Here is a 68,961-nt window from a genome sequence, read left to right as displayed (position 1 = left end):
TCTTTGGTTTCCTCTGGCTCTGCCCTCCCCACTCCACCCCCCAACGCACGCCCCAGACTGTGTCTGGCACTTGGGAGGAGTTCAGTGAAAGTGCTCTGGGCCTGGAAGAATGATATGGCCTCAGAGTCACTGCTGGGAATCAAGTGGACTGTGCCCAAGGCCTGATTTCCCCCAGGTACAAGTGATGATGAAAGCCAAGAATGTGATCATATTCAGCTTCTTCCCAAGGGCCTCAACTGGGCAGACTTGTTTTTGGTATTTGTGATGAGAAACAGTAAAACGCTTAAGAGCATGTACTTGGTGTCAGACGTCTGGGTCAGAATCAAGACTCTGAAATGTTCTTAGTGGTGTGACTTGAGCAGGTTACATAACCACTTGTGCCTCAGTTTCCTCATCTGGTCCATAAAATGGTCATAGTACCTACCTCTACCTCACTACATTCTATGAGGACTAAATGAATTACTGCATGAAAAGTGTTTAGAATGGAGCCTGGCACTTAATAATCATTATATAGTATTAGCTAGAGTCGGACACAGCTAAGCGACTTCACTTTCACTTTTCACTTTCACGCATTGGAGAAGGAAATGGCAACCCACTCCAGTGTTCTTGCCTGGAGAATCCCAGGGACGGGGAGCCTGGTGGGCTGCTGTCTATGGGGTCGCACAGAGTCGTACACGACTGAAGCGACTTAGCAGCAGCAGCAGCAGCCAGTTGGCTCAGCCAGAAGAAAAGTGAGTCAATATACTCACACAGAGACATAGACAACAGACTTGTGGTTGTCCAGGGTGAAGGAGGGTGGGGGAGGGGAGGATTGGGAGTTTGGGATTTGCAGATGCAAACTAGGGTATATAGGATGGATAAAGAACAAAGTACCAGCAGCACACAGAACTATATGCAATATCATGGTGAACTATAAAGGGAAAGAATATGAATATATGTATGTATAACTGAGTCACTTTGCTGTACAGAAGAAATTAACATAACATTGTACATCAAATATACTTCAATAAAATTTTTTATAGTGAGTCAATATAAAGAAAATTGTTTGGGGCCTTCCCTGACAGGCCAATGGTTAAGACTCCTTGCTCTGAATGCAGGGAGCATGGTTTCAATCCCTTGTCAAAAAAATAAGATCCTGCATATCCACAGTGTGGCCAAAAAAAATCATTTGGCAAACAACAGTACAAGGAAGACATGGACCAAACACAGAAACCCCAAGACCAAGAGGGGTGGGACTGTAGGCTTAGTGGAATCATAAGTACATGGGCCCAAATCCAGCTTCCATCAGCACCTGTGAACCACCAGAACTTGGCTCCGCCCTGTAGGTCTCAGCTTCCCAGAGTGACTGGGTCACCCCAAGTCCGTCAGCTTGTCCGCAGCTGGATGACCAATGTGCAGAGCTGCCGGCTGTTTTTAAGTTGCAGTTTTGCCTCTGGCTTTGCCCTTGACATTTTATAAGCAAACAAGCTGGTCACCAAACCCTTCCCCCATGTTTACTGCCCTTGCCCCAGCCCCTGCCCACCCCTGACTCAAGTCTCACTGTCTCTGCCTCCATCCCCACTACTGTCTTTGCCCCCACCTCTGTCCCTTCATGAAAAAAATATAAATAGGGCCCCCCAGACCTTTTCTGGGGTTTTCATGATGTCCAAACCATTTTTGGTAATACTGCCAACATGTTATCTGCCTTTTCTCCCCTCACTGTCTCCTGAGTAGTGTGTTTTCCACAGGCTGTGTGAAGTCCGACATTGCAACAGATGCAGCAGAAACATAAATGAAAATCTGGCTGTCTCCTATTAAGCCAGACACTCAGAAGATTTGCAAGACAGTAAAATGGCCAGCCTTCACTACTTAAAGTCATTTTTCATAAAATACATTATCTCTGTAAATGTATAATGGGATTTGTGTTTATTTATTTTTAAAAAATGTTTATCAATTTATCTGGCTGTGTCAGGTCTCAGCTGCGGCACGCAGGCTTCTCTAGTTCCTTTGTTACCCTGTGGCATGTGGGATCTTAGTTCCCCAAGCAGGGATCGAACCTGTGCCCCCTGCATTGGAAGGTGGATTCTTACTAACTGGATCACCAGGGAAGTCCCAGCATTAATTTAAATAACAAATATATATATATATATATATATATATATAATAAAATATATTCTCTCTATATATTAAAATGTGCAAATGAATGATCCATCCCTTTAATGTAATAATGAATACAGAACATATTGGACTTTTATGGGTTTGGACCCTGGCCCTGCCTTGACAATGAAAGGGCTGTAGCAAATGATCACAGCCCAGATTTTAAAGTATTTTTCTGATGGCCTCTGGGTTTGGGGAAGGCCCAAAACTAAAACTTCCACAAAAATCCTCAGTAATTTAGAGAATTAATTTTGTCCAATTATCCTAGAGTCCAGTTTCCAGAGAGGGAGGTATCACTGCCCTCTCTTTCTTTGCAAGGTTGCCATGAGGATTAAATGAAATAATATCCTTAAAGCACTTCAGCGTAACTGATTCTCAACACAGTTGAGTTTGCTGGCGTGTGACCTGGAAACTCCAGCTGCATGGAGGCCTGGCACCGAGCAGGAGCTCCCGCTGGCAACCAGACCCCCCAGGCAAAGGACTTACTCCAGATCTGGGTTTAAGTCACAATTCCACCTGTTCAGAGGCAAGTTACATTCGACTGATTCTCAGTAGAATGCCCATAAACAGCACTTTGTAATCAGTAGAACAAGGATGAATATGAATTATCATCATTATTAATCATTATTATTATTCCATATGTAATACTCACATATATGTAATAATGGTAATAATTCGTGAAATCTATAAATAGGATCAGCAGGGAGGGGTCACTAAGCCATGGGTTTAGGCCTGGAACTTCGGGAAAGTCAGTCCTAGGCCTTCAGAGTCCCACATACAGGGACTAGGATGAAAGGGAGGATCCGAGAGGCAGTGTTTTAAGGCAGCTGCAAGAGTCTCCAGGTCTCCTGTGGCTCCTTCTCGAGCCTGTCCAGGGCTTCATGATGTCCTTTCACGTTCCCCGAGGCCCAGATATCCCAACTGTACCTGTGTGTCAGGACTATACCCTCCCCGTCCTATCTCTGTGTACTATTCCCATCCAGATGATCAGTGGTGATTTCCAAGGACTAATTCATGTGAGCTGTTTCCCAAAATTAACTTCCCAATGACCATAATGGTCATGAAGGAATAAAAGCATTCTTTGTATTTTTTGTAAGACCCATCCGAGCTCCCAATACGCTCCTATGTACTGAGAAACTCTGAGGAATTTCAGGAATGCAGTATGTAATGTTCCCCAAGGTTATATGACCGTGGAACCCTTTTCCCAGGACTATCACTCAGGACTAGTTTACTTGGCACATGTTTGGGAAATGCTACACTAAGCCTGTTGGCTTCCTCCTCCTGTGCCTTTGCTTCTTAAAGGGGCCGATGCTGTAGAGCTTCAATTAGCAAACTACACCCTGAGGCAGCTGCCTGTTTTTGTAAATAAAGTTTTAATGGAACACAACCTGCTCATCGGAGAAGGCAATGGCAACCCACTCTAGTACTCTTGCCTGGAAAATCCCATGGACGAAGGAGCCTGGTAGGCTGCAGTCCATGGGGTCACTAAGAGTCGGGCACGACAGAGCGACTTCACTTTCCCTTTTCACTTTCATGCATTGGAGAAGGAAATGGCAACCCACTCCAGTGTTCTTGCCTGGAGAATCCCAGGGACAGGGGAGCCCGGTGGGCTGCTGTCTCTGGGGTCACACAGAGTTGGAAACGACTGAAGCGACTTAGCAGCTTAGCAGCAGCCTGCTCATTTACTTACATATTGTTATAATTGCTTTCACACAACAAAATCAAAGTTGAGCCTTGGGACAGAAACCATATCGCTCACAAAGCCTAAAATAGTTGGTACTGTCTGGCCCTTTAAAAAGCTTGTGGACCCCTGCTCTAGTGTTGCTCACCTGGGTTCTGTGTAACCTCTAGAGAACACACCAGCAGACCAGGAGGGAAACCATACTACAAAGGCTGACTATAGTGTATCTGCCTGGAGGGCCAGTTTCATTCAAAGCACCAAATGGCAATCCACTCCAGTACTATTGCCTGGAAAATCCCATGGACAGAGGAGCCTGGTGGGCTACGGTCCATGGGGTTGCAAAGAGTCAGACACGACTGAGTGACTTCACTTCATGGTTTATATTTAAAAAAAAAACAAAAAAACAAAACATGGACAGGGAATTCCCTGGTGGTCCAGTGGTTAGGATTCAGGGCTTTCACTGCTGGGACCAAGATTCCTGGTAGGGGAACTAAGATGCTGCAAGCCATAAGGTGTGGCCAAAAAAAAAAAAAAAAAAAAAAAGTACATATCACACAGAAGAATGCAAATCTTGCATAGATTTCAAAAATAAAAACTTTAAATTTCTCAGGCCTCTCAGGCTAGCACTGCTTTACCCTCCCTGCTCTCGGCCTCCACCTCAATCCCTCATACCTGACCAAGATGCTTGCTTCTGTTCCTCAATTCTAAGGGTTACTTGGGTGGAAAAGTTTGAGAAGTGCTGCTTTGTTAGGAAAACAAAGTAGAAGTGCATGCACCCATATCAGCAAAGAATGAACGGAGAACTTCTGGACCAGGGGCTTTTACCTTACTTGTGCAGGCAGGTGAGGCAGGCTGTGTGTAAGAGCTTTCTTACCATAACTCACAGAATCAGTGCACCAAGACAGACCTGGGTCAGACAGACCTGGGCTTGGAGCCTGGCTCTCCCATTAACTATCTTTATGATCTTGGGTTAGTCACGTTATCTAACTGAGCCTTCATTTTCTCAGGGGTAAAATGATGATTAAAATACATGCTTCACGAGAAGTCTAAGAGATTGTGCAGAGAGAGTGTTCTCACTGAACTCAGTAAGTGCTAACTCACTACTAACATGTCAGCTAAATTTCCTGAATATGTAAAGAGCTCAGAAAAATCAAGAAAGCAAAATAGTCAAAAACAATAGAAAAGTAGGCAAAGGGCTTGAGTATTTTACGGAAAAAACCAACCAACCAACCAGGGCTTCCCTGGTGATTCAGTGGTAAAAAAATCTGCCAGCCAATGCAGGAGACATGGATTCGATCCCTGGCGCAGGAAGATCCTACACGCAAGGAACGAAGCCCGCGTGCCGCAACCATTGAGCTTTTGCTCCAGAGCCCAACTGGCACAACTACTGAAGCCTAAGCACCCTAAAGCCTGTGCTCCACAACAAGAGAAGCCACCACAAGGAGAAGCCTGCACTCCACAATCAGATTAGCCCCTGCTTGCCGAAACTAGAGAAACCCAGCACAGCCAAACAATAAGTACTTAGAAGAGAAAAAACGCCTTTAAACTTAAAAAAGATGCAACTTCACTCAGAGAGAGGTGAGAACACAACTCAAATGAGATCCTCTTTTTTCACTTATTACATGACAAAGATGAAACTTTTTGATAATACTTCTAGTGAGACTGGGGAACTATTACTATAGGCAGTGTGGCTGATAATGCAAATGCTTACAGCCTTTGTGTACAGCCTCAGTAATACCTATCAAAACTACAAATGCTGGGACTTTCCCGGCAGTCCAGTGGTTAAGACGCTGCATTTCCAAAGCAGGGGGTGAGGTTGGCTCCCTGGTGGGGGAACTAAGATCCCACATGCCGCATGGCGCGGCCAAATAGAAGAAAAAAAAAAAAAAAAATATATATATATATATATATACACTTATGCTTAGATATAATTCCACTTTGAGAAATTTTAAACCATAGAAACAGCTGCACATAGTAAATAAACGAACAAGGATTTTTTTAGAGCATTGTGTGTGTGTGTGTGTGTGTGTAAGATCTTAGTTCTCTGATCAGGGATAAAACCTGTGCCCCTTGCATTGGAAGCTCAGTCTCAATCACTGGACCGTCAAAGAAGCCCATGTCTTTTTAGTAAGGGGCTGATTAAGCAAAATAAAAATACACACAGTAGGATACTATATAGCAACCCAAATAAATAAGCAGCTCTATTTGTATCGATGTGGAATGAGCTCCGGGCAAATTAGGAGAAGAATAGAAAGGGGCAAAACAGGAGACAATGCTACGCTGGTGCAGCTGCAGACGCAAGTATGAACAGTACATTCACGCGTGTTCATACACACATCGGCTCTCTCTGAAATAATTTTCACATAATCCAACCTGCCCCCCTTCCTTGCTATGACCCCTCTGACTCATGTCCTTCTCCTCCTCGCTCTGCTCCACCCACATTGGCCACTTTGCCTTTCTGGAACACCCCAAGCGTCCGCCTGCCTTAGCTGGCAGGAACAGTTGTCCCGGATGTCCACAGGGCTCACTTCTTCCCCTCCTTCAAGCCTCTGCTCAAATCTCCCCTTCCCGGCGAGGCCTGAGTGGACTACCCCAGTAAACTCACATCCTTCACCCTTCGTTTCCTCTTGCCCTCCTCTGCCTTTTCTTTTTTCCAGAGTACATATCATCATCCTCCATTCTATTATTCAATGTGCTTCCGTACTGTGTTTATGGTCTACAGTCTGTGTTCCCTCAGGAGAATGTAAACTTTACAAAGGGTAAGGGTCTTGGTTTTGTTCAGTGATCAAGACCCAGCATGAGTACCTAGCTGGTGCTCAATAAATATCTGCTTTTGAATAAGGGAATGGAAAGATACACAGGCGACTGGCAACAGCTGTCACCACAAGGAGAACGGGGTTACTGAAGGAAGGATGGCAAGAAATACTTTTCAGTGCACACCCTTGTGTACTTTGTACCAGGTGCTTGTATGAATTGGTAAATAAATTTAATGGAAAATTTTAGCTCTGCCAACAGTGTGCTAGACCTGGAAGAAGGGACAGCCAACTCCTTTATCTGACATAGGAAGGTCCAGATGTACAGCAGTTAGGTACTTTGCCCAAGGTTACACAGGCAGGGCTTAAACCCACATCTACTAACCCAGAGCATTAGCTCTTAGTCATCACGTCATTGAGCCTCTTGGCTTGGTGTTCTAATCAGTCAATCTAATGGCTCGTGATAGAAACGCTGAGCTGAGGTGTTCCACAGGGGATGGTTTCTATCTGTCTAACATTTCCTATTACAATGAACTTCAAGGGATGGTCTTAGTTCTTTTGATACATGAGACTTTGGCTGTAATGTGCATGGTTTGACAGAAATGGGACTACTGGGCTTGGGGCTTCTTTTATGAGAACTTCTTGGTCAAAATACAGTGTTAATGTCAGTCCCTTGGTAGCTGGAATGCAGGTTTCCTGAACCCTGCCCTCCCAGATATTTCTTCTTTCAAAGGAGTCAAGAGGTCTGGATGAGCTGCTGTGTGTATGGGGGTGACAGAGAGATCCGAGGGCTTGGTCCGGTCAAAGAGTAATGGGAGTATTCCCTGGGGCTACTAAAGGCTGGCTGCTGAGCTTCCTGGACAGGACTGACTGATGGGAGGCCCTTTTGGCCCGGGTTAGGTGGCGGACCCGCCGCTGCTGCTGCAGCCAGTAGAGCATCTCCACTTTGTCGTGCTTCATCTTGTCCAGGTAGCACCGCCCCTTGAAGGTTACCGGCTCACCAAAGACTAACTCGATCTCCTCCAGGAGGGGAACCAAAGGAGCCTCCACCATACTAAGCTTCCTTTGGAGACGGCCGCGGATCTGATTCTCCTCCAGGAAGCGACTCAGGCCCACATCAGTCTTTTGGAAGAAGCGGTTAGGGTCAGAGGCTTGCCGCTCAAACCACTCCAGTCTCCCCAGCAGTATCTCCCGCAGCTGGATGGGCTGCAAGGCCCGCTCCCAGGCACTCACCAGAGCCGGCAGCTGCCTCAGGCGGGCGTTGGAGCTGTATTTGATGGCCATGTCCAGCCGGTCCTTCTCCGGAACGTCAAGCATGGACCAAACCCGCTCCAAACGCTTCTGCAGGCTCAGGATTTTGTGAGAATCTTCCAGGAGGCTGCTCTTAGTTTCTAGCCTGTGTTCCAGCACCGTGTCCCAATCCCACTCTCCTGGCACAAAATCTGGTTCGTCATCTTCTAGCAAGGAGGGTGGGTGTTGGATCTTTATGGACTCTTTGATAGGGGCCACGGTCTCCACAGGACCCTCCTCTTCATACATTTGGAAGATGACATGGAGGAAATCTGTCTCCTGGGTGGTGAGGTACTTAAAGTAGTCACCCACAGACAAAGTGCTTTTCCACCAGTTCAGCCATCTGGCCCTGTTTGACCACCTGTCCCAGCTTTTACTTGCTTGGAGTGATGTGAAGGAGGATATCTTATCTGCATTGGCCTGTAAAGTGCTTGCTTTCTGGGGATAAAGCTCAGCCAGCTTGGTGTTGATGATACGATGCTGTTTTTCTTGACGTAGGAAAGCTGAGGACAGGAAGGCTGACCAGTCTTTATTGGCTGCAGGCTCAACCAGGGGCCCCTGGTCAAAAGTGAAGTGGTTGTTAGAGACACGGCTCATCAGCTCCTTGTAGACTTCCCTGATGCTACTGCCAAAAGTGCGATCCATATCCATTTGCTCGATAAGTTTGGGTTCCAGTTCACCAGCCAGATGGTTGTATAGCACACTGGCCGGCTCAATGTGGAAGGAATCCAAAAAGTTTCTTCCTGAGACCTGTACAGCAGCTATCTGGACCATCTGATTTTTTAGCTTCAAAGTAACAGTCACTGGCTGTGGTTCAAGCGGAGGGGGTTTAGGGGAATGGAGGCCCCGATGTTCCAAGGCCTCTTGCTCCTCGAGGCTGTTCAACTTTCTCTGCAGCTCTTCTAGGTGATGGGTAGCAGCTGGGCGGTAGGTCAGGGCCCCCAGGAGTGGGGGCAGCCCTGAGTCCAGTTGTGAGTACTGAGACCACCCCAGCTGCATATGCTTCATCATCTGCTTCAGGTCCTCAGCCACCGTGTCCCTTGCCAGCTCTGGTTTGCTCTCTGCCACCAGGACCAGTGGGGTTAAGGGGCGAGGACTGAGTGGAGGAAGGCCCAGCTCATCTGCTAGCCTCCAACCCTCACGCAGAGAGGGCATGGACTGGCTCCTCTGGAGCTGGGAGTAGAGGGGCAAGTGCGAGGTCGGGGGAGCCCGGCTGCGGGGAGCCACAGAGGTCCCAGGCAGTGATGCAATCTGTGAAGTGAAGGTGCTTTCTCTCCTCTTTTGCATGGAGGACAGCCAGCGCAGAGGCTTCTTCTTCTTCAGCTGGGGAATGGACTTCAATTCCTTCATTGGATCCTTTTCAGGCTCACTGACAAGGTCTCGCGGGCGGCTGAGTTGGATGAGGTAGTTCAGGCTGAGGTTGAAATGCGGCACTTGGGTGACGCCAGTGATGTGATGCCATGGGACCTGGAAGAGCCTGTAAGCCCCAAGGCCAACGGCGCGCAGTCTGGGCGCGGAGACTCGGGCCTGCTCTTCTTTGAGCAGGGCAAGGAAGTCAGAGAGCAGGCTTCGGTAGACGTCGGGGCCGGTGAGGAAAACTGTGCAGTCCCTGGCGAGGCTGGCGGCCAAGCGGGTAAGCGTGGCTGATTCAGTGAAGACAACTGAGGAGGTCGACATGAGCTTCTGGAGGTGCAGGTAGCGTACGAAGAGCTGCTCGCAGCTGAGCAGCACGTAGATCAGGAGCCGCTTTCGTAGCCTCTGATTGTTCAGGTGACTCATGCCAAGTTCGGTGGGGGGCTCCTGCCAGCTGCACTTTAGCTCGTCCAGGATGACCTCGGTGAAACGGAGCCGTACCTTGTGAGGCGCCCGCGCCTCCAGCCCGCTTTTGGTCAGCCGCTCGGCTACCTGGCGGCAGACCAACTCCGCCGTCAGCCGTGGAACCGGTAAAGGCAGTAGCATCGGAACCTCCTGCGAGAGGTGCTCCTGAGACGCTGTGCGTGTCGTCCTGCGGGGGAAGAGCGACAACGGACGCAGCAACCGGTGGTAAATCCGCTGGAATTCGGGGTCCGGCTTATACGGCTCCATATTAAGACGAGGCGGCGCCGATAGCGCCGGCGGCTCTAGCGGTTACTAAGGTAACGAGGGGCCGGCGGGCCCAAGTGCGCCTGCGCAATCCCTGCCCACCGTCGCGTGGACGCAAGAAGGAGCAGAGCCTTGCGTGCGCGCGCAGCGGAAGGCGGGGCAAGGAGTGGCTTCCGGGGTTCCGCCTCCCCCTCCCCGCGGCGCGGCTCTGGGCTGGCACTTCAGTTCCGGCCCTCGGGCGATAGCTGGATCCAGGATGGCTTCGGACTCGGAGGACCGCGGGACTGCCTGCACGGTGAGGGTCGAGGCCTCGTGTGGGAGCCTCGCAGTGCAGAGAACTTCGGCCCCTGGAGAGCGATCGTTAACTTGAGAATGAGGGAAGGAGCAGACACCTGGCCTGGGGCCTGGGGCCAGGGCTGGACTGTGAGAGTAGCAGGACGCTTGGCGTTAATGTTACGGGGTGTTGCTCCTGGAATGTTCGTGAGCGACAGTGAAGAAGGCGCTTGAGGAGGGGTCACATGGGGCGTTACTCTAGGCCTTTGGGGGTGGTCCTAGGGGAGGTAGTGAAACAGGGTCACGCAAGAAGTTTCCCCAGCTCCTGTCAACCCGTCCCTGCCACCCTTGCAGCTGGAGTTCGCGGTGCAGATGACCTGTCAGAGCTGCGTGGACGCGGTGCGCACGTCCCTGCAAGGAATCGCAGGTAAGAACCAGATGAACTTTTGTGAAAGCAAACCGGAGACCTCGGGGAGGGGCTGGCAAATCTCTTAGGCCTACCCCGCTCCCGTTTACAGAAACAGAAATGAAAACCTAGAGAGAGGAAAGAATGTTCTCAGAGGCACACTGAGACCCAGAAATGGAGTCTAGTGTGCAGGTCTCAGGCCTGCTCTGCCAGATTTTTCTACTGGCCCTAACTTCCTGCCTTTCTGGTGTCTTAACCTCAGGTGCCTGGAAAGTAAGGAGGTAGGCAGAGAGTAGTCCCCCTACAGGGTGTTCCCTGGAAAATAGACAGTTCTTGCTTGAGAAGCAGCATAATCTTGACAAAGCAAACAGCAGCCCTGGCCATGTTCTGTCCAGGTAGCCCTGGATTTTTTTTTTCCCCACACTACCTGGAATGTGGAACTTCCCTAGTCAGGGATCAAACCTGTGTTACCAGCAGGGGAAGTGCAGAGTCTCAACCACTGGACCATGAGGAAGGTCCTTGATCTAGCACGATCAGCAAGCTCTGAGAAGGCAAGGCCACCAACATGGCCTGGGGAACTGCCTTTGAGTCTGTTAAACGTTTATTCAGTGATTCAGCAGGTATAGACCAGACAGTGGGAGCTTTTTAGGGAGAAGGGTTCTCAAGAGTTTCAGGCACAGCCCCTGCCCTCAGGTAAAATGAGCACTTGAGCATTGTGCTGGGAAGAGCCGTTCTTGAAGAAGAACTCCTGCTTCTGAAGCTGAGACTGATGGCACTTGGCTCTGTGTCAGGCAGTTGTGTTTCGCTGGCGTTAGGGGTATGTGTTCTAGAGTCAGACTGTTCAGATTCAAATCCCCCCTTTGCCACTTAATGGCACTAAGGCCTCATGCATGTTACTTTTTTTTTCTTTTTTTCCAAAATGGAAGTCTTAGACCTTTATCTTTTTTTTTTTTTAATATTTATTTATCTGACTGTCTCAGATCTTTGTTGCGGCATGCAGGATTTTTCATTGCAGCTCATTGGCTTAGTTGCTTTACGACATGTGGAATCTTAGTTCCCTGACCAGGGATTGAACCCACGGCCCCTGCACTGGAAGGGGGATTCTTAACCACTGGACCCCCAGGGAAGTCCCACATGTTACTTTTTATGCCTGTTTCTTCAGGCATATGTGCAAGATAATGGAAGCTACCCCAGAAAATCATCAAGAAGAGTAAATTAGTTAATATGTGTAAAAGCACTTTAGAAAAGGACTTTGCATATAGTGAGAGCCCACTGAATCTTAGGACCTGTGAGAGGAAGGGCTTATGGGGGTAATGGATGGGCAGAGGAATGAGGGGCACGTCATTTGTTTAAAGTTGTTCAAACTGGTTTACTTTGCGGTTCCATTTTCACTCAATATAGATTTTATGTATTTCTCATAGGCTTCTTCACTCATTAGTTCATCTAGTTCTGAAGGGTTACTGAATGTCATCTTGATCAGCCAACCATCTTCATAACAGCATCTGTTGACAAGTCCTGGATTTTCTGCAGGAGCTTCATTCATTTAAGTTACCTCTCCTGATGGAGGAGAACTAGCAGCTTTCACACTTTCCACAGCACCAGACTCCTCTTGTTTGTTCAATTTTGTTCCCACTCCAGGCAGACTACAGGAAATGACGTCTCCCAAAGCTTCCTGTGCAAATATGCTGATTCTCATTGTTCCAACACCGTTTCCTGTTGTTAGTCATGCATGTTTGCCTGTGAATTTACTCATGGAGAATAGAGCGCCCGGGCACTGCCTGCCATCAGCCCCCAGAGTGCTCCATGGCAGCTCCCAGCACCACTTTCATAGAGGGTAGAGATCCTAAAGCTGGGTTTGCTTAGACTGTGTGTTTGAGGGTGGTGGGTGAGGGTCCAAGAAAACTGAACCATTCCACTGTGAGTAGAGTGTTCTTACCACAGATTTCCAAGGCTGTTAGGCTCTCTACCTCCTGTAAAACATTCTTGCTGGGAAAGCAGACAGCTGGACTTCTGCTGAACATAGGGCAGTTTCTAGCCGTTAGCAGATTTCTTAGTGACCAGATAAAGACTTCCAGTGACTCTCTGTTTCCTAGCCTGGGTAACTGGAATCAGCTTGGCTTTCTCATGGGCTGGCTTCCCAGAATGCAGAGAAGGAGAGAGATGGGTTGGTTGATTTGCTCTGTCCAAGAGGCCTGGGCTTTGGGGACGAAGGCTCTGCTTTCCTCCTAGGGTAAGTGGGAGGCCCTCCCAGTCCAAGGCTCACTCCCTTGAATCCTTATCATCACTACCCTAGAGCCCCCTATGGCCTTGTTTTTTCTCCCTCTCTGAGCTAAACAGATACGGGCCTGGCCACGCTCCACACCAGCAAGACTGAACTGCTACTTTGCTAGGGAGCCAGCCCTCCTGGTTAAGACCCACGTCAAGAGTTCAGGAAATGTGTAGTCACAGGGAGCTTCTCACCGGGCCTTTTCCCTTCCAATGCAGAAAAGCAGCTCTTAAGAGATGTTGTCACTGCTCTGCTTAAAATCCTCAAACAGTAATAATATTAAGAGCTTCCCATAGGCCAGGCACTGTTCTAAGTGCTCTAAGTGAGATGACTCATTTAGGCCTTCAGTAGCCCTCTGAAATAGGTTGTATTATCATCTCCATTTGCAGATACAGAAATTGAAAAGAAAACTCACACAGAAAGATTGAGTAAGTTGTCTAACGCCACACAGCTAGTACATGGCAGACTCAGGATTTCAACTCCAGAGCCCATACCCTCAACCACTATACTCCGTGGCCTCTCCCAGCGGCCTCCCCCGCCTTAAAATTAAATCCAGATTCTTTCCTGTTGTCTGCAGGGCTTTGTTTGATTGGTCTCCACTTGTACCTTCACATCTTATTCTTCTCTTTACTCCAGCTGCAGCCACTCTGGCCTTTCTCAGACACATAGATGTCATTCCTGTCTCAGGGTCTTTGCCCAGACTGTGTCCTCTGCTGGAATGTTCTTCCCTGACTATATTCAGGTATTTGCTTCAAGGCTCAGAGAGACCTTCTGTCTCGCTGTATCTCACTGTGCATGCTGTTCGCTGAACCCACGGTAGGCAAGGTGCATGTAGGGAAGCTGGAAGAAAACTCAAGGAGCTGAAGGAACTGCAGACGTGTTTATTCTCTCTGGCTGGTGCAGCAAGTGTAGCAGCAGACATAACATAGCCTAATGTAACGTAACCTCCCCGACAAGGACTTTCCAGGTGGAGCTTATGTATGCTTACAGAACAAAAGTAGCCCGTGGCCAAGCGAGTACCTTGTGACACACATGCGCAATGCTGTTAGTGATCTCAGCTGTTACATAATCATTATTCACAAAAGGGCCTGACCACGCCATCTTGGCTAGTTTGCTTTTTCCCTGCACCTTCCTTGACCAAGCCTGTCTAAGTGTTCATCCCCGAGTCGTTCCCTAAGACCTGCTTCATCGAGCACACATTGCACTACCCGAATCTCCCTGAGCGTGTGTTTGGTATGCATGTTCCTGCCCTGGAACACATGCTGCTCTGTAGGGCAGAGACATCACCTGACTTGTTCCCTGCTGCATCCCTGCCACCCGGAACGGGGCGCATGATAGGTGCTTAATATACATTTGTTAAATGACTGAATAGGCATGTGAATCCCTTGCACTTCATGTTTCTTTGAGCCCTGGGAGCCTCAGTCAGTCAGTCCTTTGGGGCCCAGTTCTACTTCATGTGGGACGAAGGGACCAAACAGTCAGCTTTGGGGTTGGACCAGCTGCCTTCTGAGCTTTGTGATCTCAAGCCAGCTGTGTAACCCCTCTGCCTCATTTCACTTGCCCGAGGAGGACAGTATCACCATCCTGATGTGTGTAAAGCAGAGCACACAGCTCATGGCATTCCCTAGAGGCTCAGGCCCCAGGAGTTCCCTGCCATTCTCCCTACAGCTCCTTGGCACCCGGAAGCACCTCTGGGTGAACCCAGAGCGCCAAGGCTTCACGCCAGGTGGCCCAGGATGAGATGTTGTGTGAAGTGATGGCAGTTGGGTTCTTTGGAGAATTTTCTTCTGGCAGAATTGCCCTGTACTTGCTGGGGAGGATATAGGTGTGTCTGTTTGCAAATCCGGCCCCTCCCCCAACTGTTGCGGCTGGGATCTATGGACACAAGCCCATGGGACCTTTTGTAACACAGGTCAGATAGTCCTGCCTCTTGGATGCTGCCTCTTCCCAGTATCATTTCCGTGTTGCTTCGAGTTGGAGGGAATCTGAACAGCTGAGGTTCCTTGTCTGTGCCTCAGGGATGATTATACCCTTGCTGGCAGGGGAGGGAGGGAAACCAAGGATGGAGGGAACTTGGATGGCTTAGCCTTCAGTCCACAGAGTGCTGGCTCAGCAGAAGGAAATGCCTTGTTTAACCTGCGTTTGCTGGGCTGCCTAGGGCTCCTGGCTCCGGTGGGCTTTACTCTCACCCAGAACAGCAAACACACTAAGATCAGAGCAGAATGTTTGTAAGCTCCACAGGTGAGGTCAACGTTAAGAGTTCCCAACCATCCCCTGTATTCTGGTTCAGAATTCAAATGTCCTCTTGAAAGGTTTGTGACCCCTGAAGATCTGAATGGAAGAGAAGCCCCTTCTTGTCCTTCTCTTGGCCCGACAGCCCTCAAAGCTGAGTGTGTGTCAGAGTCACCCTGCAGGCTGTGTGCACAGCAGGGTGACTCAGGGATTTGGAGGGCAGTTGAGAGCCACTGACTTGTGAACCTTAATGCTTGTGGACCACACAGAGGATTGCAGTCCACACAGCTTGAGTTATGTGGGGGAAGTGGGAACTGCTGCAGGAGGACGGGGGAGGGGGCCCCAAAGCTGGAGGCTGGAGCTGCTTCTCAGGGTGAGCAGTGTCCAGGTGAAGTGCTTGGAAGCTGGAGCTAGGCTGCCTGGGATGAGTTCGAGTCCCTCCATTTACTACAGTGCAGTGAGTTTGAGCAAGATCTGGGAGTTGGTGATGGACAGGGAGACCTGGCGTGCTACAGTCCATGGGGTCTCAAAGAGTTGGACACAGCTGAGTGACTGAACTGAACTTGGAGCAAGTTCTTAACTTCACTGTGGCTCAGTTTTCTCACCTGTAAAGTGGGGATAACAGTGCTCAACTCCTAAGGTTACTTGTGTTAATACAGGTACAGTATGAGAAAGCCCACAGTGCATGCTCAGTGAATGTTAGCTTTCATAATGATGTGATAGCCCCGTCTTTTTTTTTTATGTGTGCCAGCTTTACTGAGATATAATTCATGTATTATAAAATTCATCCATTAAAGTATACAATTCAGTGGTTTTTAGTATATTCACAGAGCTGTGCAGCCATTACGACTATCAATTTTTGTATTTCATCACCTCATGAAGAAATTGTACCCTTCAGGGGCTTCCCTGGTGGTCCAGGGGTTAAGAATCTGCCTGACAATGCAGGGGACACGGGTTCAGTCCCTGTGGGAAGATCCCACATGCCACTTAGCAACTAAGCCCATGAGCCACAACTATTGAGACCATGTTCTGCAGTTACTAAAGCCCAGTGCCTACAGCTCACAATTACCTGAAGCCCAGATACATAGAGCCTGCATTTCACAAGTGAAGCCACCACAATGCACCACGCCTGTGCACCACGACTAGAGAGCGGCCCCTCTCACTACAACTAGAGAAAGCCTAGTGCAGCACTGGAGACCCAGTACAGCCAAAAATACAATAAATAAATCTTAAAAAAAAGAAATTATACCCGTCAACTATCACCCTCCTGTTCTCCTGCCCCCTCATCTACTTTCACTCTCTGTAGATTTACCCATTCTGGATATTTCATCCACAGTGACATCATCCAATATGTAGTCTTGGTAACTGGCTTTCACTTAATGTTTTTAAGGTCCATCCACATCACGGCAGGTATCAGTGCTTCATTCCTTTTTATGGCTGAACGTCTACCATCGTATGGCTGTACATTTGGTTTATTCATTCATCATTTGATGGGCTTTTGAGTTATTTTCACCTTTTGACTATCATGAATATTGTGACTATCGATAGCCCACTATTTTTTTAAGATTTATTTTTTGGCTGTGGTGGATCTTCGTTGCTGCCTGCGGGCTTTCTCTAGTTGCAGTGAGTGTGGGTTACTCTTGTGGTACTTGGGCTTCTTATTGCAGAGGCTTCTCTTGTTGCAGAGCATAGGCTCTAGGTGCTTGGGCTTCAGCAGTTGGAGCACGTGGGCTCAGTAGTCGTGGCACAGAGGCTTAGTTGCTCTGCGGCATGTGGGATCCTCCCAGACCAGGGACCAAGCCAGTGTACCTTGCATTGCAAGGCATATTCTTAACTGCTGGACCACTAGGGAAGCCTGATAGCCCACTTTTATGTAAACATTTTTTCATCATTTATTTTTTCAAAATTGAAGTACAGTTGATTTATGATATTGTGTTCAAATATTTTTAAAAGAACTATCTATGTTTCAAAGGGCTACCCAGGTGGCTCAGTGGGTAAGAATCCACCTGCAATGCAGGAGACAGAGGAGATGCCAGTGCAATCCCTTGGGTTGGGAAGATCTTCTAGAGGAGGGCATGGCAACCCACTCCAGTATTCTTGCCTGGAGAATCCCATGGACAGAGGAGCCTGATGGCCCACAGTTCATAGGGTTGCAAAGAGTTGGACACGAATGAAGTGACTGAGCATGATCACATGCATCTATGCTTCAAACATAGATGAATAACTCTTGGCACAAAATAAGAACTCACAACAGTCCTGGGGGCAATGTGACTTTATCCTCACTTTGTAAAGAAACAAGCTCAGAGAGGTTAAGGGCCTGGACTTCCCTGGGGGTCCAGTGGCTAAGATTTGAATCTTCCACTGCAGGAGCCGAGGGTTTGATCCCTGATTGGGCAGCTAAGACCCCACATGCTGCTTGGCACAGCCGGGAAAATAAAAGAGAGAGGTTAAGGGCCTTACAGCTAGAAGGCGGCTTCGGAGCTTGCCTCTGGCCACAAAAAGGTGATGAAGATGGAGATGGTGAATCACCATCTGTTTCTTTCTTCCCTGCTCCCAGCAGAGGGGTGCTAGCCCTCTGCTGCCCTCTGCCCCCTGTCTTCTAGGCATCCAAAGTGTGGAGGTGCAGTTGGAGAACCAGATGGTCCTGGTGCAGACCACCCTGCCCAGCCAGGAGGTGCAGGCCCTTCTAGAAGGCACTGGGAGGCAGGCGGTCCTCAAGGGCATGGGCAGTGGCCTGTTGCGTGAGTAACCACTATGGCCTTGGATTCTCTGGGAGGGAGGTGGCCTGGGTGTGGTACAGCTCTAACCAACCATAGGATCTGGGGGCTTTGGGTTGGAAAGGCTTCGGGGACCATGTGAAGGTTACATGGGGCTCTCTCCCTGCCCTTTCCAAGCTGATGAACGGGTGGGGCTGGGTGAGGTGGCGAGCCAGCCCTGGTGTCTGATACCTTACAGAGAATTTAGGGGCAGCCGTGGCCATTCTCGGGGGGCCTGGCCCTGTGCAGGGAGTGGTGCGCTTCCTGCAGCTGACCCCTGAGCGCTGCCTAATCGAGGGGACCATTGATGGCCTGCAGCCTGGGCTGCATGGACTCCACGTCCATCAGTTCGGGGACCTCACGAGGAACTGCAACAGGTGAGTCCTCTGGAACCTCCCTGGAGCATCCTCATTGCCCTGGTTGTGTACCCACTGTGCGCAGGGGGCTGTACTCAGCTTTTTACACATACATTCACATATGGTCCTCACAAGTACCCTGGGAGGCGTATACACACAAGCCCAGTCTACACATGAGAAAACTGAGGCTCAGAAAGGTTACATGACTTGTCAAAAGCCCTAGAGCATGTAAATGACAGAGTGGGAATTTGAACCAAAATCTGACCTTGACGCTCCTGCTCCTAGCTCCCAAATGGAAGGTGACTCCTGAACATGGGAGGATCAGTTCTCCGTGAGTGTCATGGTATTTATCATGCTGCAATTAGTATTTCCTCATCCATGTTTACCCTGGAGGCCTGCTGAGGACAGGTCCCATGACTGATTCTTCTTACTGATCTCAACCCAGAGCCTGGTACAGAGTGGGTCCATTTGTTGAATGAGTGGATGAATGAATGAATGAGTGAATGAATGGAACAAATGTAGATAAAGTAAAAGGATGGATCACCTGGTCCATGAGCTGTTTCACTGCCTACCTGCTATCTTTTCTTCTTAGCTGTGGGGACCACTTTAACCCTGATGGAATGTCCCATGGGGGCCCCCAGGACTCTGAACGGGTAAGTGTTGGTCTTGAGCTGGGAGAGAACCCGAGATCTCAGAGGCAGGGCAGGCAGCTCTTGGAGCCTGAGAGTGTGATTCCATCTGGGGGGAGTCTTTCTCCCTCACTTTATTTTGTTCGGTTTAGAAACATAGACACTTCCTGTGCTCAAGGCCTGACCCTGTCTCACAGCCTGGCGAGGGAGACACTCAGAACTCTGTGGTTGCAGCACAGCCAGAACATCTTTGCAGGAGCCTCCAGGAGGCCCTGGGAACCCAGAGCAAGCTCCAGATCCAGTCCGAAGGGCACAGGCTGTGGGAGAGAGCTTCCCAGAGAAGGTGATGGTGTGGAAGTTAAAGGTTTTACCTTAAGTAAAAAGGCTGTGCCTGGGACTTTCCTAGATGTCCAAGGGCTAAGATTCCGGGCTCCCAACGCAGGGGGCTTGGGTTCAATCCCGGTCAGGGAACCAGATCTCACATGCTGCAACTAAAAATCCCTCATGCTGCAACTAAGACCTGGCACAGCCAAATAATAATAATTTTTTAAAAAGGCCGTTCCTGACTCGGCAGCTCCTGGCCCTGGACTTTCATTTTACACCAGAGAATTGGCCCCCCTCGGCTGTGAGTCACATGCCACCTTAATGATTTTTGCCTTATCTGAGTCCTACTTGTTCTGCTAGTTACTCAATATTTTGATTTAAACTGGCTGATTTTTTTTCCCCCTTAAGTAAATTTCATTTATTTTTAACATTTTAATCTATCATGGAACATGATTTCAAACATGTTCTGAAGTGGACAGACTAGGGTCCCAAACCCCTGTGTCCCTGTCACCCAGCTTTAACAGTTGCCAGCTTGTGGCCAGTCCCCATTCCATCTACACCCCTGGCCCTTCTCCATTATTTTGAAGAAAATCAAGACGTCATTCATGTAATTCAAGTAGATTTATTTTGAACAAGAAACGATACTGCCACAGAAACCAGTACTTCTAGCTCCAAGAGAAGGATCCTTGTAAAAATAAATCAGTGCAGACCTTAAAAGTGTCATTAGGGGAATTCCCTGGCGGTCCAGTGGTGAGGACTCTACATTTCTGCTGCAGGGGGCATGGGTTCCATCCCTGGTTGGGGAACTAAGATCCTGCACACCATTCAGTGTGACCAAAAAAAGAAAAACAGTGTCATTAAACGCCTACAAGGGACTGCGGCCTGCTTATCTTTGTTAGAGTGCTTAGTGAATGTTAAGAGAGGTCCTGGGTGTTGTCCAGGAGGACCGCCTTCTCTCCTGGGGATATTTCTTTCTTTTTTTTTTTTCTTACTGGGCAGGGAGGGAGGGAAGGAGCTTGGAGAAAGAAGAAGAAGGGGGAAAAAGAACTCTGTCTCAGGAGGTGGTCCTCTAGGAGCGTGTGAGGCCAGGCTCAGCTTCACTCCTCGCTGGCTCAATAGCTTTGCTCGCCTCCTCCTGCCACCTGGGGATATTTCTTAATGGCCCATCGACATACTCGTAATTCCATCTCTTCCACTTGTGGTGGTGTGTTCCCCTCCTTGCGAATTCAGTACCAGGGCAAACAAGTGAGAATGTGGTGTGTATTTCTTAATTCATGTAAGTGATAATTCTCTCTTTTTTGGACTTCTGACAGCTCTGTTACATTTCTAACAGTCAAAAGTTTTTACTTCTCACCCGACACCCCCTAGGGAGCTGAGGAAGCCTTTCTATGGGGTCCGTTGCGTAGGGCCATGCTTGTGTTCCCTGCGTCAGTTATCTATTGCTGAGAATCAAATTACTTTAAACATAAGAGTTTTGGTTTTTTGTTAGTGGCGCGAGGCTTGCAGGATCTTAATTCCCCACCCAGGGATTAAACTGGGGCCCTTGGCAGTGAAAGCACCAAGTCCTAACCACTGGACTGCCAGGGACTCCCCAAATTTAGGGGTTTAAAACAGCAAGCATTTGTCATCTCACAGTTTCTCTGGGGCAGGAATCTGGACACGGCTTAGTTGGAGCTTCTGGCTGAGTGTCTCTCAAGGCCTGATTTGGGGAAGACCCACTTCCACACTTGTGCATGTTGCTATTGGCAGGCCTCGCTGGGTGTTGGCCAGAGACCTCAGTCCTGTGCCCCATGAGCCTTTCCCTAGGGCAGCACACGGCACTGCAGCTGCCTGTCCTCAGAGCCAGAGAGAGAAGGCGTCCAAGACCCCAGCCACACTCCTTTTGAAACCTCAGCTCGGAGGTGATGCCTGGTCCAGCCCACACTCAGCAGGTGTGAATCCGGGGGCGCTCCTTCAAGGCTGTCTTCCTCATGAGCCTTGAAAGGTGCTGAGCAGGTGAAGCGGGGAGAGTGGGAGCAGAGGCTCAGCACGGGGCCGCCCTGCAGAGCGAGCCCCGGAGGCATGAACCCTTGAGACTGGGTTCTGGGAGGAAGTGGAGTTTCGAAGGGCAAGAGACTACCTTGCCTTGGCCTGGGCCTGCTAGGGGTGGGGCATCTGAAGGGTCTGGCGCCAGCTGCTCCATTGTACCCAAGCCCTTGTACATGATGACTGGCACGTTCCTTTAGGATTTCAGCATCTGGTTTTGCCCAAACGGAAGTGAATTCAGTGAGGGGATTTATATCCAAGCCTGGTTGTCCCTTTGCACGTCTCCTAGCTGGTTTCCATGCTTCCTTCCACCCTCCCCCTGCCCCACTCCAGTCCTTCCCCTCCCTCTCCGTGCACTGCATTTGAGAAATTGCTCCAAAGCATAGGGTAACCATGTCACACTCCTCCTGAAACCCTTCTTGGCTCCCCAGTCCCCGAGGGTACAGATCCCACGTGGCTGCATGGTGTGACATTCGGTGCCACCAAGCCCAGTTCCACCCACCCGTGTGCAGGGGAGAGACCTGCTGCTGCCTGATGACACCTGTGAGCCACACACTGGGCGCTCGCATCCTCCGCCCGGTCCTAGAAACTCCTCCCCATCCCTTACCTTCCCACCACAAAAGACCCCAACACCAGGTGCAGCAAAAAGTGCTAGGTGTTGGCAACAGAGGTCCCCCAGGGAAACAAGATAAAGCAGAGGTGGCTCTTCTCGCCGCTTGCTCATCAGCCCCATCACATGGCAACATCCTTTGTGACCAGCCCAAGGCAAGGCCATGAGTACCAGTCCATGTTGGCAGGGATCCTTCTGCCCAAAGTGTCAGGTTGGGGACAGTTTATTTGCACAGATCCTACTGTGACTTGCCAGTAGGGTCTTGTCACAGGGAAACACACTCACTGTTGTAACCCTGTGCTTTGCAGCCACTAGTCTGTTCCATGTCTGGCTCCCCACAGCGTTCCAAACCCCTTGAGGGTGATTGACCATGTACACATCCCCAACCCCCGAACCCCACCTGGCAGAGAGTGTCTGACGTAGGGGGTGCTCAGTAGCTGTGTTGTTATTTTAGTCACTAAGTCGAGACCGACTCTTTGTACGAACTGTAGCCTGCCAGGCTCCTCTGTCCCTGGGATTTCCCAGGCAAGAATACTGGAATCAGTTGCCACTTCCTTCTCCAGGAGATCTTGCCAACCCAAGGATCGAACCCATTTCTCCTTCACTGGCAGGCGGATTCTTCACCACCGAGCCACCAGGGAAGCCCCCAGTAGCTGTGTTAGCACGTTTTTATACCTTCAAGAGGAAAGGCGGGCAGAAACAGTCTTGGGGGCAGGATATGCCCTCTGCTCCTGTGTTTCTTCTCTCTGTTCCTGGAGGCTGGACATCAGGGAAGGGATGCTGGCTGCCTCTGATGGTCAAGAAACCAAGCTTGGCCAACTTAAGTGCAGGGGAACTGCAGACTGCCAGGGGCTGACAGAGTCATCGGGAGGCTGGAGAACTGGGCTTACAAAGAAGCAGGAAGCGGGGTCAATTCTGAGGCTGGGATGCAAAATGGGCAGATACCTCATAGGGGAAAGCAGCCTGGGTAGTGGCGTGACTTCCTAGGAAGAGGGTCACTGTGGCTATGTCCAGCGTGCCATCACTCTACCCAGGGTTTTAGTTCCAGGGGGAGAGAGTCCAGTTGCCTTCTGTGTGTCCTGGGCTGTCCCTTCATCCTACCAGACTGAACCTGTAGGAGGACACTGGTACCCTGGGGACAGGGAATCAGACACTGGGAAGCCAGAAGTCAGCTGCCATGTCCCACGTGCCCTCTTCCCCCGGCTCTCACTGCAGCACCGCGGAGACCTGGGGAATGTCCATGCTGATGAGGATGGCCGAGCTGTCTTCAGGATTGAGGACAAGCAGCTGAAGGTGAGGTGGAGGAGAAGGCAGGAACCTTTCCTAACAGATCCAATGTCTGAGGCTGTTGTCTCCCCTCAAAGGTGTGGGATGTGATTGGCCGAAGCCTGGTCGTCGATGAGGGAGAAGATGACCTGGGCCGGGGCGGGCATCCCTTGTCCAGGATCACAGGGAACTCAGGAGAGAGGTGAGCGCTCTGCCCGCGGCACACACAGAGACCTGGAGGGTCCTGGTGGGTGCTCAGTTCAACCCCACGCTCTTCTGCAGGTTGGCCTGTGGCATCATCGCACGCTCTGCTGGCCTCTTCCAGAACCCCAAGCAGATCTGCTCCTGTGATGGCCTCACCATCTGGGAGGAGCGGGGCCGGCCCATCGCTGGCCAGGGACGGAAGGAGCCTGCCCAGCCCCCTGCCCACCTCTGAGCACGGCCTCTGCCTCGGGTCTGTCACCGTCCTCCCTGCTGAGCACCGTCCACTTCCAGAGGGAGGCCCTGCTCACCCAGTCCTGGGAGAACCAGTGTGCAGGCTATGTTTGATCTCAAAGGGTTGCTTGCTCTTCCCTTGGCAAATTAAAGTTTTATTTTCACATGGAACTTTGCGTTTTGTCTGTGTCCCCTCCTCCCTTAATGGGCTTAGTAAACACAGTCCCTCTGCCTCTGTCCTCCCTGTTGAGGGCCACCTCTTGGCTTTGTAGGCAAAGAAAACTGGATTCAAATCCAAACAGGTCTGGGACTACCCAGTGGTCCAGTGGTTAAGACTCCATGCTTCCACTGCAGGGGGCATGGTTTTGATTCCTGGTTGGGGAAGTTTGCATGCACATGGAACGGCCAAAAAGAAAAGAAGAGAAAATCCACACAGTTCCTGAGGGCCACATCCTTTTCCTCAGGGTAACAGCGAAAGACCATAGCAGACATATTTCTGTTTGTGGCCTGACCCCTCTCCCTTCACTATGGCCAGTTGGAACCAAGATGAACACCTGACCCATTCAGGGCCTTGCTTTCCTGAAGAAATCAAAGCAGATCCAGCTTTAGTTTCTCCCTGAGCATATGGGAGCTGTGGGTGGGCCTTTTCTCCCTGCCTTTGTCACTGTTGTTCAGTCCCAAGTCATGTCTGACTCTTTGTGACCCCATGGACTGCAGCATGCCAGGTCTCCCCTGCCCTTCACTATCTCCTGGAGTTTGCTCAGATTTATGTCTATTGAGTCGATGATGCTATCTAACCATCTCATCCTCTGCAGCCCTCTTTTCCTTTTGCTGTCAATCTCTCAGCATCAGGGTCTTTTCCAATGAGTCGGCTCTTTGTATCAAGTGGCTAAAGTACTGGAGCTTAGTTCACTGATTCCCTAAGATGTTGATGTTCATGCTGGCCATCTGCTTGACCACATCCAATTTACCTTGATTCATGGACCTAACATTCCAGGTCCCTATGCAGTATTGTTCTTTACAGCATCAGACTTGACTGTCACCACCAGACACATTCACAATTGCGCATTGTTTCCGCTTTGGCCCAGCCGCTTCATTCCTTCTCCCTGCCTTAGGGACTGAATATCAGAAAAAGCTGATTGATCTGCTGGAGAGGAGGAATAAGGCAGATTCACAGGAAGAACCTAAGAGTCGCAGGAGAATGCCAGATGCTCCAGAGTCCCCAGTCTGGTCCTTCCCTGAGGCCAGCTACCTAGAAGTAAAGAGACAGTTCTGTATCCCTTCCAATGCATCACCACCTATTTTTTTAAAATCTGGCTTGAGTTGATTTCTTTATTCACGAGTAAAAGACTCTTAATTAATGGAATAAATAAAGTGCTTGGCACAGGGCCTAGCGCATGGTAGGTTAAGGGAGCAGTGGTGGTGAATCTGAGGCTCCATGGGGTGCCTGGAGGCAGACTGAGCCAAGCTCCTGTCTCACACAGATGGCCAACATCCAAGGACCGGTGTATGAGGCCAGGAACTCGGGGGCTCCCCACTCATCTGTTCTGCCCCCCTGCCCCCACTGAACTGTGTCTCTCTTGCTTATCCATGACAAAGCTGCTTTCGTGCCCAGGTAGCTAGGCTGGCGGGGTGCAAACTTTGCCCCTTACATGGACTGCTTGGAGCTGGGTGGGTGGTTTCACAGTCTGTTGGCCTTGGCTTAGATGTGCCTGGCTCTGCTCCCATTCCCCAGGCCCTGCCTGTTTCCCCATCAAGGCTGCTGGCTCTGCCTCTAGCCCTGTTCTTTCTCACCAAATCTACATTGGTTGCTTTCCAGCTTTCCTTGGTTCCTGGGGAACCAAGTCCTTTTAAGCCTAGGCCCAGGCTGTGTTTCTCCACCTCAGAATCATTGCAGAATCTCCTCCTGGACTCTGCCCACAGCCAACCCCTGGCCTCCTCTCACCTTCATCTGGAATTCTGGCTAGTTTCACCCATTTATGGCTAAGCTGCTCATCATCCCCTGCCACTCTCTTTCTACTCCTAAGGGATCAGTATTCCCATTAGCTTTTCTCTCCTTGAAATTCTCAGCTGTGTGGTTTTCAAACTTCGAACTTTGTTTTTAAATCACAGAATACTGTTCAAATACCTTGACACCCCATCTGTAAAGCAGAAGTGGAGCTACAACCAAAGCTGCTTAGTTGTGACTAAGCTCCCCCAAAGCCCTGGAGCTCTAGGGAGCACAGTTGGAAAGTGAAAGTGTTAGTCGACCAGTCGTGTCTGACTCTCTGCAACCCCGTGGACTGGCCCTCCAGGCTCCTCTGTCCATGGGATTCTCCAGGCAAGAATACTGGAGTGTGTTGCTATTTCTTTCTCCAGGGGATCTTCCCAAACCAGGGATTGAACTCAGCTCTCCTGCATTGCAGGCAGGTTCTTTACTGTCTGAGCCACCAGGGAGGCTTCCAACTTCTGGTCCAGTTGGAAAATCTTTGCCAAATTCAGGCATTTTTGTGTTATCTCCCAACTTCTGCTGTGTCCACAAACCATCTGTTCTATCATTAACCAAATACTGTTCTTTAACTCACTTTTAAACTTACTTAAAAAGGAAAATTTACACCAGGTGAGTGATTCTAATTTTAAAAAGACTGTGGGGTTCAAGTCCAAGTGGGGTTAAAGTTTGACCTCTTACCTTCTGAGATGGCCTATACTCTGTGTGGGAAGTGTGTTTCTCTAAATAAATCCACTTCTTACCTCACAAAAAAGAAAAGAAAACTTAGTCATATTAGCTAATACCTATATAATGATGATTAAGTGCCAGGTTCTATCCTGAACACTTTACATGTAGTAATTCATTGAATCCTCATGACAAAACTACAAGGTAGATTCTGCTATATATTTATTTTTCTTAGCCACACCTTACGGCTTATGGGATCTTAGCAATGAAAGGGTGGAGTCCTAACCAGTGGACCACCAGGGAATTCCCAGTAGGTTCTGTTATTGTCCCAAATTACAGATGAGAAAAGAGAAACACAGAGTGATTATGCAACTTGCCCAAGATCACACAGCTAGTAACACGGCCAGATCTAGATTCAGACCCAGGTACTCTGGCGCTAAGGCTATATTGGTTCTCATTATAAAGTATGAAAAGCAAAAGTCACTTGTTATAAGTTTGCAGGGAATTCCTTGGAGGTCCGGTGGTTAGGTCTGCCTGCCAATGCAGGAGAAGCAGGTTCAATCCCTGGGTCAGGAAGATCCCCTAGAGAAGGGAATGGCAACCCACTCCAGTATTCTTGCCTGGAGAATCCCATGGACAGAGGAGCCTGGAGGGCTACAGTCCATGGGGTTGAAAAGAGTCAAACAGGACTGAGCAATTGAGCATGTATCCATCCGTACGTATAATGGATTCACTTTGCTGCACAGCAGAAACTATTAATAATACAACATTATAAAGCAACTGAACTTCAATAAAAAAATTTTTTTTAATGCCTTGTATGTGATTTTGAAGCACACTAAAGTTTGAGAACTACTAGTTGCAAGTTATAAAAACTGGTTAGCTCAGGATATTCCCTGGTGGTACAGTGATTAGGACTCGGCACTTTCACTGTCACGGCCCAGGTTCAATCCCTGGTTCAGGAACTAAGATCTTGCATGCCACAGGGCACACCCACCCCCCCTAAAAAAAAAAATTGGAATGATGTGTTGCAGTAGAGGTCAGAACCATCCTCTAGCCCCCCAAATCTTCACCTCTAGTTTTTATTTATTGTATAGAATTTTTCTAGTTACCTGGAATTGCTACTGCTTTTAGCTTTTTATTTATTTATGTGGTTGCTGCACTGGATCTTAGTTGTGGCACTTGGGATCTTTAGTTGTGACACGTGGGATCTAGTTCCCTGACCAGGGATCGAACCCCAGCCCCTTGCCTTGTGAGCATGGTGTCTCAGCCACTGAACCATCAGGGAAGTCCCTTCCCCTCTAATTTAAATACATACAAGGCACCTATTTCCGAAAAGGACTTGAGGTGTCTTAGCCAGAGAGAAAGAGCAGATTATATCTAAAAATTCAGGTGAGGGAAGCACCAGTACAGAGAGAGGGCTCAGCTTTAAGGCAAAGAAGAAAGTGCTCTGGGTTCCTGGGTCTAATTGCTTAATAATACAACTAACAATATCGGCAGGATAGAATCCTGTCACTGTGTCTATTATGCATTTTAGTGGTTTTAGTGGACATGAAGAGACTGTGATTATGCTTTTTTGTCAAGTTACTGTGATTGGCTTATAATGGCCCTCCAGATTATCAGGTCTTAATCTTGGCAGATATGATTGAATTACGGATTTTGAGATGAGGTTATCCTGGATGATCTGGATAGGCCCTAAATGTAAGCACCTGTATTCTTACAAGAAGGCCTAGCAAGTCCCCCCCACCCCCCACCCCCCCCCCCCCCACTGCAGAGCATGTAGGACCTTAGCTCCCTGAGCAGAGATTGAACTCTCACCCCCTGCATTGGAAGCATGGAGTCTTAACCATTAGACCACTAGGGAAGTCCTGAGAGAAATTTAATAATGTTGACCCTGGAGACTAGAGGGATTCCTAAGGATACCAGCAACCACCGGAAGCTACAACAGCTGGAAGAGGCGAGCAATGGTTTCTCTCTTAGTCTTAAAGGAACAAGGCCCTGCTGACGCTTGATTTCAGCCCAGTGCTACTAATTTTGGACTTTAAGCCTGCAGAACTGTGAAAGAATAACTTTTTTTGACATAGAATTTACTTATTGGCTGTACTGGGTCTTCGTTGCCGCATGGGCTTTTCTCTGGTCGCAGCGAGTGGGGCTTCTCCTGCTGGTTGCTGAGTGCTGTAGGGTGCATGGGCTCAGTGGTCACAGTCCCCAGCTTCTAGAGCACAGACTCAGTAGTTGTGGTTCACGGACTTCATTGCTCCTTGCTGTGTAGGATCTTCCCAGACTAGGATCAAACCGGTGTCTCCCGCATTGTCAGGCGGATTCTTTAGCGCTGAGCCACCAGGAAGCCCTTGACACATCACATTCTGTTGTTTTAACCGACCCAGGTTTTGTTACAGCATCCACGGGAAACTAATACAGTTACTAGCCAATTGCATTAAAGTAACACACTTAAAGCCTAGTTTCCTTAAGGCTTTAACTCTACAAAGTTTATTGATCTGTTTATAAATCTAGTAAAATAAGAGTTATTATCTTCACCTTTTCTTTGATAAATGCTGGCAGACTACATTGGACTCCAAATAATCATACCCATTTGCAACTTAAGTTCCGTCAAACTTAAAAAAAAATGCATTTGCATATTTGTTTAATATTCTTAACTACCACAGACCCCTGACCTAAATGTAAACTTCACAACAAACTTCCTGATAAGTCTTATACAGTGAAATTACTCTATAACTGTTTACAGACTTAACAAAAATTTTACATTTTAGCTAAAAATTGCAACCCACTGGTCATAACAAATACCCTCTTCCAACAACACAAGAGAAGACTCTATACACGGACATCACCAGATGCTCAACACCAAAATCAGATTGATTATATTCTTTGCAGCCAAAGATGGAGAAGCTCTATACAGTCAGCAAAAACAAGACCAGGAGGTGACTGTGGCTCAGACCATGAACTCCTTATTGCCAAATTCAGACTTAAATTGAAGAAAGTAGGGAAACCACTAGACCATTCAGGTATGACCTAAATCAAATCCCTTATGATTATACAGTGGAAGTGAGAAATAGATTTAAGGGCCTAGATCTGATAGAGTGCCTGATGAACTACGGAATGAGGTTCGTGACATTGTACAGGAGACAGGGATCAAGACCATTCCCATAGAAAAGAAATGCAAAAAAGCAAAATGGCTGTCTGGGGAGGCTTTACAAATAGCTGTGAAAAGAAGAGAAGTGAAAAGCAAAGGAGAAAAGGAAAGATATAAACATCTGAATGCAGAGTTCCAAAGAATAGCAAGAAGAGATAAGTAAGCCTTCTTCAGTGATCAATGCAAAGAAATAGAGGAAAACAACAGAATGGGAAAGACTAGGGATCTCTTCAAGAAAATCAGAGATACCAAAGGAACATTTCATGCAAAGATGAGCTCGATAAAGGACAGAAATGGTACGGACCTAACAGAAGCAGAAGATTTTAAGAAGAGATGGCAAGAATACACAGAAGAACTGTACAAAAAAGATCTTCACGACCCAGATAATCACGATGGTGTGATCACTGACCTAGAGCCAGACATCCTGGAATGTGAAGTCAAGTGGGCCTTATCGAACAAAGCTAGTGGAGGTGATGGAATTCCAGTTGAGCTATTCCAAATCCTGGAAGATGATGCTGTGAAAGTGCTGCACTCAATATGCCAGCAAATTTGGAAAACTCAGCAGTGGCCACAGGACTGGAAAAGGTCAGTTTTCATTCCAATCCCAAAGAAAGGCAAGGCCAAAGAATGCTCAAACTACCGCACAGTTGCATTCATCTCACACGCTAGTAAGGTAATGCTTAAAATTCTCCAAGCCAGGCTTCAGCAATATGTGAACCGTGAACTTCCTGATGTTCAAGCTGGTTTTAGAAAAGGCAGAGGAACCAGAGATCAAATTGCCAACATCTGCTGGATCATGGAAAAAGCAAGAGAGTTCCAGAAAAGCATCTATTTCTGCTTTATTGACTATGCCAAAGCCTTTGACTGTGTGGATCACAATAAACTGTGGAAAATTCTGAAAGAGATGGGACTACCACACCACCTGACCTGCCTCTTGAGAAACCTGTATGCAGGTCAGGAAGCAACAGTTAGAACTGGACATGGAACAACAGACTGGTTCCAAATAGGAAAAGGATTATGTCAAGGCTGTATATCGTCACGCTGTTTATTTAACTTATATGCAGAGTACATCATGAGAAACGCTGGACTGGAAGAAACACAAGCTGGAATCAAGATTGCCGAGAGAAATATCAATAACCTCAGATATGCAGATGACACCACCCTTATGGCAGAAAGTGAAGAGGAACTCAAAAGCCTCTTGATGAAAGTGAAAGTGGAGAGTGAAAAAGTTGGCATAAAGCTCAACATTCAGAAAACGAAGATCATGGCATCTGGTCCCATCACTTCATGGGAAATAGATGGGGAAACAGTGGAAACAGTGTCAGACTTTATTTTTCTGGGCTCCAAAATCACTGCAGATGGTGACAGCAGCCATGAAATTAAAAGACGCTTACTCCTTGGAAGGAAAGTTATGACCAACCTAGATAGCATATTCAAAAGCAGAGACATTACTATGCCAACAAAGGTCCGTCTAGTCAAGGCTATGGTTTTTCCTGTCGTCATGTATGGATGTGAGAGTTGGACTGTGAAGAAGGCTGAGCGCCGAAGAATTGATGCTTTTGAACTGTGGTGTTGGAGAAGACTCTTGAGAGTCCCTTGGACTGCAAGGAGATCCAACCAGTCCATTCTGAAGGAGATCAGCCCTGGGATTTCTTTGGAAGGAATGATGCTAAAGCTGAAACTCCAGTACTTTGGCCACCTCATGCAAAGAGTTGACTCATTGGAAAAGACTCTGATGCTGGGAGGGATTGGGGGCAAGAAGAGAAGGGGACGACAGAGGATGAGATGGCTGGATGGCATCACTGACTCGATGGACATGAGTCTGAGTGAACTCCGGGAGTTGGTGATGGACAGGGAGGCCTGGCGTGCTGGGATTCATGGGGTCACAAAGAGTTGGACACGCCTGAGCGACTGATCTGAAAGTCAAGTTTCAAAAGTTTTCCTACTTTTAAAATTTCATTTATTTTTAAATTTTGGCTGCACTGGGTCTTCCTTGCCGAGCCATGTGAAGGCTTTCTTTAGCTGTAGCCTTGGGTCTTAATAGTTTTGACTTGAGCATGCAGGTTCTTAGCTCCCTAACCAGGGACTGAACCTGCACTCCCTGCATGGGAAGGTGAAGTCTTAACCACTGGGCCACCAGGGAAGCGCCACCACGACGCCTTTATTTTTTTAAATTTATTTATTTTAATTGGAGGCTAATCACTTTACAACATGGTTGTTTTTGCCATACATTCACATGAATCAGCCATGGGTGTACATGTGTTCCCCATCCTGAACCTCCCTCCCACCTCCCTCCCCATCCCATCCCTCAGGGTCATCCCAGTCAGGGCACCAACCCTGAGCACCCTGTCTCATGCACATGATACCTTTTAAATGGCTATGTGCCCTGGGTGTCTACAGGCCTGCTGATACCCTGCTCTGAGAATACTGCCAGCAGTTTGAATTTGTGGAGATATCAGAGTGGTATCAAAGTGATGCCCCTCTTTTCCTCCTTATAATGTACTTTTTTAAATTATAAAAGAATTAGATGCTCATTGCTGAAAGTCTAATGATATAGAAAAGTAAAAAAAACATTAAGCCCCATCTCATTCCCTTGAGGTAATCCATATTATTTTTCTCTGCTGAAAAACATGTGTATCATATGAAGCTTTTTTTTTAACCTATATCTTAGAAATAGATAATGTTATATAATCACATTTTTTCCCTCTTAAATTATGGTCCTCCTTCCACATCATCCTTCCTCATCAATACATTCTGACCTATTTTTAGTTTTTAGAGTCTTAACCACTGGACTGACAGGGAAGTCCCTTGACCTATTTTATTTATTTAAATAATTTATTTGCCTGCATCAGGTGTTAGCTGTGGCATGCAGGACTTTGTTGCATCATGTGGGATCTTTCACGCAACATATGGACTCTAATTGTGGTGAGCAGGTTCAGTAGCTGCAACTCACAGGGTTAGTTGCTCTGAGGCATGTGATCTTAGTTCCCATCAAAGGGTGCATACAATCCCTTGCATTGCATGGAGGCTTCTTAACCACTGGACCAGCAGGGAAGTACCCTCTGACGTACCTTTAATAGCAACATGGTATTCCATCCAATATTCCCTTATTTATGGACATTCAGGTTGCTTCCACTACTTGGTACTACAGACAATGCTACAATAAATAAATTTATATCAATATCCTTATTGATGAGTTTTCTGTAGGCTAGATTTCCAAAGCAGGATTACCATGTTAAAGGCTCACTACATTTAAAGTGTTGATATTGCCAGAATACTTACCAGGAAGGATATAGAGATCACACTACATATGTAACTCATACATACAATCTGTAATTTCCTCACACCCATAAGACCAACAGATATAAACCTTTTTTTTTTTTTGCAAATATGAGGCATGAAAATATTCTAATTTTCTCACAAAATTGCATTTCCCTGACTAGCACTGAAGTTTCTTTGTATTATTTGTACTTCTTTTCCTATAGAATTACCAGTTAGCATCCTTGGCCTATTTATCTCATCTTTATCCCCCTATCAATTTGTAGGAGTTCTTGTACAGTACAGATATTTGCTCAGTCGTGTCTGACTCTTTGCGACCCCATGGACTATACAGTTCACGGAATTCTCCAGGCCAGAATATTGGAGTGGGTAACCTTTCCCTTCTCCAGTGGATCTTCCCAACCGAGGGACTGAATCCAGGTCTCTTGCGTGGCAGGCAGATTCTTTACCAACTGAGCTATCAGGGAAGCCCCATAGATATTAACTCTATAGATTCACAAATTTGTATCAGTATCTTCAGTCCAGACTTCTCTCTGAACTCCAGACATATCTAATTGTCCATTGGTACCTCCATTTGATGACTTGCAGGCATCTCAAACTTATCGTGTCCAGGGAACTCCTTGGCAGTCCAGTGGTTAGGACTCTGTGCCCACTACTGTGGGCCTGGGTTCCATCTATCCCTGGTTGTGGAGCTAAGATCCTGAAAGTGGCAATGAACCCCCAAAAACAAACAAGTAAACAAAACAAGCCTCCAAATTTTTATGTCCAAAAATAAATTTCTGGCCATCTACAATGTTCCCCATATCAATAAATGGCAACTTTATGCTTCCCTTTTCCTGGCGTCATCTTTGACTTCTTTCTCTCACAATTCACATCCTATCACACACTGTGTAGGCTCTACAGTCAAAGTACATCCAAATCTAAGCGCTTCCGCTGAATTTTGCTACAGCCACCCTAATCCACTCTCACTTCTCGCCTGGATTTTTTTTTTGACAGCGCCCTGCAGCAGACCAAAGATTAAACCCCTACCCCCTGCAGTGGACATGCAGAGTCCTAATCACTGGACTGCCAGGCAGGTCCCTTTCTCCTGGATTTTTGCTGCAGTGATAACTGTTCTGAGCAAATGACTCTCTTCTGTTTTTGCCCATTTCAAGAGCCGCCAGAATGATACTCATAAAACTATGAAAGCTAAGTCCTATCAGGCGAACCCCTCTTCTCTCTATAGACTTTCAGCCTCACTAAGACTGAAAGCCAAAATTATTTAAATGGCCCACCAGGTGCTACACCTCCTCGCTGTCCTGATCTATTATTCACTCTGTTCCACCCTCCAGCCATACTAGCTCTTGTGATTCTTTGGACAGACACACTCCTGCCCCAGGACTTTCTGACATGTTCTTACAGGCTGGAATGATTCCCCCATAGCATGGCTCCCTCAGTTATTTCAAGTCTTTATCACTACCTAACAGGCTATTATGTTTTACTTATTATCTGCCTCTCTCCACAGTAATACAAGCTCCAAGGTCGGGATTTTTGTCACTTTTTGTTCACTGCTTTATTTTTGGTCTTGTCCCAACAGGGTGGGCGCTGAATAAAATTTGGAGAATGAACTTGCAAGTAAACATTTTCCTGAACTTGTCACATGTTCTTACATTTTTGACATCTTCTGCCATGCAAAATGTTTTCCTCTTTTTTAAAGGCTCAACTTTCATCCTCTCAAGGACTGTTCTTTTGACTGAATTTCCGATTTTATTAAACTTTTTGTTGTGGAAAATTTCAAACATATATCAAGATTGATATATCTTATTCCTTGTTTTTAATGTCCATAAAGGCAGAGGTGGGTCTGATTGGCTTTTCAGTGTCTCCAGCGTCTGCCTGGACCTCAGCAACCTCAAGGAATGTGTTTCCAAAGAAATTAATGGCACGAGGGTTTCTATGGGGCAGATGCCGCTCAGGGCCCCCTCAGACTGCCCAGCACAAGCGGCAGTCCTGGGAGCCAGTCCCGGGAGTCTTCTGCTGAAGGAAGGCGTTTGTCCTGGTTTCTCCCGTCAGGCCAGGACTTCCCGTGGACACTCTCGCTGCTAGCCCTAGCTAGGCGCGGGTTTGGCCTAGGCGGCCAGAATGGGAGAGGCTCTGACTTAGGACTGAACTAAGTTTTTCCTCGGGCCCTGCCGATCCCGCCCCACCCCGGCCAGAGGCCGCCTCGCTCACTAGGCCTCTCAGCTGCCCCGGCGCTCCCTGCGCGCGTAACCCCTACCCCAGGCCTTCTTCCCCTCCCCCCGGCAGTGGCGGTTGGTCGCGCGCCGTCGTCCCTCTCCCACCCCCTCCGCTAACGAGCGGGCTCCAGACCCTCTGGGATTGGCTGCGTCTGGGTGGATTTTCTCTCAGCCTCTCTGATTGGCTGCATGACGCGCGGGATCCGGGCTCCGATTGGCTAGGTCAGGGCGCCTGCGCGGCGGGGTTCTCGGTCGCCAGCCATTCCTAGGGAGGACTGCCGGCGGTTCGGACGTCTCGCCTGTCGCTGGAGGAGAGGTCCCGGCTCTCCGGGAAGGCGGCTGCGGCGGCAAAATGAAGATATTTGTGGGAAACGTTGATGGGGCCGATACGACGCCGGAGGAACTGGCAGCTCTCTTCGCGCCCTATGGCACGGTCATGAGCTGCGCCGTCATGAAACAGTTCGCCTTCGTGCACATGCGCGAGAACGCGGGCGCGGTGCGCGCCATCGAGGCCCTGCATGGCCACGAGCTGCGGCCGGGGCGCGCGCTCGTGGTGGAGATGTCGCGCCCACGGCCTCTTAACACTTGGAAGATATTCGTGGGCAATGTATCGGCAGCGTGCACGAGCCAGGAATTGCGCAGCCTCTTCGAGCGCCGCGGACGCGTCATCGAGTGTGACGTGGTAAAAGGTAACGTGCAGGCGGGGGCGCGCTCGGGGCACTCTGCTTGTTAGCCACGCCCCTTTCCCGGGGGCCGGTCACAGCGCGGTTGGTGGGGCGGGGGTGGGGCGAAGTCCGCGGGAGTGAGGCCGGAGGTGTTGGGGGCGCGTTGGGTAGAGCCACCGTCCTCCCGTGCGGTCCAGGCACCATTAACCAAATGGGAGGAAGCGGCTCAGGGTGGGTGCGGCGGCCACTGTGAGCCGAGCTACGGGGCCGGGGACGCGCCTGAGAGACTTGGGAGTATACCGGGGGCGCGCCTTCTACTGGTCTCCTGGGCCTGGCACCGAGCGGAAATTGGGAAGTGACGGGCACAAGCCGGATCATGGAGCGGGGAAGATTTTGCCACTTCCCCACTTCCTCTCCAGACGTCTGTCAGAGCAAGGGAAAAGGTGGGGGCTGATCCCCCCGCCCCCCATCAAAAGCCACCCTCGTGTTCCCTCCCGGTGAATGCTCCCGAGCGGAAGGTAAAGGGGCCCTTGGAAGTTTTTCGGGCTGGGATCTTTTAGTACTGTGTGGCTGGGTCTACTCATGGGCATAGTTAACTCCTGGGTACCAGGCGGGAGGCGAGGGCTTCCGAACTACTTTGGCCTTTCAGTATTGTTAGGTGGGTTAGGCCTGGCAACTCTGCGCTTTCCAACTCCTTCAAACTTGTTCCCCCCCCCCCCCCCCCCCACTTTGAGACCGATTTTACATCTGTAAACTGGAAGCCCCGACCTTTGACCTGTGGAAGAAGGCTTGTTTTATGAAAAGGCCTCTTCTGAGCCGCTAACTTGTCAAGCCGGTGCCCCGGAGCAATGTTCTTCTTTTCTAAACATGGTGATTTTGCAAGGGGGCACACTCTGGCTGAGGAAACATGGGGACTTAGTAGTCGTCTTTGCTTGAGCAGTCTTCATGATCAGGGTAGATCCTGAGAAGAATGTATCATTATAGTTTAGGCCTGACTTCCTTTTTTGGACCCAGGTGACTTCTTTTCATAGTCTGGGTTCTTAACCCTTAGGCTGTGTTTCTGTTTTGTTGGCAAGATCAGGAATACAGTCTTTGTGTGTGTCCAGTCTGTGTTCCACTTGGAAACAGATGAGAGTTAACTTTGCCTTGCTGCATCTTCAAGGATGCAACCTAGGAGTAAGTATCTGGTTCCTGGCCGCTGGTTTTGAATTCGCACCTGCTCATAACCTGTGTGAGAAGTTGTGAGGATAGTAAATAAATTTGGGGGCAGGTGCTTTATTCATTTCCTCCAAGATGCATCATTTGCTGTCCTTGAAAGGCGCATCTTTTGGGTCATTCCTTATCCTTTCTGTAACTGGGGGAAGTGTAAAGGCTGGTAGTCAGCATTAGGAGTAATTCCTTCTTCTGCATTAATACTGCATTCTCTTTTCCTCAACTCAGGCTGTACAAGTTCATGACTATCCAAAATCAGGCTTTCCTACTGGGTGCTCTGATGAGGCAGGCTGTATGGTGCATGGATTTTTGCTTTTATTTAGAGTGAAAGAATGGGAAAGGCCTCAGATTGGGCTCCTGGCCAGGAATTGATAGGGGTATACGAGAGTTCTGTGTTTTGACCTACTACATTTTTGTGTGTAGTTCTTTAAGCAGGCAGTCTACTAGATTGAGAGTTCTGAAACTTGCATCTGAGGGGACTGTCTGTGGAACTCATTGGTCAAGGAGCCTCCTTTGGGGTGGTAGAGAGAGCTGAAAATTTGCTTGAATTGCTTGGGACTGACACAGAGTGACAGTGGATGTGGGGGTGGAGTGGGGTGAACTGTGTAACTGGGTCTGGTTTTTAGAAATTATGTTTCCTTGTGAAAGTTTTGTGCATTTTGTCCCTTTGTGAACATTTGATTTGCCAAGTGCTTTGACTTCTTCAGGGAGTGGTGGTTAGCTGTTATTTATAGTTATGCTGATATGTGAGCTCACGATAATACTTTGATACAAAGGACTGAGAAAGGTTTGGGGATCGTATCCCCCTCGTCATGCCTTTCTATTTAGAGTGAAGGAAAATGAGGTTTTTAAGTTAGGACTGTAGTAGAGGAGACTGGCTTTGGCTCTATAAATAGCTTACTTATTTCTTGGTCTGGGAAAGGACATTTGAGGTGTCTTATGTTGATTGTCAGGTCTTTGAAAAGCACAGAAGCTTGGTATTGCACAGGACAGCCAGTTCTGTTTTATTTCACAGGGGGAAATTTTAGTTGCTTGGTTCCAGGACCTTAGATATGATTTGATTTGGAGAGAGTAAAAATCTCCATAGCAACAGCAGATTGTAACCACTCTCCACAGTTAAATTCTATTGGGTGTTAAAGGATGAAGTCTCAAGAGTTGCTGACAGCTTTAGGAACCAGTCAGATTTCCGAAGTCTGAAAGGCAGAAGAGGAAACTGTTTCCCATGTTGTGGGTGGCCATTCTTTCCTTCTATGTATAGCTCTGTAGTTTCACGTTAGAAGTTTTTACTCTGAGAATAGGAAAACTCATGTTTCCACAGTCTCTTAAGTTGGGTATTGGAGGAATTGTGATGCCAGATCATTAGGGGATCTCTGTAAATCATTGCCTGGTAGTCCTTTTAAATGAGATGAATTACCTCAGAGATCAGTTTCCTTGAACTAATTCAATTCAGGCCAGTGAGTCCCTGGAGTTTGCTAGTTCTTTGTTGTTGTTGTTGTTGTTGTTGTTGTTGTTTTTAATCATCCTAAGAGGAGTTGGGTTCATGGGTGTCTTTGATAATAGGGCTAGGCCTGGGTTTAGCTGCTCAGGGTTGGCTAGGCCTCAGGTGTTTGAGTCAACTGGACAACCTTTTCACACTTCCCTCCAGTATCAGGCTTAGAAACTTCTGATATAAATTGGTTATAATTGTATCTCATGGCTTTCTGTCAGTTATATAGTTCATCTGTGTGGTCAATTGAATTGTACCTATGAAATTTCAGTTTTCAAGTTTCACAAATTGGTCTCTAAATAAAACCTAGCTAAGTAGGGAATAGACAATGTGATATCCTATTGCTCTTGTAAACCCATTGAAACATTTTTGTTGGGTGTTTTTTCCCTAGTTTCATATAGTCCTAGGAATTTGTGGATAGGTTAACCAGGAATATAGTATGATTCCCTTATAGTTCCTGGAGGCTTTTTTTTTTTTTTTGGTAATTCCCTTTAATCTGCCTACAAACTTGCTTTCTGCTTACCATTGCATTCCCCTGGTGCTAGGCTCAACTCAGTCTTTTGTTTTGAAGAGAGATTTTTAGCTCACTCTACCCAGAGTGGAGGTGAGAGATCAGAGGATAGTTTTAGTGCCCTGTGGCTAGGTCTAAAGAACACTTTTGCTTTTCACAATTGGTAGATGGATCAGGTTTGGTTCGTAAGAGAGTGAAGACAGTTGTGATAGTTCAGTTTGTTTCTTTGTCATCTCCGGCAAGTTCCAAAGTTGCGTTTACAGATGGCATTGTGTCTCTTGTGTTTTATTAGAAATGAAGGGTCATATCCTGTAAGGAAATAAGCCTATGGTTATTCCTAGGCTTGAATAAGTATCATGATTTTTATCATAGAGCTATTTATACTTTCAGCTGTTGTTCAATCACTAAGTTGTGTCTGACTCTTTGCGACCCCTGTGGGTTGTGCCCCCAGGCTCTTCTGTCTGGAATTTCCCAGGCAAGAATACTGGAGTAGGTTGCCATTTCCTTCTCCATATTTATACTTTATAAGGCATTTTTATCATCTTATTTGAATAATTTGGGCTTGCCTGGTGGCTCAGATGATAAAGAATCCACTTGTAATGCAAGAGACCTGGGTTCAATCCCTGGGTCAGGAACATCCCCTGGAGAAGGAAATGGCAACCCACTCCAGTATTCTCGCCTGGAGAACTCCATGAACAGAGAGGATCCTGGCAGGCTACAGTCCATGGGGTTGCAAAGAGTTGGACATGACTTGTGTGCCTAAGCACATTTGTTGAATCTTGAAACTCTGAGGTGGGCAGGAAGATTGTCAGAGGGAGAGATAAATTTTAAGTTCTGTAAGAACTTAATAAAGCAAGTCAGTGATCTGAATCTTCAATTGAGGCTAAATTTTAGCAGCTAGTTCCAGAATTCTTTTGCCATACCACACTTCTGACTTCTACCTGTTGATTATATCTTTATTCTCATTTTTGTAAGAGTCACTTCGGTCGCATTGCATTACATCCAGGAAAATGACTTGCTTTATAGAAGTAGCTATAGAGCCAGTCCCAGTGTGGAAGTTTCTGAATATTAGGACACTTGTTTAGAGGACATTTAAAAGGATTTTTTAAAATCAAGAATGGAACCTTAGTAATTTCATGTAGGTAATTTTTCATTTCCTAAAGTGATGTGAGAAAGATGGGGTTCTGATACTTCAACTTTAAAAGTAGCCTCAGGTCCAAGTGGTGGTAAGTACATGACCCCGCATTACCACAGGCATGATCTCATTGTTCTTCAGATTCTGCTTGCACTATTGTGATTTGTGAGATTGGATTTGGACAAGAATTTCTTCCTATTCCTTTCTTGAAGGTTTCCTGTTCTGTAGTAGGACTTTGAGAGCCTGTCCTCCCACAGCTCATTCAGATCCTAATTGAGGGCCTGTGGGATAACCTCTTAGCAGAGCCTGGTAGCTGCAGGAATTGCAGCTTCTTGCCATGAAGCTGAGAAACTAAATCTTTTCTCTGAACAGAAGCCCAAGGGGTAAGGGATGTCTCTTGATACGAGTATCAGTGGAGAAGGTAATGTGGCCTAGGAGTGGGGAGTGGCTTGTACCTGAACTGAGTAGGGCCTGGCTTAGACTGGGCGGCTCAGTTTCCATTCCCACATTTCATTGGCTTACATGGGGTCCAGCATCTCCCCTTCTCAGCTTAAGTGTCTAGTCTTAATACACAATCCTGCCTTATACATTGACTTCTTAGGGATAGACTGGTGTCGTGAAGAGGCATGGAGAGCTGGGATTCTGTTTCTGGCTCTCACAAGTAGATTTGGGGCAAGCCATATAAATTCTCTTGAGTGTGTTTGCCCACCTGTAAAATGGGGATAATGATCCTTTGCCTGCCTCCTGGGATTGTTGTGAGGCTCAGATGGGATCTTGTGCATGGAATGCTTTGAGAGTTGGGAAGTACTGAGGGGAGATCATATTGGAGGACTGTCACAGATCATGTATTGCTGTGTAGCTGTTCTGCCTTAATTGGACCCTGGGCTGAGACATGGGTCATGTCGAGACATAAATGGTCATTTCCAGTGTTTGAGAGTTAAGCCTCAAAGGTGAACAGAAGTGTTTGGTGGTCTTGGGTTAGAGAATACTGAATAATTGAGTGATCCAGGAATGCTTTCTGCATTTTTGTCTGTGGATTTGTACTTAATAGAAGATGAAGATTAGTGAAGATTTTTATCCTCTGTTACAGTTCATCTTTGCTCTTTCTTTTCTGAGCAGGCAATTGGGTGAGGTGGCAGGGGAATTGGGGAGAACGGGAAGAAAGCCATAGGCAAAGCTGACTATTTGGGACAGTCAGAAGCTTTGTTATATGGGAATTACATTTTATGACCTACTCCTGGAGAGGAGGGTTTGGAGGCCTGGAGGTAGCTGGCAACAGCTGGGTGCTGTTGGTGTGTCCAGTTTGGGACCCATCAGGTAGCGTGCCCTGCCCCCCTAATTGCTAACCCTCTGTCTGCTGCTTTATCAGACTACGCGTTTGTTCACATGGAGAAGGAAGCAGATGCCAAAGCCGCCATCGCGCAGCTCAACGGCAAAGAAGTGAAGGGCAAGCGCATCAACGTGGAACTCTCAACCAAGGGTCAGAAGAAGGGGCCTGGCCTGGCTATCCAGTCTGGGGACAAGACCAAGAAACCAGGGGCTGGGGATACGGCATTCCCTGGAACTGGTGGCTTCTCTGCCACCTTCGACTACCAGCAGGCTTTTGGCAACAGCACTGGTGGCTTTGATGGGCAAGCCCGTCAGCCCACACCACCCTTCTTTGGTCGCGACCGCAGCCCCCTGCGCCGTTCACCTCCCCGAGCCTCGTATGTGGCTCCTCTGACGGCCCAGCCAGCCACCTACCGGGCCCAGCCCTCAGTGTCACTGGGCGCTGCCTACAGGGCCCAGCCTTCTGCCTCTTTGGGTGTCGGCTATCGGACTCAGCCCATGACAGCCCAGGCAGCCTCTTACCGCGCTCAGCCCTCTGTTTCCCTTGGGGCCCCATACAGGGGCCAGCTGGCTAGCCCTAGCTCCCAATCGGCCGCAGCTTCCTCGCTTGGCCCATACGGTGGAGCCCAGCCCTCGGCCTCGGCCCTCTCCTCTTATGGGGGTCAGCCAGCTGCGGCTTCTTCGCTCAACTCCTATGGGGCTCAGGGCTCCTCCCTTGCCTCCTATGGTAACCAACCATCCTCTTACGGGGCACAGGCTGCTTCTTCCTACGGGGTTCGTGCGGCTGCCTCCTCCTACAACACCCAGGGAGCAGCTAACTCCCTAGGCTCCTATGGGGCCCAGGCAGCCTCCTATGGGGCCCAGTCTGCAGCTTCATCACTAGCTTATGGGGCCCAGGCAGCTTCTTACAATGCCCAGCCTTCAGCCTCTTATAATGCCCAGTCCGCCCCATATGCTGCACAGCAGGCTGCTTCCTATTCTTCCCAACCTGCTGCCTATGTGGCACAACCAGCTACAGCTGCTGCTTACGCGAGCCAGCCAGCTGCCTATGCTGCACAAGCCACCACCCCGATGGCTGGCTCCTATGGGGCCCAGCCAGTTGTTCAGACCCAGCTGAATAGTTATGGGGCCCAAGCATCGATGGGCCTGTCAGGCTCCTATGGGGCTCAGTCAGCTGCTGCGGCCACCGGCTCCTATGGCGCTGCAGCTGCCTATGGGGCCCAACCTTCTGCCGCCCTGGCAGCTCCTTACCGCACTCAGTCGTCAGCCTCATTGGCTGCTTCCTATGCTGCACAGCAGCATCCCCAGGCTGCTGCCTCCTACCGTGGCCAGCCGGGCAATGCCTACGACGGGACAGGTCAGCCGTCTGCAGCCTACCTGTCCATGTCCCAGGGGGCCGTTGCCAACGCCAACAGCACCCCGCCGCCCTATGAGCGTACCCGCCTCTCCCCACCCCGGGCCAGCTACGACGATCCGTACAAAAAGGCTGTCGCCATGTCGAAAAGGTACTGTATGCCCCCCCGCCTCTGCCCCCAGCTGGGGCTCAGGGCAAGGGGCTGAGGTTGGCATGGGAGGGAAACTGGAGCCATCGGCCCCTCCCTTGGCCTTCTCTACTCCTGTGGGATGTCCAGAGGCCGAAGTGGGTGATGTCTGTGAACTTCCTGGTCACCAGGGTTCAGGTGGAGCTTCGTGCTCAGCCTGGGGTGGTACCAGCTAGTCAGGCCGGGAGGAGTGTCACCTGTCTAGACTAGCCCAAAGTGCTATTGGAGCTATTGCCTGCAAGATTGTGGCCCATAGCCTCTCCCACTGTCTCAAGGATCCTTAAGCCTGTTAACGTGGTTGTCCTGGCCTTTGGTGGGGGTGGGTTTGAAAGAGTAGTCCCTTTGGCACTCACTGGCTGAAGGCAGGGTGTATGTGGTGCGTCCACTCTTTGGGAAATTGGGGACCTTGCTTTCGTCCGCCGTTCTGTTGGTAAACAACCAAGGTCTTTTCTCTGCAGGGCCCAGGGGTGGGGATAATTTGTTTGTGGTTTGGGAATGTAGGCCAGCGTCCACCTTGGCCAGTTCAGAAGGGAGGGCTTCAGTGGTGGGCTTGGTTTCCCACAGTTGGACCAGGCTTGATTTCTTGCCCTGGATAAGGTGATGAGCCTTCTGAAAAATCTTGTTTGTTGGAGACCAGTCTGATTATGCCCTCCCTGCCCCCATTGGCATTTCCCCAGTGCCCACCTGGAGCCCTCCCCTCGATTGTCTCATTCACCAACTGTCTTCTTCTCTCGACTAGGTATGGTTCCGACCGGCGTTTAGCCGAGCTCTCTGATTACCGCCGTTTATCAGAGTCGCAGCTTTCGTTCCGCCGCTCGCCGACAAAGTCCTCGCTGGATTACCGTCGCCTGCCCGATGCCCATTCCGATTACGCACGCTATTCGGGCTCCTATAATGATTACCTGCGGGCAGCTCAGATGCACTCTGGCTACCAGCGCCGCATGTAGGGCCGTCCTGGGATGGGGCACCACAGGGAGGGAAGGAGAGGAGAGATGGGGTCGGGTGCAGATCCAGGTTATAACTGCTGGCCCATACCTCTCCTGTTGGTGGTTTTTCATCCCCTCTACCATGTGGGCCTTCCCCAGGAGACTATCCTTTTGAGTGTTCGGCAGTAACCTACTTTGTTCCTTCGCCTCAGCAGCAAATCTTGCTACTGGCTCTAGATCTGCGGTTCCCCTCTCCCCTGCCCCATCTCCCTAGGATGGGAATCTCTTTTATGTTTTGATTTTTTTTCCTGGCTCCCTTTTATTTTTGTGCGCGATATTTAAGGTCGTCTGGATGGGGAAGCAACCTGCAGCTGAGGTCGGCGGCGCCTTTTTCTTTTTAGATGTGAGGGAGGCCAGGAAAGGGTTAGCTTAACCATTTCCTATGCGCCAAGCTGTGCCAGGTGTCCAGGGGGCCCTGACTGTGTCCCTCTATAGACTGTGTTGAGACTGAGTTCCTGTTGGGACAGTCGGTTGGTACATGTCCAGTCCCTACTGACCCCTGACGTTCTAGCTGATGCTGTGCGCCACAGTGCACTTCCCCATCTCCCCAAGTAGGTGGTGTTAGAAAACCTTAATTTTTTTTCCCTTTTGTATGGACTACAAATAAAACTTGGGGCGATTTGCAGTTTGGAAACCTGGTTGTCATTGTCTTGATTGCACTCAGTTTCAGAGAAGCCAGTTTGACATCCAGGAATACATGACAGCTAAAGGGAAGGTGGCCAGAGGACCCAGGGCAGATGAGGAAAGGGGTCTGAACCTGGGAATTAGAATGATTTCCCTGCTGCCAGAGGGATTTAACTCCTTTCTCTGCTAGTCTGCCATCTTAAGGACTGGAAAATCTGGACAAAGTTGCTTCGACTTGGGTTAATCACACCAAAATGCAGTAAATTTATTGCCCATTTTCCTCGCCTGTGCTTGGCTGTTTTCCTTGACTTGTCTCCAGTTCAGAAACAACCTGGACTCCAGCAGGGTGGTTCTCGGGTTTGACTTCTCAAGTGAGAAGTGGGGAATGGGCTCCTTTGGTGCTTAGAAGACTAGTAGGGCCTTCAGGCAGTGGGCTCCAGTGAGGACTGGGGCTGGGACCTGGAAAGGGGTCAGTTGGGTTCAGGGGGTCATGTTAACTGTGGCGGTGTCTCTGTGGTTGGGACATTTGGAAGCCAGTATGGGGGGATTCTGGCCATAGACCTGGTATTTTGCCTGTTGAACATCATCCTGGAGCGTCCTGCCCGCGTCCTGCCAACCCCTGCCATCATAGTCACCGGCGACTGCAAATTCCTTCTCTCCATCTGTTAGGGTTTCCAGATGTTTTCTGGCTGGGTTTATATTTGAAGGTGTTACGGTAGACCATGGGAAGGGGGCAAGGTGCAAACATAACTAAGAAGGGCGCTGGGATAGGGTAAGGAATTGAATCTTTCTATACTTTTACTCTGGGGCTAGGGGTTCAGAGGACCTGGGCACAAAATAAGATGATTCTAGCCATGACAAGATGGAAGCTTGGCCTTCCTGATGGGTGAATGGAAGACTGGTTGGGTAGGGTGGTAACAGGAAACCTAACATTCCTTTGGGAAAGGGGCTTTAGAGATTTGATTTGGGAGTCTTTGGGCACGGTGATTTGGGGGAGGTGTATTGTCAAGTGGAGTTCAGGTTGGTTCTCTTCTGCCTCCACTGGTTTCTTGCGAACTTGCTTGTGACACAGTAGTTTGCCCCAGGTGTTCTCTTCCCTCTGCCCAGTGGGCCAAAAGCACAGGCTCTGTGTTAAGTATGAACTACTTGCGGATGCAAACTGGAGTGATCTCAGGGGTGCTGAGGCCATGGCTTTCTCACTTTTCTTTCTGCTCACTGCTTTGCTGCTGCTTTCCGTTTCTTTTAAGGACTGGGAGGAGGGGGAATCTAATAGGTTTCTTGTCAGTTTTCTGCATTGAGAGTGGGGTTATCACAGGGCCAACCTAACAGACTTAGTTCTGGTTATTTCCCTGGAAAATCAAGGGTTGTTTAATTGTAGTGCTGTGATTGTGGCCTGTGTATTTGTAATTACTTCTTTCTTTAGTGTGATTTTCTGTCATCTTTCTCTCCAGTGAGCGTTCAGCCACTGTCCCAGTCCCACAGTTTGTGTGAAAAATAGCCTAATGTGCTCTCAGGGCCAGTGTTGATATTTCTTTATTACAGCTTAAGTTCTTCAGAGCAACCTGGCTGAGATGATCACTCAACTTGTCATCTCTAGGTACTGATGCCCTTGCTGCCTCTGCTGCCAGGCTTCTGGTTTAAGCTCTGAAGAGCTCTAAAGCCAAATCACCTGTCATTTTCCTCTTCCTTGCCGATTGTTTTAAAATTCTCTTCCCCTTTTTTATTTAAATTATGCTACCTGTGTTAATCCTATAGCCCGCTTCTCCTACTTTGCTTTTTGTGGGTTTCTGATTTCCAGGGTCCTATAACTTGAAGACGGTTGGGTTGAGTGAATGGGAGGATAGACATTTAATGTGTGTTTTGGGAAAAGGGGGTGGGAATATGGGCTCACAATATTCTTCAGGTCCTTGTAGCTCGATCTGTCAGCTCTAACTTGACCTTCATTGGAGAAGTTTTAAATGATTTATTCCTGGAACAAGACTAAAGTCTTCTCACCTCATCAGTCTGTTCTCTGAGGTTTGGACCTTGTTTCAGATTGTCTGGGGAGGGTCTGGGGCTGCTACCCTTGTACTGGCGGTAATGGGACTCACTGAGTGATCAGCCTCTATAGTAGGCTGCCTTTCTAGTCATTGTCCATTAGTTAAGCTCTGCCAAAGTCTGTACACAGATGGTTGGTTCCAGTCATTTTGTCCTATTAAGCCAAGTAAGTTGACTATAATGTCATAATGAAAATAAATTTCCTAGATTTATGGACCAGTGTGTAATGTATTTAATAGGAGGTTTGGGTAATAACGATAAGATGGATAGGATAGGTGGAAAATACACCTTCTTTCTTTCTTTAGGTGCCTTTAAGGGTAGAATCTAGTTTTCCAGGAAAAAAGTTCTTAAAATGATTTCAAGTCTGTAAATCATTAGAAATACGGTGTGTCTGTATTGTTGGAAATAGTGTTGAGGCAGCTGAGGTGAAATGCAGTGATCACCCTTGGGCTGATCTTGGGGAATGGGTAGCCCAGGGGAGGCAGGACCTGCCTCGATGAACTAGTTACATACAGTTAATAGCAGTGCCAGGCCTTCCCTGGCAGTCCAGTGGTTTGCACTGCACTTCTGCTGCAGAGCAGTGTGGGTTTGATCCCTAGTGGGGGAACTGAGATCCCCGTATGTCCTGGGAGACAAAAAAAATAACACTAGGGAGGTTGTAGGTAAAGGAGGAGCGAGGATGGTGCAGTCCCACTAGAGAAAACTGGGGCTAGAATTTGTTTGCTTTGAAACTGACTTGGCAGAGAGAATTACTGAGGGTGCTGGCTCTAAAATCAGACTTCCTGGGACTTCACTGGTGGTCCAGTAGTTAAGAGTCTGCCTTGAAATGCAGGGGACGTGGGTTTGATTGATAGTTGGGAAGGTAAAATCCCACATGTTGTGGGACAACTAAGCCTGCGTGCCCCAACTAGAGGGCCCATGCAACTTGACACAGCCAAATAAATATTAAAAAAAAAAAAAGACTTTCTGAGTTTGAATCTTGGTTCTGCCATGTATCCGTGTGGTCTTGGACATGTCAGGAATTCTACCTCAGTATTTTCATCTATAAAATGGGGATAATAGCTCACATCTACCGAACATAACTTTATTGCAACTCAAATGTATTAGGTACTTATAAACCTTTGATTAACTGGGAAATTGAGAGTGTAGGTTAAGTAACTTCACAAGGCTGAAAAGTAGTGGATCAAGGAATTGAATCAGCCATTTTGAGCCATCCAGGATTTTGCTTGTAATACTACTGTTGGAAGGAGCAAATAGCATGTATCAGGTATAGGGCCTCATATATAGTCACTGCTAGCCATCTCAGAAATAAGGAGTTAGAACATTTTGGGGAGGTTGGGATGGCCTACTGAAAGCACACAGCTGAGGAAAGGACTTTGGATATGGGTGTGAGTGCAGCATGTGAGTAACAGTGAAGGAAGGAAACTTCTGTAGCACGTGGTACCTGTGTGATGTAGGCCACTGGACCGTACCAGTTTTGGTCACCTCTGGTTTCAGACAACACTGTTGTATGCTGGGGATCAGATTCTTCTAGGTATGGAGAAGAAAGGTATGGGGTAAGGCAGAGGTCCCCAACCTCCAGGATCTAATAATGTCTGATGATCTGAAGTGGAGCTGATGTAATGATAGAAAAAAGTGAAAAAAAAAAAAAGTGCACAGTGAGTGTACCGCACTTGAATCATCCTGAATCCAAATCCACCTCCAAGCTGTGGTCTGTGGAAAAACTGTCTTCCATGAAACTGGTTCCTGGTGCCAAAAAGGTTGGGAACCATGAAGATAGAGGACCTCCCCAGACATTAATGGGAGGCTTAGAGGGCATCACCGACTGAATGGACGTGAGTTTGAGTAAACTCTGGGAGTTGGTGATGAACTGGGAGGCCTGGCGTGCTGCAGTTCATGGGGTCGCAGAGTCAGACGCGACTGAACTGAAACTAGAGGGTGTAGTTGGCAGTGGTGTTGGAGGCCTCGTGGCTCCCTCTGAACACTCCCAGAGAATGTTTCCCCCTGGCTTTTGAGCATCTGCTTGTTAGTACTAAGTGTCCATGTTTTCAAGCTGGTGTTGACTAAAAATCCAAAGTTATTTCTTTCCTCTTGGTTATCAAGAATTTAACTCATGCGTTCATTTATCCATTTGTTAACAAATACTTGAGTGCTTGCCATGTACCAGGTACGGTTTTAACACAGGATAAATACATTAGGAAGGAGAAATAATCTGCATACTCACATACCCATTCTCTCAAAATGCCTAGTGCAGAAGGGCACACATTGTTTCTAAAATTCATTTTCCTTTGATGAGATTTAGGCTCAGATGGTAAAGAATCTGCCTGCAAAGTAGGAGACCTGGGTTCGATCCCTGGGTCTGCAAGATCCCCTGGAGAAGGGAATGACAGCCTTCTTCAGTAATCTTGCCTGGAAAATCCTATGGATAGAGGAGCCTGGCGGGCTACCATGGGGTTGCAAGAGTCGGACATGGCTTAGCAACTAAATTAGTAGGCAGTAAGAAAATGTCCTTGCCCTTGTAGAACGAGTATTTGCTGGGGGCAGGGGGTAGGAGGAAGTGAGAAAATGAATGAACAAGTAGGATTTCAAGTGGTGGTAAGTATTTGGAAAACTACTGTGGAGTTCATGGGGTAGAATTCCAAGGTGTATGTAGGGTTGGAGTGGGCAGATGTCTAGATGGGGTGACCAGCTTAGGACCTGGAGAAAAAGAACATTTCATTCAGCCTGAATGAGCTTGGGACATAGGCTACTGTGCAGGAGCCTAGTGGGGGTGGGGTGTGGGGTGTGTGTGGGGTGGTAGGAGCACTGTTAAAGAGATTGGAGATTTTGGCAAGGACCAGATTGGGTAGTGTGAATTGAAGCTTTTCCAGTTGCCATGGGTTTTAATTTAAAACCCATGATGTGATGGATTTGATTAAATGATTTAATGTGGTTTGCTCAGTTGGAGCAAAATCAAATACAACTCAATCTAGAGGGCTTTCAAAAGGTAAATCAGATTAGGGAGTGGGTGTGGTTGGTGGTCTGCAAACTGGCCTGAACTGTGATCCTGAGAAGATTTATATTCCCAGTTTTTCACCTTTGGACTTGGGAGAGATTCCCGGTAGAGTAAGTTGACCTCATATGCTTTGGTATTTTGAAAGGTTTATCTCCAAGGCCACTCAGGGCAAAAATTTTGGAAGATCAAACAAAGGAGCTTAAAGGATTTCCAGACCGGATGTGTTTCCCTGCCCAAATGGAGTTGTGACTGCCTCCAACTTGCAGCAGACTAACACGCAGTTGTTTTTTTTTCCATCATTGATCCTTTGCCCTGAATTTACTCACAGCTGGAGTGTCAGCATCAGGATGCACAATGAAAATGGACCACGATTAGTGATCACATTTGTAAATACAACATTTTCACATTTTTTTAGATTATCTTTTACTACCCTAGAGTAAGCCTGCAGTCCGTATGGGGGTCGCAGAGTAGGACATGACCGAACTGAACCCTAGCGTAAATTCTTGACCACCATTTATTTCGGAGTCGTCAGGTTTTAAAAATGTTTCTACTTTGACTTCGCTTTTCTCGCTATGATCCCCACCCCTTTGGGCGGGGGGTGGGGGTGGTGAGCTCCTTTGAACCGGTGCTGTGTTCTATTTGTATTATCTCCACTCCTGAGGATCCCTTTCCTCAAACCACTGCTTCTATCATGCTTTTAAGTTCTTCCATTCTCCCCTTTAAACTCCCTCTTCAAGAACTGCCTGCAAAAGGGTCATATTCATAATATGGGATTAATGTGAAGAAACCAAAGGATGATTTTTTTAAAAAGCCAAATGGACGCCCTGGAGGACTCTTGTTTTGGATTGTATTTTTGCTTATTTAGCTGGTTGTGATTTATTAGGTTCTTTATTCCCTTTAAGGTCGGTTCTAGTTTAAACCTAACATCTCTGACTGATGGCGCCCAATAAAATAAAACAAAAAACTTTGCTGCTCTAGTTTTTTTCTCAGGGCAGGGTGGGGGTGTTTTCTCAACCTCCACAGAGAAACCTTTTCCTCATCTTGAATCCCAGGAGGGTGGTTTCTTGAGGGAACCCTCAACCGAGTCGAATTCGGGGACCTTTATAGCCTAATTGAAGCTGAGCCCATTAACCGTTTTGAGAGCAGTTTCAATTGGAGGGTAGCTCTGGGACTCCCAGGGCGCCACTGTGGACTCGGCCGAAGGAGGAGGTTGGTTTCTTCAGATGGGACGCTTCGCTGTTTTTCTTACCTGGCTTCTGGGTCTGCGTAAGCGTCCTTCGCAGCATCCGAGCTGCTAAAGGGTGGCGTTTGGGAATTTAGAGGGAGAAATTCGGAGTAGAAGGCAAAATGGAACGCACGTGGATTGGCGAGAAGTGGAGACTTAACAAAAGTTGGCGCCATGACGGTAAACACCGACCGCCACACCGGAGTCCTAACTCGCTCCGCCTAATGGCGGGCGGAACCCCGCCTGCGAAGCTTACGTTGGTAGGCCCGCCCTCATGCCGACCTCCTACCCAATCAATGACCTCGGCTTTTGGAGGGTGTTGCTCATTGGCTTTCGCATAAACGCTCCGAGGTTACTGACGTTTCCACCTCTTCCCGGCCTCAGGTAATTGGCGTTCGTGATAACCAATCAGGAAGAGCATCTACAGGAACGCCTGCCTTTTATTTTGTTGACTGGCCAATCCGGTGGTAGGTTCTCCTCCCCTTCTCTACCCAGAGTCACTACTGCGGCCGTCGCCATTTTAGCGTTTTGTCAGAAGCGTCCGCGCCGCGAGGAAGAGCATCTGCTGCTTTTCGTGCGGGTGAGAGACTCCGAGCCTTTTCACTGTTTCTTTTGCCTTGTTAAATCTCATTCCTTGGGCTTCAAGGGTATTCTTGTGGGGTAGTGGCCTCCGCATCCGTCACTGAGAGCCGACCTCTGCTCGGCGTTGCGCGGTAAGCCTGAAGCAGCCCTTCCCCCACAACCTTCCCTGAGAATATACTTTCTCCCCACCCTGCCCTCTGCCCGACTAGGCTCGGCCTACTGCCTCGAGGTTTCCATCGAGTAACCGCGCTTCGGTTAGATTTAGGAATTAACCACCTTTTAAGGATCTCTTGGGCCCCGAGACTTGGTTGTCAGGCCGATGAGGTTCAAGCCCCCTTTTCCAACCATGCATTTCTCCAATTCTCCAGGAATTCGTAGGACGGCCCCCCAAGAGAGGCGTTCCCAGTTCTACACTTAGGTACTCTTGGAACGCCTGGCTCTCCGGCCTAAGTCAGCGGTTCACTGCTTCTAAAGGAAACCCTAAAACCTACTTTTAAAAGGTCCACCTTTCCGGAAATGGTGGCTGATTCTTCGGTTACGAGAGGAAGAGACAGTGCATAGTTTCAGACAGTCAATCCAGTTAGACCTTTGTTTTCTTTTAAAAAAATATTTTGGCGGCTCTACCGCACGTCTTGTGGATCTTAGTTCCCGGCCAGGAATTGAACCCGAGCTCTCTGCAGTTCAAGCGTGGAGTCCGAACCACTGGACCACCAAGGAAGTCCCCCTGATTGTCTTTATAGTAGTTAGAAAGTCCACTATCCTCTCGGCTACATTTATGCTCTCACTTTCATTTCCATTACCGTTTAAAATTATTCAAGTCTTATCAAACCGTATTTGACTACCAAAGATTTTTATTACAGATGCTTTCTTGTATCTGTTGGTTCTGTAGCGGGCCTTCTTATTCCCGATTCCCTTTGATAATTGTGTAGAAGTGTGCGTGTGGGACGTGAGAGAAAACTGGAAATATTTGCCAGACAGAAAGCAGATGGCGGTATTGGTTTTTTTTTTTTTTTAAGCTGATACGGGCCTGAGATCTTTTGTTAGAAATTTTGTTTCTTTTCGCCCAGGCTGTGTCCGAGATGGTGAAGCTGTTCATCGGAAACCTGCCCCGGGAGGCCACAGAGCAGGAGATCCGCTCTCTCTTCGAGCAGTATGGGAAGGTGCTGGAATGTGACATCATTAAGAACTACGGCTTTGTGCACATAGAGGACAAGACGGCGGCCGAGGATGCCATCCGCAACCTGCACCACTACAAGCTGCACGGGGTGAACATCAACGTGGAAGCCAGCAAGAATAAGAGCAAAACCTCTACAAAGTTACATGTAGGCAATATCAGCCCTACTTGTACCAACAAAGAGCTCCGAGCCAAGTTTGAGGAGTACGGTCCAGTCATCGAATGTGACATCGTGAAAGATTATGCCTTTGTACACATGGAGCGGGCTGAGGATGCAGTGGAGGCCATCAGGGGCCTTGACAACACAGAGTTTCAAGGTGAACCATCCTTTTTGGGAAAGAGGGCTGAACACAAGGCTTGTGTAGAGAATAGATTGGATAAGTAGAAGGGAGGGGTCATGGGTAGAGACAGCTGTTGGTTGGCTGATGGATGGTGAGGATTAAGAGTGGATGATGAACTTAAATGGAGAATGCATGGGATTTAGAGGCTTTACCTCAGGCAAATCAAGTTTGGGAGAAAAATCACTTGGCTTTAGATTGGAACCCCTAGGCATTTTTATCTATTAGTGCAGAAATCTTTTCACTGAAGATTTGTTCTTTTTTTTTGGCAGTAGTAGGAAGGGAGAAGGCAATGGCACCCCACTCCAGTACTCTTGCCTGGAAAATCCCATGGACGGAGGAGCCTGGTGGGCTGCAGTCCATGGGGTTGCTAAGAGTCGGACACGACTGAGCGACTTCACTTTCACTTTTCACTTTCATGCACTGGTGAAGGAAATGGCAACCCACTCCAGTGTTCTTGCCTGGAGAATCCCAGAGACGGGGGAGCCTGGTGGGCTGCTGTCTATGGGGTTGCACAGTCGGACACGACTGAAGCGACTTAGCAGTAGCAGCAGTAGTAGTAACGGTAGTAGTAAAGCGCAGAACGGTATTTCACTCTGAAATTTATTGCCTCAGCACACCATGTTGCATATGAAGGACCTGGCAAAAGCTGCCTTAAGCCACCTGTTCAGAAGCAAAATACCAGTTAAGCTTCCCAACTTCATCCCAACTCATAGCTTCTTAGTAAATATAATTCATTGTTAAGTCTTGAGAGAGCTAGTGTGTTTAAAGGGCTTTATCTCTTACTGCTTTTTTATTATGCATGCACCAGAGGTTCAGTTTGGAGGATGAGGGCACTGTGGGATTAAAGGATAGTTTCAGGAGTGTCTGAGGAGAACGTATGGGGATTTGCAGGGGAGGGGAAGTCATCAGGGAGGGGGCGATAAAGTTGATGCCTTTTGCTGGTTTGAGGAGTGGGCTCTCACATTTTGGTGAAAAGACCACTTAGATGGGTGGTATCTTGGAGCCTTGACTAGAGTAATAGTGTGCCTGGAAGGCAGCATGCTATGGATGATAGTTTATTTGGAATATATTTTGGTGGTTTATGATCTGAGCTTCTGTGGCAAGAGTGGCAGTCATGAAGGGGATGGTAACCATGGTGAGTTGCTAACCTTAGTCTTCTTCCATCTGCTTTGGGTTCCCAGTATGGAAGTCAGTAATGAGCCTTTCCCCTTTGGTGTAGCTGCTTCTAAATTATAGGTTATTCCCATAACTCCTTGCTATATTTTTAACCTGTATTCCACTTTTTCAGCCAAACAAGGTAGTGGCTGCTGCTTTTCCTGAGCACTCCTCTTAAGAATCATTTTGGCTATCTTTGATGTTTATATAAATTGAACTTTCTTAGATCTGGAAATCTGATCATCATTCCCCCTAAGTTAATGGGTGCCTTGTGTCATGGGTATTACTGTGCATTATTAAGGACAAATGTCACAGGTCTCTCAGGTCTCATTTTCCTTTTTTAATTGGTAAGTTGAGAATTACCCTGTGTCAACAGTGTAATTGGGCGCAAAGGCTGCTCTTGTGGAGGTTTTAATACTCTTCTACACTTTAACCAAGTTACAGAAGAGGTGGTGGTGTCTCCTTGCTACCACATGTAAGGGAAGGACAGTGTGAGCTAACACAGGATAAATCCTTGGACCATGACTCTTGGCTTCTGAACTGTAGGCTCTTTGATGCTTAGTTACTTTTGCGGATTTTTTTTTTTTTTCCTGACGAATCTTTAGATCAGGACATTTATTAGTGACCTTCATGCCTTGAAGGTACATGATTGGTTCCTTAATTGCTCTTGTTATCTCTGGTTTTGTTAGGTGCCAAAGTGGCCACTTGGGCAAATGCAAGGAACGTGGGTTAGCACTTAAAAGTACTTAATTGCATATCCTATCTCTTAACTGGCAATCTGCACCTACCAGAAAGTTTGTTTGAACCAGAACATTTTTTTGATAGTTTGATCCTTCCATCCCCTGTCCCTTTTCTAGTCTTTAAGAATTTACCTTGAACTTTGTAGGTGAAATTGTACCACCTTCTGTAATGTTAGGTGCATAGATGACCCGACCTCTCTGTTTACCCCCCTGATTAAGCATTTTTAAGCATGGGGCCACTGTTCTTTGCCATCTGCATGCTTGGGGGCATGATAACCAATTGTATTGGAAAGGTTTTGCTGGAATTTTGCTTACTGTTAAAATGGTAGATCATGTTAGGTGGACACTGCTTCTGTGAGAAGGTTTAAAACTTAAACTTTCTAAGAAATGTTTCTTCTGTTAGATTTTCAAAAGTAATATTTTTCCATTTCCAGAATACAAGTTCTAATTTTCAGCAAAAAAATAGTGTTAAGTACATGTTGTTGGGATCTTGGGTTTCTTGAGGAAAAGTACTTTAATCTTGCTGAAATGAACAGTTTGATCCACTAACATAAGTACTCATTCCCCACTTTTCTCATCCTTCCCCCTTTCTTCCACATTTTTCATAATACCCTTTTTGAAAATTCAGCCATCTTGTGAACTGCCTGCCCTGTTTTCTTTGACCCCCTACTTCAAGAGGTCACTGAAGATTTTAAGTAATTCTTGTTATAATGAATATCAGAACTAGCAATTTAAAGGACCCAATTAAGGATAAAGCAGCCCTTCAACTTGTATTTTGCCCCTCTTCACGCATTCGTGAGGTTCCCCCCCCTCCCCAAAATCTTGAAACTTCCCTACAGCACTCAGCCATGGATCAAGTCTGGATCACTATCAGTGGTAACTTCAGTGTCTTGCTCTATTCTCTTTGATTTTGGGGTGATGCGGAGGACTGACCTTTGCATTTTCCTGCTTAATGAAGTCAGGAGTCTTAATAGTGAAGATTGGAGGTGTCAGAATGTTGTAGAGCACTCTTAATTGTGGTGTCTTCTGACATTGGGCCACTGTTCAGAGCAGTTTGTGTCCGTAGTTACTTGGCAAAAAATAAAATGCCTATTTTTGAACGAGAGTAGTTTTTCTTAAGCATTAGACTGATGTTTGAGCGGAAACATTTCTTCATTTATCTTTGCCTGAAGTCAGGTCATCATACTGAATTTATACTGGCCCTTTAAAAAACCATTTTAAAACGGCAGTGAGTCCTGCATTAGAGTTGTCTAGGTAAAGCCAGCTATGACCAGTGTCTGGGGTAGGGGCTGGGGCTATGACTAAGAGTGATAGCAACCCTTCTTGCGTCTGTTTCTTCAAGGCAAAAGAATGCACGTGCAGTTGTCCACCAGCCGGCTTAGGACTGCGCCCGGGATGGGAGACCAGAGCGGCTGCTATCGGTGCGGGAAAGAGGGGCACTGGTCCAAAGAGTGTCCAGTAGATCGTTCGGGCCGCGTGGCAGACTTTACCGAGCAATATAATGAGCAATACGGAGCAGTGCGTACACCTTACACCATGGGCTACGGGGATTCATTGTATTACAACAACGCGTACGGAGCGCTCGATGCCTACTACAAGCGCTGCCGTGCTGCCCGGTCCTATGAGGCAGTGGCTGCTGCAGCTGCCTCTGCATATAATTACGCAGAGCAGACCTTGTCCCAGCTGCCACAAGTCCAGAACACAGCCATGGCCAGTCACCTCACCTCCACCTCTCTCGATCCCTACGATAGACACCTGTTGCCGACCTCGGGAGCTGCTGCTGCTGCTGCTGCAGCAGCTGCTGCTGCTGTTACTGCAGCTTCCTCTTCATATTACGGGCGGGATCGGAGCCCCCTGCGTCGCGCTACAGGCCCAGTCCCTACTGTTGGAGAGGGCTACGGTTACGGGCATGAGAGTGAGTTGTCCCAAGGTTCGTCGGCTGCGCGGAATTCCCTGTACGACATGGCCCGGTATGAGCGGGAGCAGTATGCGGATCGGGCGCGGTATTCAGCCTTTTAAAGCTTGAGGTGAGAGCGGTGGGGTGTCCCTGGTTCTGGTTTTGCCGTCCCTCCTGCAGCCTAAAGGCTCCAATTAGGCTGCCCTGCTTGCTTGCTTTTGCAGGGTTAGGGTAAGATTGCTAATGGTTCAGGGGATTAGGGAGAAGTCCTAATTATTTAATTTTTCTGAAATAGACAAACATCTTTAGCCGCCATGGCTGTTTTTCCAGGACTCCTAGTCCCAGGAGTCAACCTGATTCCATTTGTGTCTGGAAAAGCAAACAGTGTGACGTGATGAATCTCGGGTCACACCTGTGTGCTGTAATTGAACTGAACCTGGAACCCGGACATCAGACCCAGGTGTGTCGTTTCTCAGAGCCTTTGTTGGAATTCCTAGGTGTGTGACATGATTAATGTTTGCAGGTTCCTCTTCTGCTTCATGCTATGTGAAAGGTCTGCTAGGACCTGCACAGTTAAAATCTGTAATTGTAGTTATAATTGGTCATCACTGCTCAAGTTCCAGTTACTATGAAGACTACCCAATGGTATCATCTTAATCTTGAAGCAGTGTGTTTCTGACATTTCTGAAGTTAATCCCCTATGAGCTTTAGAGAAAAAACTTACTTGATGGTAAGTTGGGGTAGAGAGGAGGAGAAAAAGATCTTTCAATTTATGAAGTTAATTTCAACACGGAGTCTGGGGCATAGACTCAAATTCAACTTCTCTCCTCAGTTCACATTCATTCTCTGAGCTGAATAGGATGCCCACTCCATTGCTTTATCTTTGAATCTGTTCTCTGAGAGCCTGTTTACTTTGTCTAGTTTTTTTTCCCCCCACTGTCCCCACAGTGTTAGATTTGACATCCTCTCCGTCTCTTTAAGGTACATAATAATGTAAATAATGTATGCACCCTGCCAGTTCTACTCTTCAGTAATGTTGAAATCCAAGGTTGGGAGCTTTGCCTTAAGCAGATCACTCCCTTCATCTTCCCACCAGGTTTGGGCAATTAACACTCTTGAACCACCAGCTGTACCTTGAGTCCTCTGGCTTTTTCCTATACAGTTTGAGCCTCATGATCCATTTGGCTCTACTTGACTGTATTCTCTTCTGACGCTTGCCAGCTTTGGGCTCTAGGTGTATGAGATTGCTGTTGTATTTAGGGGTGTTTCACAATACCCTTTGTCTTGAGTAGCTCTCATTGTGGCCCAGACATTCCCACTAATCCATGATCCTGAGGTAACAGGATGGGTGGTACTGCCACCTTTTCCCATTAGGGCAGAAGATATGTGACTTGCCCAGGGTTTTGGGATAGGAAATAAAACTAGTGGAAAAGAAACTTGAGAGACTTGATGTTTAGCTTACACATGCTCTCCAGTACATTCTTTTATTCCCTAGGCAGAGTTGGATGCCCTCAGGTCTTACAACTTACTCAAATTGATGTTACTTTTTCCTAGACTTTAAATGGTTTTTAACTTGCAGCCCCAAGATTCAAACATATTTTTTTTCCAGAGAGCTAATTGGAACCTTTTTCTTTTTCCTGCCCTTCAATGACAGTTTGTAAATGTGGAAATTACCTTCTTTGAGGAATGCTGATATATTAACATCAAGAGAAATGCAATGTCTTACTACTGTCATGAAAGAAAATTTGCCAATTAATTGAGAGAAAAGAGCCCAATCTGGGGTTACTTGACCTTCCCAGTTACTCTGGCCTTCAGGCCCTTTTTCACTTTGAGAGATTATTGTGATACTGTGGATGGATACAAGTAGATTTAAAAAGAGTGTCAAGTTACCATACTTTATGGATGTTCTTTGAAGGGTTAAGTGGAAACGCCCTTGTGAGCTTTGCTGTAAAGCCCCTGTATTTTGCTCTCTTTCAGGTGGGATGTGTGTGGGCTGAAATTCCAAGCTGCGGTTGTGCATGAGAATACACCCTTCGTGGTACCCCATCTCCGGGACGGCTCTGTGCGTTCAGTCCCTCAGGAAACGTGGACCTTAAAATTTATCTTGAAAAGTTCAGACCACCTCTTCCTCTCCTCTCTCCTGCCCGTTTCCCATTTCTTTCTGTCCTTCAGTACCTCTGTAGCTCCCCATTATGTTCTTTTCTCCCAGCAGGCCTCATTGTGTGCAGAAACGGGTGGGGGTTGTGCTGTCGCCCCACCTCCTGCTTCCAGTGGGTGTTGTGAGAGTGTCACCGCTCCTGAGTCTTTTTGACCCAAAGGCTTGTAGCGGGTGGACACATAGAGTTGAATCACTTTTTTCTTTCCGGTGAAATAAATGGTTTTTCAACTTAGGAAATGTGTGCTTTGAGAGAATTCTTACTTAGACTTGTGTCTGGGTTCTTTATTTGTCCCTAGAAGAGAAAGGGAGTGGGTAGAGTCTGACATTCAGTTCTGGCTGAACATCACTGCCATTACTTTCTTTATCATAGAGAGAATTGATAGGTGCCAAAGGAAAGAGAGGGATTATGTGGAAGAACCCAGGCAGGCAGCCTTACTCCATTAAAGACTTCCTTCACTTAATCAGACCGTTGTTATAAAACCATGTACCTACTAGCAGTTTTGAAATGTGGGACTTTTCCATGCTTGCAAAACAATCCTTATCCACCCCTTAGTACTACCATTCAAACCGCCCAGTCACTACCTCTAGCTTGACTTATTTTCCAAGGGATAGGTCTAGGAAAATGAAGGGTTTGAGGGACCAGGAGGTTAGCTTTCACTTCATGACATGTGGAAAATTAAGTCGTGGCTTTATTTTGTAGGTCAGCAAGTAAAGCTTTTTGATGCCTTTCACCATCTGTATGTGTGTGCTTAGTCACTCAGTCGTGTCTGACTTTGTGACCCCATCGGCTGTTGCCCACCAGGCTTCTCTGTCCATGAAATTCTCCAGGCAAGAATACCTGAGTGGGTAGCAGCCATTCCCTTCTTCAGGGGATCTTCCCAATCCAGTAATTGAACCCAAATCCTCCTGCCTTGTAGACGGATTATTTACCATTTGAGTTACCAGAGAAGCCCAAAAATGTATAGTTCTGCTGGAATTCAAAGAATACCTCAGTGGTCCCACTAGTACCTCATTGTCTTTAGAATGATAGGCACAGAAGGACCCAGAAGTGAGCCTTGGATTATTTAACAAGGGTGAGTAGGGGGGGCAGGGTACGAGGAAGAGCCGCTGCCTCAGTTCTGTGCATCTATCAAAATAGACTGTCTTGAAGATACTTTTTGTCTATACCTTCTTGCTCCAGTTTTAGCATAAATACAGTGGGGTTGTGTCTGGTTAGGGTATTTCCTAGCATCATTTGAAGAATCACGAGCACCTAACTGCCAAGCATTATGGGCTTCCCTGGTGGCTTAGTTGGTAAAGAATCTACCTGCAACACTGGAGACCCCAGTTCAATCCCTAGATGGGGAAGATCCCCTGGAGAAGGGAATGGCTACCCATTCCAGTATAATTGCCCAGATCATTTCATGGACAGAGAAGCCTGGCAGGCTACAGTCCATGGGGGTCTCAGAGCTGGGCATGACTAAGTGACTAATATTTCACTCTATGCCAATCATATGGTTTTAGGAAAGGTGAATTGTGGTACTGGGAGGTAAGAAAAATGAGCTAATTTTTGGTAATCTCAGGTTTTCCTACTAGTTTCTAATTCACAGAAGCTTGAGATGGGAATAACTATCAGTACAGCTTGTAATTTATTGGATATTTGCTCGCTGAAACCCTGTGAGGTGTTCTATGTGTTTATCTCCCAGCCACCATTTTATTGAATGTGGAAGTTGTCTCTGGTGAGAAGAAAAGAGCAGTTCCAGGAAAACTTAAAAAACTATTAGTTCCTACAGATAAGTGATCACCAAAGAGGATTATTACATCTAGGCTAGGTCCTTTCCTTGCATCTGTCTTTATCTTCCCTGGCTGGGTTGGATTTCTGCCACTTGGAGGGTTTGCCTGCTTTGGTCTGTTTTTAATCAAACATACCCCTTGGTCTGATGGATGGAGTTGGCAAACTTCAAAAGATGGAAGCTAACTTTCTTGATTGAACAAATAAAACATTTTGAGTGATACTCTGAAAGGTACCTAGGTGTAGTTCTAGAGCTTGTGTTCTAAGAGTGTCAAGTAGAGAATTTTATTTACGTGGGAATGGTCAGCGAAGATGGTGATGTCACACTGCAGTATAGGGGGTAATATAGTTTTGCATTATAAAGCATGCTGTCTGGTTAAACTTGAAAAAGGAGTCTTTCTCCATTTGAGAGCACAATCTCCCTACAACAGACAAGTAGTTTTTCATGACTGAATCTGTGCTGGTTTACTGCTGTATTCCTAGAGTGGTTTTTTAAAAACCACTGTTAAAAGGAAAAAAGCAGTGGGAAAAGACCCAAGTTCTGAAACCAACCTTAAGTCTTTTGAAATGATTGATTTTAACTTGCTAATATTTCAGCCTTACATTGTTTGAAATGCCTTACATTGTTTGAAATTATTTTTGTGTAAACTTACAATTAGGTGTATCTGAGTTGAGGCCACATAGTCTCTGCTCTGTCAGTTACACTGTCGTCACTTAGCCTCAGTAGTTGTACAATAGTTTTTTTTTAAGTGAGGCTTTAATACACTGGCTTTCTATAGCCTTTCGCCTTTTTTTTTTTTTTGGCTGTGCCTTGTATCTTGTGGGATTTTTATTTCCTGCCCAGGGATTGAACCTGGGCCCTCAGGGGTGAGAGCACCAAGTCCTAACCACTGGACCACTGGAGAGCTCCCATGTAGCCTTCCACTTTTTATCCTGTTCAGTAAACTGGTTAGCATTCACCTGAGAGTTTGCTTTGCACTTCATGATGTACTCACTGGTTGCCTACTATGTGTAAGTACTATGTGGAGAATACAAAGAGGAATGGGTGCCTGTCCTAACTCTACCTCCACAGGCAGCTTTCTGCCTTGGCAGTTTGGGTGTGCAAATAACGGGTACATCATTGTGAGATAGGTGGGGATGGGGGTGGCTACACTTCTGTTGCCACATATTTGACCCAACCTGATTCTGGAGGTCAGAGGACTTAGGAATGCAGTTTTCAGGATGTTGATTTGGTGTCAGACTTCTTAACTTTGACTTAAAAGTCTTCTGTTGCTAAGTCGCTTCAGTCATGTCTGACTCTGTGCGACCCCAGAGACGGCAGCCCACCAGGCTCCCCCGTCCCTGGATTCTCCAGGCAAGAGTACTGGAGTGGGGTGCCATTGCCTTCTCCAAAAGTCTTCCAGACACCCTCAAAATTGGGGTTGAATTGGGTGAATGCTTAATTAAACCAGGTTCCTTATTCCAGAGTGATGTCAGCAATAAGTTAGATTCTAGGGGGATGGAATCATGAGAGGCATTTGCATTACATGGTATTAAATTCTGGTGCAAATTCCTAAAGATTACTTAGTACTAGAATTCTCCGTGTGGTCTTGTGCTAGGAATTCCCAGCACTGCTTTTCTACTTGGGTTTGGAGAACAGTACTCTAGGTTGAAAGTGGAGAAGGTGGAGTTCTAGAATGGAATGACTCAGACTGAGTTTAAGGTTTACTATATGAGGGACTCCCTGGTGGTCCGGTGGCCAAGAATGTGTAGTTCCCTGGCTGCAGGACATACCTTAGACTTAACAAGTTCTGGGGCCACAGTGTTGGCCTCAGCAGAGATCTTCCCCATGTTTTCTACTGGGTGGAAGACTTGCTGAACCTTTACCCAACTGGTTTTCTGTGATGGTTGTGTAGGTCAAGCTATAGGTTTTTTTTGTTTTTTTTTTTTAACCCCTGATTTCATATTTGACTTGGTATATGTAGACAGGCATTTCTACTGTTTGGTCCAGTTTTTAATCAGAGATGAACTCTTAGGTACTTGGCTATAACTTCGGATTTTGAGTCTTGTTTAGAACCATACTGATTTGCTTTACCAAAGTAAAGAATGAATATAAATAGTACCTGGGCATCCTCAAAAGTCAGTCATAGATGAGTCATAAAACGATTTCTTTAAGCAAATTTCTTTAGGTTTTAGTGTTGAATGTCCCTTGAGATAACATGGATAAGAAATTGACGAGTAGTGTTTTCACCAAGGGGGAATGGGTAAAGCACCTCCATGGTGAACTAAAACACCAGTTGAAATGGAAGTGTGGGGAGGGGGCTTGTTTTGGTTTGGAGATAGCCCTTCAAAAATGCCATCCTTTTAATCTTTTGTAATTTATTTCTTACTGTCAAATCAGCCATCGTCTGTCTTTTCCAGATTGCTTTCTTTAGTATGCCAACCCTTTTGACTCATTGGAACTTAACAGTCTGTTGATTTTACTTTTCAGTGTCCTTCACCCTCTGCTGTTTCATCTCCTTATCCAACTTGAAAACCGTGCCAGTCGCTCACTTCTTTGCTGCAGCATTTTTCTTGCAAGCCCCAAGGCTTTGTTATACTTGGAAAAACTTGCCAGGTTAAATACAATTCATCTATTCATTTGTCTGACTGAAGAGGCTGAAGGTTACTGGAGAAAAACAATCTCAGTGACTGCTTTCATTTTAAATAAGTTACTACAAACCTCATATCTTGTGTAGACCCATAATTCCAATTCTGCCAGGCAGAATTGGAAAATAGATCCTTGGTCCATTTGCCTTCCCATTCAGTTCCTCTCCTGTCTTGCTTATGCATATAATGAATGACCTGCTTCATACCTTGCAGAAGAAACCAAAGCAGTCCGAAGAGAATTAATCAGCACACCTGCCCACCTTCCAGCAGCCCAGTTAGCTGCGTTTGTCTGAGGTTGGTGGTTCTGCGCATGCGTGAGCACCCAGCCTCTTGCTCTTGGGGAGGATGACCTTTTCCTCTTAGGTCATCCATTTTTCCTTATTAAGTCAGTCCTATTTGCATTACAAACATTCTGTTATTCCCGTTTTTAACATGTCTTCAATCCTCAGCACCTCTACAAAAAAAATAATAAAAAATAGCTTTGTTTTCCCTGCTGGTTATCACCACTTTATTTCTTCACTTCTTTTGTACAAAACTCAAAAATGTTTTATATGGTTTCTGTCCCTATGTAATGATTGCTTTTCATTTCCTCTTAAACTTTTAATCAGGCATTCACCCCTACCGTTCCATAGGAATGTTGCTAGTGATTTCATGCTAAATCATGAAAGGATCTTTTTTTTTTTGACTGAAGAAATTTATTCACTTTTTTCCAAAATGATTTTTTTTTTTTTAAACTTAAAAGGTCAAGGCTCTGCTACTTGTCCCTTATTGTTGTATGTTGGTTTCTCCTCTCTGTTAGTCTCATCTCATCACCCAAGCTGATGGAGGCTCCACATTCTGGAACTTCCACTCCAGCCCGAGACCATAAACATAGTAAATAAGCAAATAGTATGTTAGGAAATAAGAGCTTTGTATTAAAGAGGGTAGGGTTGAGTAAGGATTGGGAGAGCGAGAGCGCTGTGTACGTGTGCAGAATACTGACATTGAGATAAGCAGTCTTGAATGAGGCGGAAGTTGGCCAGACAGCCCTCTAGTACTTCAAGTAAAGAGAACAGCTTGAGCGAGGGCCTCAAGGTCAGATTGTAACAGTAAGGAGGCCAGAGTAGTGGGGGAGGGTGGGGGAGGTAGAAGAGGTGAGACAGTTAAATGATCATCTGAGGGGTCCTTTTGGCCTTTACTCTGAAAGGAGTCTTTCATCGTTCTTAAGCAGAGGAGTATCATGATGTGATGCACCTGGCTGAAAATGGAGGTTATGATGGTTCTGCCCGCATTCAGCCTATCAGTCTTGGGTCTACTCAGAATTCCCAGTAGTACTCTCGAGTCAGAGCCAGCATCAAGCATCTCTCACCTGGATTTCCTAAGTTCTTTACTAAATAATGTGCCTGCTTCTACCATCCAGTTAATAAAACAGCCAGATTGATCCTTTTAAAATGGAAATCAGACACCATCACAACTCAGTTCAACGCGCTCCCTATCTCAGGCCCTTTCCCCTCATACACATTTTTCTAACCACATGGGCCCTTCTTTCAGATCCTATTCACCAAAGACTTTCCTGCCTCTCGGCCTTTCTACCTGGAAGGGCCTTTCCCTTGACCACTTTAGGGCTAATGTCTTACCTTCAGGTCTTAGGTTCAGGATCAAGCTTTAGAGAGCCCTCCCCAACCCCGTTCTTCCCACCATTGTGCCCAGTTTGTGTATTTTGTGGTACTTATCTAAGTTTCTTTGCTTACTCATTTATTGAATTTTTGCCTCACAGAATGGTAAGTTAGGAGGCTAGGAAACTGCCCCAGTGTCTAGCAACAGTGCCTGACATGTAAACAGGCATTTAATAATACATGTGTATATGTGTGGGTTTTCCGGATGGCTCAGGGATGAAGAATCTGCCTGCCAATGCAGAAGACACAGGAGATGCAGGTTTGATTCCTGGGTTGAGATGATCCCCTGGAGGAGGAAATGGCAACCCACTCCACTATTCTTATCTATAAAATTCTATGAACAGAGGAGCCTGGTGGGCTGCAGTCCATGGGGTCGCAAAGAGTTGGGTGTGACTGAGCACACACTCATAGACTGATATGTGTAAGCTTGCATTTGAATGATGTGCTCTTGTTGGGAACTTATTACCCTCTGCCCTTGTCCCCATTCATTCCTTGCCTTAGCAGTCACTAGTCATTCAAGAAGCTGAGTGTCAGCTTAGGACCAGACTCGGGCAGGACCAGAGGATTCCTGGATGGCCCGTTAGGGTTGATGTTATGCCCCATCCTGTAAGTCAGCAAAGACAGAAACAGTGAAACTGATAACTTAGGAAAGCCCTTTAGCTTTGAGAGCTGATGAACCCTCGGGGCAGAGCTTGAGCAGGTTTGTCTGGGTTCCACGTCTGGGTGCCATGCTGGGTGCCCAGCATTCCACAGCTGGGCAAGAAAGTGGGAGCTGGAATCCCTAAAGACTGAAGAGGAAGTGATGACTGCTCTCCCTCTAGCTCCCTTCATGGATGGGGTGGAACGTCTATTTGGCTTGCACACATCACAGTTCTCTGTGATAATAACCAATTGAGTGCTTTGCATTTACTCCAGACAACTCTTTAAGAGGAAGCTTATTATGAGGCAGCAGTCTCAGAGAGGTTAAGTAGCAAGTCTAGGACTATAGAAAGAGCATGGATTTAAGTTCTGGCAACCCAGCTCTGCAGCCTGAATTTCAACCTTTAGTCTGGTCAGGCTGTCCTGAGACCTGTGGCACTGTGAACTCCTTTCTCAGTTGCACTCAAGGTTCTGTCTTCCCTGCAGCGTCCAGACCTTTGAGCCTCTTCCGGCCAGCCCTGCACTTGCCCGTCTTGAACTTGGTTCACCTTGTCTAGTACAATGTGGTTCCAGGTGAGGGGTGGGAGGGGGCCTATGGCAGCAGTGGCCTGGTCTCTGGATTGTTGGCCAGTTGCTCTGCTAAGGATGTTGGCGCAAATGCCTCATTGTGTCCCTATGGAGAGGCGCAAACGTGGACACATGATTCACAAACAACGGCACTGAAGCATACCGGTTGTGCCCCAACTTGGAGGCAGTATAATGGCACTTAGGGTGGGGAGGGTCTTTTCCCCTAACCACTCATTTTCCTAATTCTCATAGCCCCTGTCCTTCCTCTAGGACACCAGAGCCAAGGGTGGGCGGGGCCACGGTCCCTGGAAGTTAGTTCACCTCGCCCAGTGCAGAGGGAACTTGCCCCCTCACCACACCCCCTGCATGCAGGGTCGATCTCGCATCTGGCCTTAGGGCTGCTGGTGCCTTTGCCATTTCTTCATTTCAGTAGCTGCTTTCTTTGGCTTTCTCCCGTGGTGAACAAGAAGCAGGAGTTGGGGGTCTTTTTTCCTCACTGTTGTGTGTCTGTGGGGAGGGTGTTCTTATTTTATTGAGTTTTGGTTGCACTGGGTCTTCGCTGCTGTGTGAGGGCTTTCTAGTCAAGTGGGGGCTGCTGTCCTGTGGTGCTCAGGCCTCCTCACCGTGGTGGCTTCTCTTGTTGGGAACACGGGCTCTGGGCACCTGGGCTTTGGTAGTTGTGGTACACAGGTTGGTTGCCCCTCAGCATGTGGGATCTTCCCTGACCAGGGATCAAACCCATGTCTCCTACATTGGCAGATGGACTGTTATCCACTGGACCACCAGGGAAGTCCTATTTAACCTTTTCAAACCCTGCATACATGGTATGTGTGCTAAGTCGCTTCAGTTCTTTGCAACACTATGGACCGTGACCTGCCGGGGTCCAGCCCTGGCTGATCCAGGGTATTCGAAGGAGAGATGGTGTAGGCAACCTATTTATTTAAATATTTATCAAAGATATAAAGAGTAATAGAATGAGGATAGCTCAGTGAGGAAATTCAGTGGAGAAAAGCGGCTGAAATAAGGATAGCTCAGTAGGAAAATTCAGTGAAGAAAAGAGGCTGAATAAAATTCCAAAGCAAGGAATTAACGTCAGCTACGAAGGCCGCAGGCGTCCTCCCATTCTTCCGAAGGAGAGGAGACACTAAGGCCTCCCCGGTCAGATCTTAGAAGCCCAGGCAAAATTAGTAGGCTTGACAAGCTTCCCCACCTCAGAGGAAAAATTCAGCCAGAAGGTGAAAGAAAGAACGACATGGGGAGACCAAATTTTGGTGAACAAAAAAAGGGGGCGTACTTTATTTTCCAAAGTTTTCTTAAGTTGTGCATAGAGGATAATGGGGGAACGGGTGGAGTCATGCAAGGACAGCAGTTCCTGGTCCTAATCCAAGCCAAGCTTTGAAACTTATCATATGCAAAATTCAGGTGATTTACATCATCTTCTGGCCAGGAGGCCTGTTAATATTTTAAGAAACTTATTTTTCTCTAAAGGTGATTATTCTAAAGTCAGGCGCCAGCCTCCAAAAAGCATTGGATAGAGTTGTATTCCTATAGGGCAAAGGTGAGGTGGGCTCAATCAAGAAAAGAATTAACTCAAGGGTCCAACGTTACAAACATTGAGGCTACTACTTACATTTCTATACACCCATTATATCAATCAATACACTGCCAAGGACACAGTAGGTAAGGGGTATGGAGACTTAGCAGCAAACATTGGCCCAATAAGTGAAAAACCCTCCACCAATACAATTTCTAATAATTCTTTTAACTACTCAAAGGAATCTGTGTTTAGACAGTTTAGAACATCTGCCTCTCACAGTTGGGAGGCTCTGAACAATCACATGTGGCCGGAAAAACCTATTCAGGCAGGCTAGAGGATTTCCAAAGGAGTTTGTAGGTTGAAACACTGTCACATCCAGGAATTATTAACTGGAGCTGTAAGCTAACTCTTTTTTCAGGGAGAGGTAGTGGGGGACAGCCCCCTGTAAAGTCAAAGGTGTAGGTGAAAGCACAAAGCAGAAAGTAGGCAGACTCTGGTTTTGGGGGTAGATGCTTGAGAATTTCCAGGGGGACTCCTGAGGCTCGATCCTGCCTTTGCGTATGCCGAGCCTCCTTCCTCATGACCTTTGCCACGGGAGGGGTTCCTCACGCTGGCTCCTGGCAGTGATAGACTTCCAGTTGAGCTATTCCAGATCCTGAAAGATGATGCTGTGAAAGTGCTACACTCAATATGCAATATGCGATATGCACTCAATATGCAATATGCCGGCTCCCGGCAGTGACCCGCCAATCTCCACTGACCATAGGATTCTCCAGGCAGGGATATTGGAGTGGGTTGCCATGCCCTCTTCCAGGGGATCTGACCCAGAGATCGAACCTGAGTTTCCTGTGGCTCTTGCCTTACAGGCAGATTCTTTACCACTGAGCTACCAAAGAAGCCCCTTTTTAAATCGTACTTGCTTTGATTACTACCTCATTGAGTTCTTGTGGATTAGCACAGTTGATAGATGAGTCATTAAACCTGGGCCACTGTGCAGTTTAAATTTGGTCTGGATCCTCAAAGGATCTGCAAATCTAAGATACTACTATTTGAAATCATCCTGCCGGACCTTTCCCTCTTCCTTTGTGGGTTCCTGGGACTGAACTATAATTTCTTGCTCTTCAGTTCTCTTGGCAATAGAAATAGCCCTGATCTTAAGAAAGCCTTGAGATGGATTCTGACAAAACTGACAACTCTTCCTAGGAATGTATTTTTATCTTCTTCCTCCCAAATGTCCCAGAGACACTTCATCTCTGAGGCCCAGATTTGTGAGCCAAAGGCCATGAGGCCAATCTTAGGCTAGTTCCTTCCCTTTTCTGGGCTACTTTGCAGCCAGGAAACCTTTTCCTGCCCTTGGACAATCTCTGAGCAGTGCCTTGAGTCCCCAGAGGGCCTTATATCTTTTATGCCACACTAACTTCATTGTGTGGCCAGAAATTAGAGGAAAGGGTAGATCTGAGTCTGCCCCAGGCCTGAAAGGTGGGGCTTGGGCTGCAGTAGTCTAAGCTTTTGCTAAGTTGGAGCTGTGGCTCAATGGTTTATCTCCCCCACCACCCTA

General features: G+C 47.4%; 4 protein-coding genes across 15 annotated transcripts; 3 read left to right on the top strand and 1 right to left on the bottom strand.

Moving 5' to 3' along the window:
- Positions 1-5,993: 5,993 nt before the first annotated feature.
- CCDC87 (coiled-coil domain containing 87) lies at positions 5,994-10,073 on the bottom strand. Its single transcript, XM_055580724.1, has one exon. The coding sequence runs from the start codon at positions 9,943-9,945 to the stop codon at positions 7,372-7,374; it is 2,574 nt and encodes an 857-aa protein (XP_055436699.1). The 5' UTR covers positions 9,946-10,073; the 3' UTR covers positions 5,994-7,371.
- CCS (copper chaperone for superoxide dismutase) lies at positions 10,062-23,691 on the top strand. Of its 4 annotated transcripts, none has more exons than XM_055580726.1 (9): positions 10,062-10,237; positions 10,570-10,642; positions 17,723-17,860; positions 18,075-18,252; positions 18,824-18,884; positions 19,058-19,203; positions 20,934-21,115; positions 23,035-23,112; positions 23,184-23,287. In XM_055580726.1, the coding sequence occupies exons 1-8, from the start codon at positions 10,199-10,201 to the stop codon at positions 23,064-23,066; spliced, it is 849 nt and encodes a 282-aa protein (XP_055436701.1). In that variant the 5' UTR covers positions 10,062-10,198; the 3' UTR covers positions 23,067-23,112; positions 23,184-23,287. The 4 variants fall into 4 exon arrangements, with proteins under 4 accessions (XP_055436701.1, XP_055436702.1, XP_055436704.1 ...); XM_055580728.1 differs by lacking the exon at positions 10,062-10,237 and adding an exon at positions 10,313-10,441; XM_055580727.1 differs by lacking the exons at positions 19,058-19,203; positions 20,934-21,115 and adding an exon at positions 23,368-23,691.
- Positions 23,692-35,066: 11,375 nt separating this feature from the next.
- Positions 35,067-46,188, top strand: RBM14 (RNA binding motif protein 14). 3 transcript variants are annotated; one of them, XM_055580712.1, is made up of 3 exons: positions 35,067-35,502; positions 41,192-42,656; positions 43,432-46,188. In XM_055580712.1, exons 1-3 carry the CDS (start codon positions 35,166-35,168, stop codon positions 43,637-43,639), a joined length of 2,010 nt encoding a protein of 669 aa, XP_055436687.1. In that variant the 5' UTR covers positions 35,067-35,165; the 3' UTR covers positions 43,640-46,188. The 3 variants fall into 3 exon arrangements, with proteins under 3 accessions (XP_055436687.1, XP_055436688.1, XP_055436689.1); XM_055580713.1 differs by having other exon boundaries at positions 41,192-41,302; positions 43,432-43,604; XM_055580714.1 differs by lacking the exon at positions 41,192-42,656 and having other exon boundaries at positions 43,432-43,604.
- Positions 46,189-50,980: 4,792 nt separating this feature from the next.
- LOC129652281 (RNA-binding protein 4) lies at positions 50,981-58,843 on the top strand. 7 transcript variants are annotated; one of them, XR_008714514.1, is made up of 5 exons: positions 50,981-51,139; positions 52,209-52,632; positions 55,894-55,972; positions 56,744-56,908; positions 58,426-58,843. XR_008714514.1 is itself a non-coding variant. In XM_055580720.1 (5 exons), exons 2-5 carry the CDS (start codon positions 52,221-52,223, stop codon positions 58,468-58,470), a joined length of 666 nt encoding a protein of 221 aa, XP_055436695.1. In that variant the 5' UTR covers positions 50,981-51,139; positions 52,209-52,220; the 3' UTR covers positions 58,471-58,843. The 7 variants fall into 7 exon arrangements, 6 of the variants coding, with proteins under 6 accessions (XP_055436695.1, XP_055436693.1, XP_055436694.1 ...); XM_055580720.1 differs by having other exon boundaries at positions 56,779-56,908; XM_055580718.1 differs by lacking the exon at positions 56,744-56,908 and adding an exon at positions 56,303-56,578.
- The last annotated feature ends 10,118 nt before the right edge of the window (positions 58,844-68,961 follow it).

This window comes from Bubalus kerabau, chromosome 5, assembly GCF_029407905.1.
Source record: "Bubalus kerabau isolate K-KA32 ecotype Philippines breed swamp buffalo chromosome 5, PCC_UOA_SB_1v2, whole genome shotgun sequence".
NCBI lineage: Eukaryota > Metazoa > Chordata > Mammalia > Artiodactyla > Bovidae > Bubalus > Bubalus kerabau.
The sequence above is the reverse complement of the archived record's forward strand: the minus strand, read 5'-3'. Positions and strand labels throughout refer to the sequence as shown.

Excerpts from the sequence above, each read along its gene's own strand:
- CCDC87 (XM_055580724.1), bottom strand. The coding sequence starts at position 9,945 with ATGGAGCCGTATAAGCCGGACCCCGAATTCCAGCGGATTTACCACCGG.
- RBM14 (XM_055580712.1), top strand. The coding sequence starts at position 35,166 with ATGAAGATATTTGTGGGAAACGTTGATGGGGCCGATACGACGCCGGAG. Across the intron at positions 35,503-41,191 it reads CGAGTGTGACGTGGTAAAAG|ACTACGCGTTTGTTCACATG; the intron begins GTAACGTGCAGG and ends CTGCTTTATCAG. Across the intron at positions 42,657-43,431 it reads GCTGTCGCCATGTCGAAAAG|GTATGGTTCCGACCGGCGTT; the intron begins GTACTGTATGCC and ends TCTCTCGACTAG.
- CCS (XM_055580726.1), top strand. The coding sequence starts at position 10,199 with ATGGCTTCGGACTCGGAGGACCGCGGGACTGCCTGCACG. Across the intron at positions 10,238-10,569 it reads ACCGCGGGACTGCCTGCACG|CTGGAGTTCGCGGTGCAGAT; the intron begins GTGAGGGTCGAG and ends CCACCCTTGCAG. Across the intron at positions 19,204-20,933 it reads GAGAGAGCTTCCCAGAGAAG|GCCTCGCTGGGTGTTGGCCA; the intron begins GTGATGGTGTGG and ends TGCTATTGGCAG.
- LOC129652281 (XM_055580715.1), top strand. The coding sequence starts at position 52,221 with ATGGTGAAGCTGTTCATCGGAAACCTGCCCCGGGAGGCCACAGAGCAG. Across the intron at positions 52,633-55,893 it reads TGACAACACAGAGTTTCAAG|GCAAAAGAATGCACGTGCAG; the intron begins GTGAACCATCCT and ends TGTTTCTTCAAG.